Source organism: Lolium perenne, chromosome 4 (genome assembly GCF_019359855.2).
Source record: "Lolium perenne isolate Kyuss_39 chromosome 4, Kyuss_2.0, whole genome shotgun sequence".
Classification (NCBI taxonomy): Eukaryota; Viridiplantae; Streptophyta; class Magnoliopsida; order Poales; family Poaceae; genus Lolium; species Lolium perenne.
Window position 1 is genome coordinate 23,388,793 of NC_067247.2, and position 72,089 is coordinate 23,460,881.

The following is a 72,089-nucleotide window of genomic DNA, read 5'->3' on the forward strand; positions in this document are numbered from 1 at the left end:
ACCACTTTATTATTGCCTCTTGGCATATCTCCAATAGTCTCCCACTTGCACTAGAGTCTATAATCTAGATTACATGGTAATGTATCTAACACCCATGGCGCTCTGGTGTAGGTCATGTTTTTTCTCTAGGGAGAGGTTTAGTCAACAAATCTACCACATTCAGATTTGTGTGTACTTTGCAAATCTTTATGTCACCATCTTCGACATATTCGCGAATAGAATGAAAACGTAGCTTGATGTGATTCATCTTCTTGTGTGACCTTCTGGCGTGCAGTTGACGTGGGAGTTAGAAATCTCTGTGGTGTAATTTTTCTTCACGTCCCCGGCAACGGCGCCAGAAAAAGAGCTTGTTGACGCGTAAAGCACACGCCCGTTGGGAACCCCAAGAGGAAGGTGTGATGCGTACATCAGCAAGTTTTCCCTCAGTAAGAAACCAAGGTTATCGAACCAGTAGGAGTCAAGGAACACGTGAAGGTTGTTGGTGACGTAGTGTAGTGCGGCGCAACACTAGGGATTCCGGCGCCAACGTGGAACCTGCACAACACAATCAAAATACTTTGCCCCAACTTAACAGTGAGGTTGTCAATCTCACCGGCTTGCTGTAAACAAAGGATTAAATGTATGGTGTGCAAAATGAAGTTTGTTTGCGAAGAACAGTAGAGAACAATGTTTGCAGTAGATTGTATTTCAGATGTAAAAGAATGGACCGGGTCCACAGTTCACTAGTGGTGTCTCTCCAATAAGATAAAGCATGTTGGGTGAACAAATTACAGTTGGGCAATTGACAAATAGAGAGGGCATAACAATGCACATACATATCATGATGAGTAGTGAGAGATTCAATTGGGCATTACGACAAAGTACATAGACCGCTATCCAGCATGCATCTATGCCTAAAAAGTCCACCTTCGGGTTAGCATCCGCACCCCTTCCAGTATTAAGTTGCAAACAACAGACAATTGCATTAAGTATGGTGCGTAATGTAATCAACACAAATATCCTTAGATAAAGCATCGATGTTTTATCCCTAGTGGCAACAGCACATCCACAACCTTAGAACTTTCTGTCACACATCCCGTATTCAATGGAGGCATGAACCCACTATCGAGCATAAATACTCCCTCTTGGAGTCACAAGTATCAACTTGGCCAGAGCCTCTACTAGCAACGGAGAGCATGCAAGATCATAAACAACACATATATGATAGATTGATAATCAACTTGACATAGTATTCCATATTCATCGGATCCCAACAAACACAACATGTAGCATTACAAATAGATGATCTTGATCATGATAGGCAGCTCACAAGATCTAACATGATAGCACAATGAGGAGAAGACAACCATCTAGCTACTGCTATGGACCCATAGTCCAGGGGTGAACTACTCACACATCAATCCGGAGGCGATCATGGTGACGAAGAGTCCTCCGGGAGATGATTCCCCTCTCCGGCAGGGTGCCGGAGGCGATCTCCTGAATCCCCCGAGATGGGATTGGCGGCGGCGGCGTCTCTGGAAGGTTTTCCATATCGTGGCTCTCGGTGATAGGGTTTTCGCGACGGAGGGAATAAATAGGCGGAAGGGCAGAGTCGGAGGAGGCACAGGGGCCCCACACCATAGGCCGGCGTGGGACCCATGATGGACGCGCCGCCCTATGGTTACGGGCCCTCGTGGCCCCACTTCGTATCCCCTTCGGTCTTCTGGAAGCTCCGTGGAGAAATAAGACCCTGGGCGTTGATTTCGTCCAATTCCGAGAATATTTCCTTTGTAGGATTTCTGAAACCAAAAACAGCAGAAAACAGCAACTGGCTCTTCGGCATCTTGTCAATAGGTTAGTGCCGGAAAATGCATAATAATGATGTAAAGTGTGTATAAAACATGTGAGTATCATCATAATAGTAGCATGGAATATAAGAAATTATGGATACGTTTGAGATGTATCAAGCATCCCCAAGCTTAGTTCCTACTCGCCCTCGAGTAGGTAAACGATAACAAAGATAATTTCTGAAGTGACATGCTATCATAATCTTGATCAATACTATTGTAAAGCATATGAGATGAATGAAGTGATTCAAAGCAATGGTAAAGACAATGAATAAACAACTGAATCATATAGCAAAGACTTTTCATGAATAGTACTTTCAAGACAAGCATCAATAAGACTTGCATAGGAGTTAACTCATAAAGCAATAGATTCTTAGTAGAAAGTTTTGAAGCAACACAAAGCAAGATATAAGTTTCAGCAGTTGCGTTCAACTTCAACATGTATATCTCATGGATAATTGTCAACACAAAGTAATATGATGAATGCAAATAAGCAAGTATGTAGGAATCAATGCACACAGTTGACACAAGTGTTTGCTTCTAAGATAGAAAGAAGTAGGTAAACTGACTCAACATAAAGTAAAAGAATGGCCCTTCGCCGAGGGAAGCATGGATTGCTATATTTGTGCTAGAGCTTTTATTTTGAAAACATAGAAACAATTTTGTCAACGGTGGTAATAATTCATATGTGTTATGCATAAGACATCCTATAAGGTGCAAGCCTCATGCATAGAATACCAATAGTGCTCGCACCTTGTCCTAATTAGCTTGGATTTACATGGATTATCATTGCATAACATATGTTTCAACCAAGTGTCACAAAGGGGTACCTCTATGCCGCATGTACAAAGGTCTAAGGAGAAAGTTCGCATTGGATTTCTTGCTTTTGATTATTCTCAACTTAGACATCCATACCGGGACAACATAGAAAACAGATAATGGACTCCTCTTTAATGCATAAGCATTCAACAATAGATAATATTCTCATAAGAGATTGAGGATTGATGTCCAAACTGAAACTTCCACCATGGTTCATGGCTTTAGTTAGCGGCCCAATGTTCTTCTCTAACAATATGCATACTCAAACCATTTGATCATGATAAATCACCCTTACTTCAGACAAGACGAACATGCATAGCAACTCACATGATATTCAACAAAGGTGTAATAGTTGATGGCGTCCCTAGAAACATGGTTACCGCTCAACAAGCAACTTATAAGAAATAAGATACATAAGCTACATATTCTTTACCACAATAGTTTTTAAGGCTATTTTTCCATGAGCTATATATTGCAAAGACAAGGAATGAAATTTTAAAGGTAGCACTCAAGCAATTTACTTTGGAATGGCAGAGAAATACCATGTAGTAGGTAGGTATGGTGGACACAAATGGCATAGTTTTTGGCTCAAGGATTTGGATGCACGAGAAGTATTCCCTCTCAATACAAGGCTTAGGCTAGCAAGGTTGTTTGAAGCAAACACAAGTATGAACCGGTACAACAAAACTTACATAAGAACATATTGCAAGCATTATAAGACTCTACACTGTCTTACTTGTTGTTCAAACACCTCACCAGAAAATATCTAGACTTAGAGAGACCAATCATGCAAACCAAATGTCAACAAGCTCTATGATATTTCTTCATTAATAGGTGCAAAGTACATGATGCAAGAGCTTAAACATGATCTATTTGAGCTCAACAATTGCCAAGTATCAAATTATTCAAGACATTATACAAATTACCACATGAAGCATTTTCTGTTTCCAACCATATAACAATGAACGAAGCAGTTTCAACCTTCGCCATGAACATTAAGAGTAAAGCTAAGAACACATGTGTTCATATGCAACAGCGGAGCGTGTCTCTCTCCCACACAAAGAATGCTAGGATCCGATTTTATTCAAACAAAAACAAAAACATAAACATAAAGACGCTCCAAGTAAAGCACATAAGATGTGACGGAATAAAAATATAGTTTCACTAGAGGTAACCTGATAAGTTGTCGATGAAGAAGGGGATGCCTTGGGCATCCCCAACCTTAGATGCTTGAGTCTTCTTGAAATATGCAGGGATGAACCACGGGGGCATCCCCAAGCTTAGAGTTTTCACTCTTCTTGATCATATTGTATCATCCTCCTCTCTTGATCCTTGAAAACTTCCTCCACACCAAACTCAAAACAAACTCATTAGAGGGTTAATGCATAATCAAAAATTCACATATTCAGAGGTGACATAATCATTCTTAACACTTCTGGACATTGCACAAAGCTACTGAAAGTTAATGGAACAAAGAAATCCATCAAACATAGCAAAACATGCAATGCGAAATAAAAGGCAGAATCTGTCAAAACAGAACAGTCCGTAAAGACGAATTTTCTGGGGCACTTAACTTGCTCAGATGAAAAAGCTCAAATTGAATGAAAGTTGCGTACATATCTGAGGACCACGCACGTAAATTGGCAGATTTTCCTGAGTTACCTACAGACGGGGATGCTCAATTTTGTGACAGTAAGAAATCTGTTTCTGCGCAGTAATTCAAATCTAGTATCAACATTACTATCAAAGACTTTACTTGGCACAACAATGCAATAAAATAAAGATAAGGAGAGGTTGCTACAGTAGTAACAACTTCCAAGACTCAAATATAAAACAAAATTGCAGAAGTAAAATAATGGGTTGTCTCCCATAAGCGCTTTTCTTTAACGCCTTTCAGCTAGGCGCAAAAAGTGTGAATCAAGTATTATCAAGAGATGAAGCATCAACATCATAATTTGTTCTAATAATAGAATCATAAGATAACTTCATTCTCTTTCTAGGGAAGTGTTCCATACCTTTCTTGAGAGGAAATTGATATTTAATATTACCTTCCTTCATATCAATAATAGCACCAACAGTTCGAAGAAAAGGTCTTCCCAAAATAATGGGACAAGATGCATTGCATTCAATATCCAAGACAACAAAATCAACGGGGACAAGGTTATTATTAACCGTAATGCAAACATTATCAATCATCCCCAAAGGTTTCTTCATAGAATTATCAGCAATATTAACATCCAAATAACAATTTTTCAATGGTGGCAAATCAAGCATATTATAGATTTTCTTAGGCATAACAGAAATACTTGCACCAAGATCACATAAAGCATTACAATCAAAATCATTGACCTTCATCTTAATGATGGGCTCCCAACCATCTTCTAACTTCCTAGGAATAGAAGTTTCAAGTTTTAGTTTCTCTTCTCTAGCTTTTATGAGAGCATTTGTAATATGTTTTATAAAGGCCAAATTTATAGCACTAGCATTAGGACTTCTAGCAAGTTTTTGTAAGAACTTAATAACTTCAGAGATGTGACAATCATCAAAATCTAAACCATTATGATCTACAGCAATGGGATCATTGTCCCCAATATTTTGAAAAATTTTAGCAGTTTTATCACAAGTAGTTTCAGCAATTTTAGCAGTTTCAGCAATTTTAGCAGTTTCAGGCAGTTTTGCACACTTTGCATTAGGAGTAGAAATATTGCCTACACCAATTATTTTACCATTGATAGTAGGAGGTGTAGCAACATGTGAAGCATCAACATTACTAGTGGTGGTAATAGTCCAAACTTTAGCTACATTACTCTCTTTAGCAAATTTTTCTTCTCTTTCCCACCTAGCATGCAATTCAGCCATCAATCTAATATTCTCATTAATTCGAACTTGGATAGAGTTTGCTGTAGCAAATGACTTAATATCTTTAGTTTCATTAGGCATAGCTTTCAATTTTAAAAGATCAACATCAGCAGCAAGACTATCAACTTTAGAAGCAAGAATATCAATTTTACCAAGCTTTTCTTCAACAGATTTGTTGAAAGCAGTTTGTGTACTAATAAATTCTTTAAGCATGGCTTCAAGACCAGGGGGTACACTCCTATTATTGTTGTAAGAATTACCATAAGAATTACCATAACCGTTACCATTATTAGAAGGATATGGCCTATAGTTGTTACCAGAATTATTCCTATAAGCATTGTTGTTGAAATTATTATTTTTAATGAAGTTCACATCAACATGCTCTTCTTGAGCAACCAATGAAGCTAAAGGAACATTATTAGGATCAACATTATATCTACCATTCACAAGCATAGACATAATAGCATCAATCTTATCACTCAAGGAGGAGGTTTCTTCAACAGAATTTACCTTCTTACCTTGTGGAGCCCTTTCAGTGTGCCATTCATAGTAGTTTATCATCATATCATCAAGAAGCTTTGTTGCGGCGCCTAGAGTGATGGACATAAAAGTACCTCCAGCAGCTGAATCCAATAGGTTCCGCGAAGAAAAATTCAATCCTGCATAAAAGGTTTGGATGATCATCCAAGTAGTCAGTCCATGGGTAGGGCAATTTTTTACCAAAGATTTCATTCTTTCCCATGCTTGGGCAACATGCTCATTATCCAATTGCTTAAAATTCATTATGCTACTTCTCAAAGATATAATTTTAGCAGGAGGATAATATCTACCAATGAAAGCATCCTTACATTTAGTCCATGAATCAATACTATTCTTAGGCAAAGATAGCAACCAATCTTTAGCTCTTCCTCTTAAGGAGATAGGAAACAATTTCAATTTTATAATGTCGACATCTACATCCTTATACTTTTGCATTTCACAAAGTTCAACAAAATTATTAAGATGGGCAGCAGCATCATCAGAACTAACACCAGAAAATTGCTCTCTCATAACAAGATTTAGTAAAGCAGGTTTAATTTCATAAAATTCTGCCGTAGCAGCAGGTGGAGCAATAGGTGTGCATAGGAAATCATTATTATTTGTGCCTGTGAAGTCACACAACTTAGTATTCTCAGGAGTACCCATTTTAGCAATAGTAAATAAAGCAAACTAAATAAAGTAAATGCAAGTAACTATTTTTTTGTGTTTTTAATATAGAGAACGCAAACAAGACAGTAAATAAAGTAAATGCAAGTAACTAATTTTTTTATTTTGATATAAGAAAGCAAACAAAGAAGTAAATAAAGTAAAGTACAGTAAGACAAAAACAAAGTAAAGAGATTGGAATTTAGAGACTCCCCTTGCAGCGTGTCTTGATCTCCCCGGCAACGGCGCCAGAAAAAGATTTGCTGGCGTGCAGTTGACGTGGGAGTTAGAAATCTCTGTGGTGTAATTTTCCTTCACGTCCCCGGCAACGGCGCCAGAAAAAGAGCTTGTTGACGCGCAAGGCACACGCCCGTTGGGAACCCCAAGAGGAAGGTGTGATGCGTACAGCAGCAAGTTTTCCCTCGGTAAGAAACCAAGGTTATCGAACCAGTAGGAGTCAAGGAACACGTGAAGGTTGTTGGTGACAGAGTGTAGTGCGGCGCAACACCAGGGATTCCGGTGCCAACGTGGAACCTGCACAACACAATCAAAATACTTTGCCCCAACTTAACAGTGAGGTTGTCAATCTCACCGGCTTGCTGTAAACAAAGGATTAAATGTATGGTGTGGAAAATGAAGTTTGTTTGCGAAGAACAGTAGAGAATAATGTTTGCAGTAGATTGTATTTCAGATGTAAAAGAATGGACCGGGGTCCACAGTTCACTAGTGGTGTCTCTCCAATAAGATAAAGCATGTTGGGTGAACAAATTACAGTTGGGCAAGTGACAAATAGAGAGGGCATAACAATGCACATACATATCATGATGAGTAGTGTGAGATTCAATTGGGCATTACGACAAAGTACATAGACCGCTATCCAGCATGCATCTATGCCTAAAAAGTCCACCTTCGGGTTAGCATCCGCACCCCTTCCAGTATTAAGTTGCAAACAACAGACAATTGCATTAAGTATGGTGCGTAATGTAATCAACACAAATATCCTTAGACAAAGCATCGATGTTTTATCCCTAGTGGCAACAGCACATCCACAACCTTAGAACTTTATGTCACTGTCCTGCATTCAATGGAGGCATGAACCCACTATCGAGCATAAATACTCCCTCTTGGAGTCACAAGTATCAACTTGGCCAGAGCCTCTACTAGCAACGGAGAGCATGCAAGATCATAAACAACACATATATGATAGATTGATAATCAACTTGACATAGTATTCCATATTCATCGGATCCCAACAAACACAACATGTAGCATTACAAATAGATGATCTTGATCATGATAGGCAGCTCACAAGATCTAACATGATAGCACAATGAGGAGAAGACAACCATCTAGCTACTGCTATGGACCCATAGTCCAGGGGTGAACTACTCACACATCAATCCGGAGGCGATCATGGTGACGAAGAGTCCTCCGGGAGATGATTCCCCTCTCCGGCAGGGTGCCGGAGGCGATCTCCTGAATCCCCCGAGATGGGATTGGCGGCGGCGGCGTCTCTGGAAGGTTTTCCGTATCGTGGCTCTCGGTGATATGGTTTTCGCGACGGAGGAAATAAATAGGCGGAAGGGCAGAGTCGGAGGAGGCACAGGGGCCCCACACCATAGGCCGGTGCGGGCCCCATGCTGGCCGCGCCGCCCTATGGTTACGGGCCCTCGTGGCCCCACTTCGTATCCCCTTCGGTCTTCTGGAAGCTCCGTGGAAAAATAAGACCCTGGGCATTGATTTCGTCCAATTCCGAGAATATTTCCTTTGTAAGATTTCTGAAACCAAAAACAGCAGAAAACAGCAACTGACTCTTCGGCATCTTGTCAATAGGTTAGTGCCAGAAAATGCATAATAAGGATGTAAAGTGTGTATAAAACATGTGAGTATCATCATAAAAGTAGCATGGAACATAAGAAATTATAGATACGTTTGAGACGTATCAGACCTTGGCTCCTATCAATCGGCTATGGCACCCATGTTGTCACAATAGATGGTCATCGGATCCAACGCACTAGGAGCCACACCAAGCTCAGTAATGAACTCCGTCATACATATCACCTCTGATGAAGCCTCCAAAGCAGCTATGTATTCCGATTCAGTTGAAGATTTCGCCACAACGCTTTGCTTGACACTCCTCCAGCTCACTGATGCACCATTCAAAAAAATAGGGATTTTATTTTCGTGCCCCTGCTTCGTTAGTTGTACTCAGTTTTCCCCAGCTCGTTAATTTTTCCTCAGCTTTCCCCTCCCTCTAGTTTGAAACCCCTCGAAGACGCGGGTTGCCGTCAGGTCAGAGGCCTTACCATTACCGTCAGGTCAGTTCCTCTCGGACCGTCTCGTGCTGACGGGTAGCCATCCATCTACCGCTGACGCGTGGGCCGTTTTATTTCCTGATTGTATACGCGGTGCTGCCAATAACAAATGGGGCCGCTCTATGGGGCTGCCGCAGCCAATGACCAGTGGGTCGTCTATTTATTTATATAAAATTATATTGCCGCTCTGTGGGGCCTCCGCAGCCAATGACCGCTGTGGCAGGTGACTATTTTCGCAGCTTAATCTAAAGTGACTCTTATGCTAAACATTGTGCATCCCGACGTTGACCTAGCAGTGGCGGCGAGCATAGCCGTTCTGACCATGCCGATATCGGCATCGGCATCGGCATCGTTTGGAGGATGTGGTGCTCGAATAATAGTGGAAATGCGATATTAGTTTTTACATGCATAATATATAGAAAATAGCTAGATCTCTAAATCGATGCATATGAAGCTACATATATATTCTTGGTCATAATCCCCTTATCTAAAGGGGATGGATGCATGGCTTCACGTCGTCGTCGCTTTCATCGTCAGTATCTTCGTCGTCCGAGTAGTAGTACTTCCTGCACATTGTTCCGTCGAACACCTTCACTGTGAGCACATCATCGCCTTCATATTTGAAGTGTATGAAGCAGCTGAAATCCACACCGTGCGCGATGGCGAAATTCTCCCAGCCCTTGTCGAGGTACATCCAGCCTTGACCGTCAAATAGGACCTCCACGGTCCAGAGACGAGGACCACAGTCAGCTGCTCGCAGATACACCTTAGCTGGCTCCTGGCCGTCAAGATAGTCCGCAAACTTTTTTGGGAGAGTCTGCAAAGAGATCAAGCGCCGATCGTTTGAAATTAAAGGTTTTTTAGAACATGCCCATAATTAATCACATGCATCATATATGTGGGAACGTGTACGTACCTTCTTGACCAAAGGGTCTTCATAGACGACGATGAAGAACTCCTCTATGATCAATGGCAGTGTTGACGGTGGTGGTGGCAATGATGATGATCCACTTCCCCTTCCACTTCCCCTTCCCCTCCCCCTTCCCCTTCCGGTCCGCGTCCGAGACGTGGAAGCCATGGCAATGGATCAAGTGTATGTGAACGAAGAAGAGAGAGGCAGAACCTATTGACACAAGGGATGGCCGTGTGGGTGTTTATAAGGGAGAGATGACCGTTGTAGGGGTTTACACAATAAAATAAGGAGGAGGTGAACGTTGGTGGGGGTTTACACAATAACTTAAGGAGGAGATGACCGTTGTGGGGGTTTACACAATAAATTAAGGAGGAGACGACCGTTGTGGGGGTATATATCTCAACAAAAAAGTAATGCGGACTATCTTGACGGAAATGGAACTTTGTGATATAGTTTATCATTTTACCGTGAAAAGTAATGCCTAAAAGAAATGGTAATTCGTGATAGTTTATCATTTACCGCAATGGCTACAACAAATTGTTGATGGTTTATCATTTTTTGCGTGAAAAGTAATGGCTACAAGAAATGGGTGATGGTGTATCATTTTTTGCGTGAAAAGTAATGGCTACAACAAAATCGGTGATGGTTTATCGTTTTTTGCATTAAAAGTAATGGCTACAAGAAATGGGTGATGGTGTATCATTTTTTGCGTGAAAAGTAATGGCTACAACAAAATCGGTGATGGTTTATCGTTTTTTGCGTGAAAAGTAATGGCAACAAGAAATGGGTGATGGTGTATCATTTTTTGCGTGAAAAGTAATGGCTACAACAAAATCGGTGATGGTTTATCGTTTTTTGCGTGAAAAGTAATGGCTACAAGAAATGGGTGATGGTGTATCATTTTTTGCGTGAAAAGTAATGGCTACAACAAAATCGGTGATGGTTTATCGTTTTTGCGTGAAGAGTAATGGCTACAAGAAATGGGTGATGGTGTATCATTTTTTGCGTGAAAAGTAATGGCTACAACAAAATCGATGATGATTTATCGTTTTTTGCGTGAAAAGTAATGGGTACAAGAAATGGGTGATGGTGTATCATTTTTTTGCGTGAAAAGTAATGGCTACAACAAATCGGTGATGGTTTATCATTTTTGCGTGAAAAGTAATGCCTAAAAAGAGTTTATAATTTAGCTCGTGAAAAATAATGCAGAAAACCAAACTTTGCGTGAAGCTAACCGACGACAGAGAGAGAGAGGGTGGTGGCCCCGACCAGAGAGAGAGATAGGGGTTATCATGCCCGTTAGATCATACGATCAACGGTCGGCGGGCACGATCCGCGTGACATGGGCTAGACCAATCAGGGCAATGTTGGGCGTCTGTGAGAGTTTGTGAAGGGAGAAGGCAAAACTGAGTAGTATCAAGAAACCAAGGGCAAGTAAGTAGTAAACAGACTAAGGGATTCAAATATGAGATTTAAAAAATGGAAAATGTGTGTTTTGTACAATGAAACCCATCTTGGCCTACCTCAAACTATTTGCAATACAAATCTACATGAGTGTGAAAATTATGGCCTCATTCAGACAAAGTATGTTTTGGGGAAAGCTGTTTTGGGTAGGGCTTATTATGGAAAACCATGCGCCTTCATAGCTACTAGGTGATTTGAGAAGTGGCAATTTGTGGTGAAACTTGATTTATCTATGATTTATCTATGATTTGAGAAGTGGCAATTTGTGGTAAAGACTCAATGAGTAAGTGCCACTCTTTTTCGAAATTTTTTGCACATTAAATAACTCATTTAACTAGTTAATCCCATTTGTTGACTCTCTGTTGACCAGCCACTTGAGGGTAAAACTGAGTATATTGCACTAGCCAGTATTAGCACTCAAGGCGAAAACTGAGCACACAAAAAATGCTAGTATATGACTCGAGGGTATACCTGCGTATATCTAAATTTTCAGGGTTAGACCCGAGGACGCGTGTTGCGGTGCAGAAGTGGAAGACGTGCCATTGTTGACGCGTGTCGCGGTGCAGACGTGCAAATAGTGGACGCGTAGGACGCGGGTCGCATTTAGGACGCGTAAGGCCCTCCCTCCCTCTGCACACAGTCGTCTCATTCTCGCTCACGCACGAAACCACCCCTCTCACGTCCCATCAACTTCTCCAAATCGAAAAAACCCCAACCGCCGTACGCACGCTACCCTGCCGGCGATGGAGAAGAAGAATGCGCCGGCGGCCGTCGCCTCCGAGCCCGTCGCCTCCGCGCTCGTCGCCTCCGCGCCCGTCGCCTCCGCGCCCGTCGCCTCCGAGCCCGTCGCCGCTGAGCCCGTCGCCGCCGAGCGCGTCGCCGCCGAGGGCGGCACATCCAAGCGCGGCGCCTCCGTGAACTGGGCCTCTCTCTCGGCTGATGGACCACTTCACAAGATCGGCGAATACTTACTGGCGAACGAGGAGTACGCCGACACCTACTCTGCTATGAGGCAAGTCTGTAGAAATTGGCGCTCAGGTTTGCCTGAGCCCGACGTGCACCTGGACGAATGGATCATGCTAGACCATGCCCTTCCACGCGTCGCTGAGTTCACCTTCCTCCAACTCGGCACATCACGCTACGTCACCATAGATCTATCGGAAGTTCATACAAGGTTCAAATTCCTCCATATCTACCTTTTTATTTTCAATCTTAAACATCTTAGTGCTGAATGTTATCTTCATCAATATATTTTAGATACTACTTCGTCGGCTTTTGCCGTGGCGTCATCGTGCTTGCCCAGAAGAACCCGCCGCACAAGATACGGCTTCTGAACCCACTCACAAAGAAATCGAACACTATGTTTGAGGCGCAGATGCCATCTATTTTTCTGAAATCAGTCGCTGTTATCAAATCCCCGACTATGGTCTTCTTTGCCGCACATTACCCGCCGGAAATTGGTTGGGTCGATGAGAGCACTCCAACTAAGGATATAAATGAAGATTGGGGAGAAGTAAGATTTTCGATCAAGAACCATTGTCGGTGTTGCATTACCCCGTTCAATGGTGAACTGTATGCAGTAGCTGCGGACAATTTTGAGAACGGAAGAATAGTGTGCACCAATGTACAGTTGCAGCAGCGCGCGAGCACTGTCAAGATGGAGACACTAATTTCATTTCCAGAACTTGGACATCAGAAGTTCTACCTTGTGAAGTCGGATGGTGATCTGCTGCTTGTGTTGTTGGTCAGCGAGGCTTTGGCGGGCAAACCATTGGTGTACCGTGTGGACACTCAGAGCCGCTCTCTCCATCCGGTCAGTAACATTGGCAGTAATGCCTTCTTCGTGAATTATATCCGGTGTATCTCCGTCGACACTAGAGTGTACCCGACACTTCGACCTGGCAGCATCTACTACACGGATTTGGGTTATATCAGAGAGTACTCTCATGATACAAAGGCCTGGGATGAGTGGCCACTACATGTGGATAGAATAGGACTCTACGGTATGATGAATAAACACAGGCCATACCGTTTGGAGGATGTATTGGCCTCACACTGCAGACGGAAGGAGTTCAATGAATATTTCCTTGGGGTAATGCACGAATGGAGAAAGGAAGAAATATATGAGGAGGAATGAACAACAAATTCATTCATCCTGGGGTATCCTAATCTTCTTGTTGTCCATACATTGCGTGCGTCTTGTATATTTTTCAGCTTAGTTTGTCGTGAACATTAACAACGTTATTGGCTGCTTTTGGCTGATGTATGCAGTTTATGTATTATACTTAGTTTTATGATTATGCTGTTGTGAATTTATCATATACTAGCTTCTAGATTTGCTGCTATATTGGGCAAAAAATGAGGACCAAAAGGCATAAATAACCCCAGAGATTTGCTACTAGATTTGCTGCCATATTGAAGAAAGACAGAAATAGAAACTTCTCTAGATTTGATACTAATTTGGTGAAAAAGACAGAGAGAGAAAGAGGGGGAAAGGTGCTCTTAAAAATGCCAATTTGGGCCGAGAGAGACAAAACCCAGCTCCTGCTCACGTGCAACCAAACGCTTCTCGTCCTGTCCCACGCGGTCCCTTTCTACCAGCCCCACGCGACACGGCCCCACACGACGCGGCCCCACAGACGACGCGGCGCAACACGTCAGCACAGAATGTCCAAATAAACGGATTCCTTCCGTCTGTGCGGGTTTCAGACATAGGCTTGGGGAAAACTGAGGAAAAACTAAGGGGCTGGGGAAAACAGAGTACAACTAACGACCCGAGGGCACGAAAATAGAAATCCCAAAAAAATATGTATCCAGATTGTGACTTTGAGTCATCCGGATCAGTGTTCCAACTAACATCGGTGTAACTTGTTACAACGTGCTCTTAATCACCTCCATAACAAAGAAACATATCCTTAGTCCTCTTTAAGTACTTCAAGATATTTTTGAGCATTGTCCAATGTTCCATTCCAGGATCATTTTGATATCTGCTGGTCAAACTAACAGCATGTGCAATATCCAGTCTCGTACACAGCATGGCATGCATGATAGAACCTATGGCCGAGGCATAGGGGATTTTGTCCATCCTTTGTCTTTCTTCTTCCATAGCCGGACTTTGAGTTTTATTCAAGGTATTTTTTTTGAAACACTACACCAGGAGAGTCTCCTACTGGTATTTTATTAGAAAAGGAGCTTTCAGGCCTTACACCATATTTACATAAAACGTCCACAAGATGGCACCCAAACACACGAAATGAGATCAACTAGGTTACGGAAATGGACTGGGGATGGGGGCTAGAAACTACAAGCTAAGGTGAGAGATTAGTTCCTTGAGTTGGGTCTGTAGGCTGCTTTTTACTCTGTAGCTTAGAATGTCAAGGTCCTGCAGGTTTTGTCTTTGCCAAGTCTATGTGTTTGGGCTAACACCGTCAAAATATTTGCGTTTCAGATGTTCCAGGCACCCAGGATATCTGCTTTACTGAAAAGAGTCTTGTTCCAGCTTTGATTGGCTTACGTTATCATATTCTCCAAGGGAATATTTGCGTTCCAAGTCACCCCCATTAACCCCAGCATGCCGAACTGAAAGAGCAAGTGAAGAAGAGGTGGTTTATGGTCTCATCCACGCCATAACTGCAGACCAGGCAAGAGAAGAAAGGGCCAATGTTAAAGTGTCTACGTGAGAGCATATCTTTGGTGTTGATCCTATCAACCAACATTAGCCAGGCAAAGACTTTGTGATTCATCGTGCATCTGCTCTTCCAAATCTCGGAGAGGTGTTCATGCGCCTCTATATTTCTAAAACAATAATTATAGAAGTCTTTCACCTTGTAGCAATCAGCACCCCAAATTAGCTTCCAGGCATCTGGGGCAAGTCTATCAAGCGAGTCCTCAAGGTCTTACCTGGCAACATGGGCAAGAACACTTTCTTGTTTTCATTCATTCTAAACTTCTTTAGAATTTTGTCCAGGTATGTACTCTGTGAAAGCGCTACCTTGTGACCAGGAGGTTACGGGTTCAAGTCGTGGAAACAGCCTCCTGCAAAAATTGCAAGGAAAGGCTGCGTACAATGACCGAATGTGGTCCGACCCCTCCCCGGAACCCCGCGCAAAGCGGGAGCTTCATGCATCGGGCTGCCCTTCTTCTTCTTTCTGTACTCTATGAAATCCCTATTAAGTGTATTAATCTATCTCTATAAATCTTGATGCCTGAAATTTATGCTGCTTCACCAAGGTTCTTCATTGATTTTTTTTATTCAAATAGCCTTTGATACTTCCAAGAAGTTCTATATCATTCCCAATCAACAATATGTCATCCACATATAGTATTAGGAATGGTACATAGCTCCCACTCACTTTCTTGTAAATACATGCTTCTCCAAAAGTTTGTATAAATCCAAAGTCTTTGCTCACCTTATCAAAACATCGATTCCAACTCCGGGATGCTTGCTTCAGTCCATAAATGGAACGCTGAAGTTTGCATACCTTATCAACATATTTAGGATCGACAAAACCCTTGGGTTGTACCATATACAACTCTTCCTCAATGTCACCATTAAGGAACTCCGTTTTAACATCCATCCGCCAAATTCCATAATCGAAAAATGCAGCGATTGCTAACAATATCCTTACAGACTTAAGATTCGTTACCGGTGATAAAGCCTCATCGTAGTCAACTCCTTGAATTTGTCGGAATCCTTTCGCGACAAGTCGAGCTTCATGAAAATTAATATTACCATCAACTCATATTTTTTCCTTTTGAAAATCCAATTGTTCTCAATAGCCTTGCGGCCATCAGGTTAGTCCACCAAAGTCCACACTTGGTTTTCATACATAGATACCATTTCGGATTTCATGGCTTCTTGCCATTTGTTGGAATCTGGACTCATCATTGCTTCTTCATAGGTCACAGGGTCGTCATCGTTGTCCACCAACATGACATTCTAGGCGGGGTCATACCAATCAGGAGTGGTACGAACCCTCGTCGACCTGCGAGGTTCAGTAGCAACTTCGTTTGAAGTTTCATGATCATTATAATTAGCTTCCTATCTTATTGGTGTAGGCGGCACAAGAACATATTTCGATGTTGCGCTACTCTCAAGTCCGAGAGAAGGTTCAATAACCTCGTCGAGTTCTACTTTCCTTCCACTTACATCTTTCGAGAGAAGCTCTTTTTCAAGAAAGGATCCGTTCTTGGTAACGAAATTTTTGCCTTCGGATCTATGATAGAAGGTATACCCAATTGTTTCTTTAGGGTATCCTATGAAGATGCGTTTTTTCGCTTTGGGTTCAAGCTTGTCAGGTTGTAACTTTTTTACATAAGCTTCGCAGTTCCAAACTTTAAGGAACGACAACTTAGGTTTCTTATTAAATCACAATTCATACAGTGTCCTTTCAACGGATTTAGATGGTGCCCTATTTAAAGTGAATGCAGTTGTCTCTAATGCATAACTCCAAAACGATAACGGTAAATATGTAAGAGACATCATAGACCGAACCATATCTAAGAGAGTTCGATTATGACGTTCAGATACACCATTTCGTTGTGGTGTTCCCGGCGGCGTCAACTGTGAAAGTATTCCGCATTTCTTCAAATGCATGCCAAACTCGTAACTCAGATATTCACCTCTGCGATCAGAAAGCAAAAACTTAATCTTCTTGTTACGTTGATTTTCTACTTCACTTTGGAATTTCTTAAACTTCTCGAAAGTTTTGGATTTATGTTTCATAAAGTAGATATACCCGTATCTACTAAAATCACCAGTGAAAGTAAGAACATAACGATAACCACCGTGCGATGCTACACTCATTTGACCGCACACATCGGTATGTATTATTTCCAATATGTCTGTATCTCGCTCCATTATACCAGAGAATGGAGTCTTAGTCATTTTTTCCATTAGAAATGCTTCGCATCTTTCAAGTGATTCAAAATCAAGTGATTCTAGAAGTCCATCGGAATGAAGGTTCTTCATGCGCTTCACTCCAATGTAACCACGAGGACAGTGCCACATGTATGTAGAATTATCATTCATATTTATTCGTTTAGCATTAATGTTATGAACATGTGTATCACTACTATCGAGATTTAACAAGAATAAGCCATTCTTCTCAGGTGCATGACCATAAAATATATTATTCATATAAATTGAACAACCATTATTCTCAGACTTGAATGAATAACCGTCTTGCAATAAACAAGATTCAGATATAATGTTCATGCTTAACGCAAGCACCAAATAAAAATTATTCAGATTTAAAACTAATCCCGATGGTAGATGAAGAGGAAGCGTGCCAACGGCGATCACATCAACCTTGGAGCCATTTCCAACTCGCATCTTCACCTTGTTCCTTGCTAATCTTCGTTTATTCCGCATTTCCTGTTTAAGTTACAAATGTGAGCAACCGAACCAGTATCAAATAACCAGGAACTACTACGATTACTAGTAAGATACACATCAATAACATGTATATCAAATATACCTTTCTATTTATGTTGTCGTTCTTCAGATCTGCCAGGTACTTGGAGCAATTCCGCTTCCATTGTCCGTCGTCCTTGCAGTAATGCACTCAGTATTAGACTTAGGGCCATCCTTGGGCTTCTTAGGAGGCGCAGCAGCTTTCTTGTCGCTCTTCTTGAATTTTCCCTTTTCCTTAGGCTTGCCCGCTTCTTGAAACTGGTGGTCTTGTTGACCATCAACACTTGGTGCTCTTTCTTAATCTCCACTTCAGTAGTTTTCAGCACTAAGAAGACTTCAGGTAACGTCTTGTTCATGCACTGCATACTGTAGTTCATCACGAAGTTCTTGTAACTAGGTGGAAGTGATTGGAGGACACGATGAATCCCCAATGCATTAGGAATCGTTATTCCCAAATCTTGGAGCTTCTTCGCGTGCCCAGACATTTTGAGCACGTGCTCGCTAATGGAGCATCTCTCTTCCATCTTACAGTTAAAGAACTGTTCCAAGGCTTTATAGCTTTCCACGGCCACATGAGTTTTAAATATTATTTTGAGCTCATTGATAATATCACAAGGGTCGTGGTTCTTAAAATGCTTCTGAAGCTCTGATTCTAAACCATAGAGGATGGCACATTGAAATGTGGAGTATTTGTTCTTCCGACTGAGGTAAACATTTTTAACCTCATCGGGAGCAGTTTCTGCATGTGGGTCACCTAGCGGTGCATCGACCACATAGAGAAGTTGTCCAGCAGTGAGGACAATCCTCATGTTATGGAACCAGTCCGTAAAGTTGCTTCCATTGTTTTCAGCTTTTCTTTCTCTATGAACGAATTAAATTGATGGTAGGGGCCGCCATAATCTACAACATATTTGCAAAGAATTTAGACTAAGTATATGATAAATTTGAGTTCAAATTTTAATTCTTTAAACTAACTAGGTGAACTCCCACTCAAAACAACATCCCTCATGTTGCCTTAGTGATTACATGAACCAAATCCACTACACCAAGTCCGGTCATCACAAGAGATGTTGTAGCTTCAATGGCGAACAATCAACATGTTCATCATATCATTCATATGACTCATGCTTTACATTTCGGTATTCTGTGTTCCGAGTCCATATCTGTACTTGCTAAGATCCTAAAGTTAAACCTTAGTTCCCGCATGTGCAAATCTGGCTTGCACCCGTTGTATGCACACGTTGAATCTATCACACCCGATCAGCACGTGATGCTTCGAAACAATGAGTCTTAGCAATGGTGCTAACTAAGGACTACCACTTCATTATCTTGAGTTTTAGTGAAAGGGATCATCTTATAATGCTACCGTCGTGATCTAAGCAATACAAGATGCATAAAAAGGATTAACATCACATGAATTCATAATGTGATATTATATGGCCCTTTTATTTCGCGCCTTTGATCTTCATCTCCAAAGAATGGGCATGATCTCCATCATCAACGGGCATGATCTCCATCATCGTCGGCGGGGTGTCAAGGTCAATTGCGTCGTCTTCATGGTTGTCCACCACTTGTAGCAACTATTACAACTACTTTGAAATAAAACTACAACATGATGTATCGAAACGAAATTAAAGACAACCATAAGGCTCCTGCTGGTTGCCACAATACAATAAGGAGCATCTCATACATCAAATATAATCATAATCACATCATGGCCATATCGCATCACATGCCCCTGCAAAAATAAGTTAGACGGTTCTAATTTTTGTTTGCATATTTTACGTGGCTTGGGGCTTTCGAGTAAGATCTGATCTACCTACGAACAAGAACCACAACGTTGATACAACTATTGTCAAGCCACCAATTGTAAGTTAAATCTTAACTATAGTGGGAGAGATAGACACCCGCAAAGCAACTTGTGCAATACGAGTTGCACGACAAGCGTGGAGCAAGTCTCATGAGCGCGGTCATGTAATGTTAGCCCGGGCCACTTCATCCCACCATCCCGTAAGATGCAAAGTACAGAAGAGAGAGGTGACAACAAAAAGCATCAACACCCATAAAACCATTGTGTTCTACTCGTGCAACCAATTTATGTATAGATACAGCTCTGATACCACTGTTGGGATTCGTAGCATAGAAAACAAAAAAAATCCTACCGCAAGAAAGAACAAAGAGCCAAGATCGAATCAACTAGATGGTAGCAACGGGATGGGATCAATGTACGCTCGAAGATTGATAAGCATTTAACGAGAAGGATCTCGTGGATGATGTAGTCAATCACTTGCCGCTCTCAGGAGCGAGTAGAAGATCCCGTCGGTGCCGCGATCGGACAACACCTCCGCAGTCGGTCACACGTACGGTGTTGATAAAGATGTCCTTCTACCTGTTCCAGTGGGTAGCGGAAGTAGTAGATCCTCCTCGGAATCCCGGCAGCAGGACGGCGTGGAGATGGTGGTGGTGGAGATCTCCTGCATGGCTTCGCCGTCGCCGTGTGGGAGAGAGGTGATGGAGGGAGCCGCTAGGGTTTGGGGTGAGAGGTGGTAAGGTGCCGGCCTTGGTGCCCTTGAGGTAGTGCGGCCAATGTTGTGGCCGGCCCCTCCCCTCCTCTCCCATTTATATAGGTGGAAAACCCTAGGTTAGAATCATACTCCCTATAGGAGTCCTATTGGAAACTTGCCATAATACAAAAAGTCAAAACCGAGTCAAAGTGGGACTCTTCCCTTCTTCCTTGTGGTGTGGGCGGCAAAGGAGGTGGGTCGGCTAGGCTGGTGGAGTCCCTCCGGGACTCCACCTGCCATAGTGAAATATTCCAGACAATTCTAGAACCTTCCAAAAATACACCGGACCATTCCCAAACTTGGAATTTGACTTCCCATATATGAATCTTATTCTCCGGACCATTCCGGAACTCCTCGTGATGTCCTGGATCCCATCCGAGACTCCCAACAATATTCGTACTCCAAACCATATTCCATATCTACTTAAAATGACAGCAAACCTTAAGTGTGTCACCCTATGGTTCGCGAACTATGCAGACATGATCGAGACACTTCTCCGATCAATAACCAATAGCGGGACCTGGAGATCCATAATGGCTCCTACATATTCAACGGTGACTTCGTGATCGAAAGAACTATTAACATACGATACCAATTCCCTTTCTCGCGCGATACTTTACTTATCCAAGGTTTGATCATCGGTATCTCTATACCTAGTTCAACCTTGTTACCGATAAGTATTCTTACTCGTACCGTGATATGATATCCCGTGTAACCTAGTCACATGCTTGCAAAATAATTGGATGGCATTCCACCGAGAGGGTCCATAGTATATCTATCCGTCATTTGGATGAACAAATCCCACTCTTGATCCATGTGCTTCAACTCATACTTTCAGAACACTTAATGCCACCTTTATAACCACCCAATTATGAAGTGATGTTTGATGTCATCAAAGCATCCATCCGGTGCAAGTGATTAACATGATCTTATGGTCGAAGGATTAGGTTACTATGTATCTTAAAGCTTGTAGCAAAACAAACTTAATGACTTGATCAAATTCTATGCTTACTATGGGTGGTGTGTGTCCATCACATCATTCTCCTAATAATATGATCTTTTTATTAATAACATCCAATGTTCATGATTAGAAAACCATGATCATCTATTAATCAACAAGCTAGTTTAACAAGAGCCTTACTAGAGACCCTTATGTTTACAAAACACACAAGTATCAACGTTTCTAGTTAATACAATAGCATGGGATTTAAACATTTATCATAAAGATAAAGATATAATAATAACCATTTTATTATTGCCTTTTGAGCATAACTCCAACAGTATCTTGGTTCATGATAGCACGGGGACGTCCCCTGGTCGACGTGCCACAACGACATGTATGCCTCAATGCTTGTAGCAGGACTGTTCATCGACTCACAAAGCTTCGTTGGCGATGGTACTTTTCTGGATTTTGCAATGTTGAAGGCTCGGCGTCTGTTCTTGTGCCCGTCTCGATGACATTGGAGTTAGGCGGCGGCCGCTAGCTATAGTGGTTGCAGGAAACCCTATGGATCGTTTTGTATTTTTCAATCTTTTAGGATTTTATCTGCAAATTCAGGATAATCATTTTATTCCGGTTTATCTTTTAGTTTTCACATGTGTTACTTCATATAACTTGATTTTCTATTAATGAAATAAGTGGTTACTCTTAAAAAACAATGTAGCCCGTGACACGATGCCACGACTATAGTTTAATTCGCACATAGTTTGGCAAAAAAACGCACATGAACTAGCCACCTTGTATGACATGTAGGTCATGCTGGCAGAACGGAAAAGGGATCTCATTGTCATATGGGTCTCCAAAACGGTTAAAAACTATAATCTGATGCAAGCCGATAAAAGAGTACACATACCTAATGCAAAGTGAAATTCGTTCCAATTTGTGTGATATCCTATCAAAGTACATCAACTTCAGATCAAGATAACAACAAAAAGAATCTTGAAAATTCTAAAAAAAAATGAAAAATATATTGACCTCAAACTCACCCATGTGTAATGACCATTCATTAAAATGACAAAATGAGAATGTAACAGTCTCATCTTCTCATTTCACCCACGATGAAAATAGTCATATTATTTTTGAATATTTTTTGACGTAATTTTTTTTTCATTTTTGAATATTTTCGTACCCAAGTTCCCAACCCTAATATACATGCACGCTTTTTCCGTAAATTTTTAACTTACAAATATGATTTTTCTAAGTTATAGAAATGGGGATAGTTAGATTCCGAAAGTCCACTTCGCCTATTTATCTCAGGAAATTAGCGGTTGGCTAATGCTAGCACCTTGCGTCTCAAAATATAATGGACGTTTTTTGCACGGTCTTTGATGCATGACTTTGCTCACTAATATATACAAAATTATATGGTTTTGGAATGTATAAATGTTATCATTCATTCGTTCTGCAAATCTCTTTTATTTCTTACATATTTATGCAATTTTGTGGACATATTATATTTGCAAAACATAGTCAAAATTATGAGTTTGATGACTAGCAAAATTTAAGGGGAGCTTATATTTTGGAAAAGAGGGAGTATAGATAAATGTTGCTTCGATTATGCTCCCTCCTTTTCAAAATACTTGTTGCTTAGGGTGAAATGACAATTTTTTGATCCTTGACAAAAATTGTAGCTGAAAATGACCTGGACTACCTAAGATTTTTAACAAAATCTGGCCATTTTGGAGCTCCCTCCGGGTCTAAAGAAGCCAAGACGAATTGAGCTTCAGATCCTCCTCGAAATAGGCTTTCGCCCCACTTTATAAATAAAGCAACCACATCCATACAGGGTTCAGATACAATACCACGAAAACCCCACACACAACAACAGTCTGCTGGGGCAACAGCACAACATGCCCAAACGAACTAGAAAAGCGATACAACCCCAAAGAGAAGGGTCACTCAGAGGCTGGACGACGTAGAAAGGTGACGGGCAGCCGCAAGAAGATCCTCCAACATGTCGTCCAGGCGCTCCCTGTCCCGCTGCCTACACAACGGGTACCACTGCTGCAACAAAGCCAAGAAAGAGTATAAGGAGTCAGAAGCGCGTCGAGGGAGGATACGCTCAATGACCATCTTATTACGCACAGTCCACAGAGTCCAGGTTAAGGCCGCGAACACCAGCCAGAAGAGGCGCCTCCTCCTTCCGGTGTTGTTCGCGTGAGCCTCAATAAACTCACCGAGGACTGCCACTCAGGCCCCAGCGCCTCCTGGAGGAAGCTCCAGAGGAAGCGGGCCGCAGGGCAAGAGAACATTATGTGGGTCGTCGTCTCCGGGACCGCACACAATGGACAGAGCCCGTCGCCCGGCCCGTGCCTCTTCGCAACCTCCACCCCAGAGGGAAGGCGATCCCTAAGCAGCTGCCAAATGAAAATCTTCGTCTTAAGCGGGATGGACGCTTTGAAAAGGGGAGCCGTCCAGAGCAGAGGGGGGCCCCTAAACAAGGCCCTATAAGCAGTCCGCACAGAGAACGAACCGGAGGGCGACAGGCGCCAAGAAGGCGAGTCTAGTCCTCCCGGCAAGGCGTCCGGGAGGAGGTTCCGTAGCCGGGCCAGACTCAGGGTCTCTCCCTGGGTAAGCCCACGACGGAACAGGATATCCCAGCCCCCCTGGGCGACGTCGGCGACAAGACTAGGTGGGTCGGCGCAAATAGCGAACAGGTCCGGGAAGTCCAGGCAGATGGGACTAGCGCCCAACCACGGGTCTAGCCAGAACATGGTCCCTCTACCATCGCCTATGGAGAAGGACAGTCCCGCTCTAACCTCATGCTTAACGTCCTGGAGGGCCCTCCAAAACTGAGATCCCTCCCGACGATCACAAGCAAGCAGAGGCCGGCCCCGTAGGTATTTCGCCTTAATTAACTTAAGCCACAAACCCCCATCATCAGAGAGGATCCTCCAAACCCATTTCAGCATGAGGGCCACATTCATGTGACGAGAGGAGATAATCCCTATGCCCCCAAGATCCTTGGGGGCGCACACATCGGCCCATTTGACCATGTGGTATTTTTGGCGGCCTGTCCTGTCCTGCCAGAAGAAGCGAGAGAGCTCTTTGTCGAAGGCCGCATGTACCCCTTCAGGAAGGAGGTACAGGCCCATGATATACATGGGAAGACTAGACATGCATGAATCAATGAGAACTGTTTTGCTACCCTTGGAGGTGAACCTTCCGCACCACGGTTCAGCCTTCGCTCTAACTCGCCCCACAAGGGGGGCGAGGTCTCTAATAAGGATCCTAGAATCCCTAACAGGTACCCCCAAGTAGTTCACAGGGAAGGTTGCCAACCTACAATTGAGGTTGTCAGCGATCCGCTGTTGAGCTTCCGGAGGGTACCCCAAGACCACTACCTCACTTTTGTCAAAGTTTATTTTGAGGCCCGACATGGCCTCAAAACAGAGGAGAAGGAACTTGGTGTTCTGGATGTCCCGGTCCGAGCCCTCGAACATGATCATGGTATCGTCCGCATACTGGAGATGGGTCACCCCTCCACCAGGGATGAGGTGGCCGACCACTCCGGTAATATGGCCCGAGATCCTAGCCCTCTCCAGGATCTCGGCCAGGGAGTCAACCGCCGCGTTGAAGAGGATAGGGGAAAGGGGGTCACCCTGTCTCACTCCACACGCCGGCCTAAAATAGGGACCCACTTCCCCATTAATGTTAATGGACGTGCTGCTAGTCATCACCGTCTGCATAATCCAGCCAATCATACGGTCGTCAACGCCTCTGCTCTGGAGGACCTGCCGAAGGAATGACCAATCCAAACGGTCATACGCTTTCTGGAAGTCTAGTTTTAGGAAGACACCCCTCTGGTGTCGACTCCTAACCTCGTGCACAATCTCATGCAGAGCTAGAATCCCATCATGGATGTGGCGGCCCTTAAGGAAGGCAAACTGGTATTGGTGCGTAATCCGCTCCATAACCGGGGCCAACCTTACCGCACACACCTTGGAGAACAACCGCTGGATTACGTTGATGACCGTAATAGGCCTGAACTGGCGTATATCCGTGGCCCCCACAACCTTGGGGATCAAGGTAATAACACCGTAGTTCAGCCGCCCCATGTCAAGAGTTCCCACGTAGAACTCTTGAAACATTGGCATGATAGTCTCCTGGAGTTTCGCCCAGAATTTCTGGAAGACGACAACCGGAAGACCATCAGGGCCAGGGGCCGAGCTAGCCTTCATGCCCTCAAGCGCGCTCCGGACTTCCGTTGGGAGGAACGGAAGGGTGAGAGCGGCATTCTCCTCGTCTGAGACCCAGGCCCTAGATGGCCATAGATCTGCCGCGAGGGCAACCCCGATTCTGGGGCCAGCCGCGAAGAGGCCTTTATAGAAGGAATAGATATGGGTGGTGATCTGATGACCCACAAGTATAGGGGATCGCGATAGTCTTCGAGGGTAGTATAACCCAAATTTATTGATTCGACACAAGGGGAGGTAAAGAATACTTATAAGCCTTAACAACTGAGTTGTCAATTCAGCTGCACCTGGAAAAGCACTAGCAACAGGGGTGATGTGAAAGTAGCAGTAATATGAGAGCAGTAGTAACAAAGAACACAAAGAGCAGAATAGCAATATGAGAGCGATGGCACCAGAAAATAGTTGATACTACTTCCAATGACATATAGAACGAGTATATAATGATGAGAGATGGACCGGGGTTCCCAGCGATCTACACTAGTGGTAACTCTCCAATAACAAGTGTTGGGTGAACAAATTACAGTTGGGCAATTGATAGGAATCAAAGCATTAAGAAAGAACATCAGGCTTATTAATTATGTAGGCATGTTTTCCGTATATAGTCGTACGTGCTCGCAATGAGAAACTTGCACAACATCTTTTGTCCTACCAGCCGGTGGCAGCCGGGCCTCAAGGGAAACTACTGGATATTAAGGTACTCCTTTTAATAGAGTACCGGAGCAAAGCATTAACACTCCGTGAAAACATGTGATCCTCACATCACTACCATCCCCTCCGGTTGTCCCGATTTCTGTCACTTCGGGGCCATTGGTTCCGGACAGTGACATGTGCATACAACTTGTAGATACAATCTAAGCAATAATTATAGAGCTCAAATCTAAGATCATGCCACTCGGGCCCTAGTGACAAGCATTAAGCATAACAAGATTGCAGCAACAATAACTTCACAAACTTTATAGATAGACTAATCATAATGTATCATCCATCGGATCCCAACAAACACAACACCGATTACATCAGATGAATCTCAATCATGTAAGGCAGCTCATGAGACCATTGTATTGAAGTACATGGGGGAGAGTATACCGACATAGCTACTGCTAGAACCCGTAGTCCATGGGGGAACTACTCACGGAGCATGGTGGAGGCGATGGCGTTGATGGAGATGGCTTCCGGGGCACTTCCCGTTCGGCAGGGTGCCGGAACAGAGTTCTGTCCCCCGAATTGGAGTTTCGCGATGGCGGCGGCGCCCCTGGAGTCTTTCTGGAGTTTCGTCAATTGGTACTGCGTTTTTAGGTCGAAAGGGCTTTTATAGGCGAAGAGGCGGCGCAGGGGGGCACCTGGAGGCGCCACACCCTAGGCCGGCGCGGCCAAGGCCTGGCCCGCGCCGCCATGTGGTGTGGTGGCCCCCTGGCCCCTCTCCGACTCTTCTTCGGTGTTCTGGAGCCTTCCGGGAAAAATAGGAGGTTTGGCGTTGATTTCGTCCAATTCCGAGAATATTGCCCGAACAGCCTTTCTGGAACCAAAAACAGCAGAAAACAGGAACTGGCACTGTGGCATCTCGTTAATAGGTTAGTTCCGGAAAACGCATGAAATCATCATAAAGTGCAAGCAAAACATGTAAGTATTGTCATAAAACAAGCATGGAACATCAGAAATTATGGATACGTCGGGGACGTATCAGCATCCCCAAGCTTAGTTCCTGCTCGTCCCGAGCAGGTAAACGATAAAAAGAATAATTTCTGTAGTGACATGCTACTTACATAACCTTGATCATACTATTACAAAGCATATGAAATGAATGAAGTGACTCAAGGCAATGATCTATAGTTGCTAACAAATAGATAACATATAGCAAAACTTTTCATGAATAGTACTTTCAAGACAAGCATCAAAAGTCTTGCACAAGAGTTAACTCATAGAGCAATAAATTCAAAGTAAAGGTATCGAAGCAACACAAAGGAAGATATAAGTTTCAGCGGTTGCTTTCACTTGTAACATGTATATCTCATGGATATTGTCAACACAAAGTAATATGATGAATGCAAATATGCAAGTATGTAAGAATCAATGCACAGTTAACACAAGTGTTTGCTTCTAAGGTGGAAGGAAGTAGGTAAACTGACTCAATATAAAGTAAAAGAATGGCCCTTCAAAGAGGAAAGCATCGATTGCTATATTTGTGCAAGAGCTTTGGTTTTGAAAACATATAGAGAGCATAAAAAGTAAAGTTTTGAGAGGTGTTTGTTGTTGTCAACGAATGGTAATGGGTACACTAACTACCTCACCAACCGGACTTTCAAGAGCGGCTCCCATGAATTTTTATTTTTGGGTGGCACTCCTTCCAACCTTTCTTTCACAAACCATGGCTAACCGAATCCTCGGGTGCCTGCCAACAATCTCATACCATGAAGGAGTGCCTTTTTATTTTAGTTTTATTATGATGACACTCCTCCCAACCTTTGCTTACACAAGCCATGGCTAACCGAATCCTTCGGGTGCCTTCCAACAATCACATACCATGGAGGAGTGTCTATTTAAGTTAATTAATTCGGGACTGGGAATCCCATTGCCAGCTCTTTTTGCAAAATTATTGGATAAGCGGATGTGCCACTAGTCCATATGAGAGTCCGTCAAAAGTAAATGACAAGGTTGAAAGCTAAACACCACATACTTCCTCATGAGCTATGAAACATAAACACAAATTGAGAAGCATTTTGAATTGTTTAAAGGTAGCACTCAAGCAATTTACTTTGGAATGGCAGGAAATACCACATAGTAGGTAGGTATGGTGGACACAATTGGCATAGTGGTTGGCTCAAGGATTTTGGATGCATGAGAAGTATTCCCTCTCGATACAAGGCTTAGGCTAGCAAGGTTGTTTGAAGCAAACACAAGTATGAACAGGTACAGCAAAACTTACATAAGAACATATCGCAAGCATTATAATACTCTACACTGTCTTCCTTGTTGCTCAAACACTTTTACCAGAAAATATCTAGACCTTAAGAGAGATCAATTATGCAAACCAATTTTAACAAGCTTTACGGTAGTTCTCCACTAATAGGTTTAAACTACATGCAAAAATTTATGATCTACTTGAGAGCTCAAAACAATTGCCAAGTGTCAAATTATCCAAGACATATGAGGCATTTTCCTTTTCCAACCAAATAATAATAAGTATTGTAGCTTCCAACTTTTATCATTGAACATTAAAATTAAAACGAAGAACACAAGTGTTCATATGAAAAAGCGGAGCGTGTCTCTCTCCCAATCAAGGATTGCTAGGATCCGAATTTATTCAAACATAAACAAAATGAAAAATAAACACACAGACGCTCCAAGTAAAGCACATATGATGTGACCGAATAAAAATATAGTTTCAGGGGAGGAACCTGATAAGTTGATGAAGAAGGGGATGCCTTGGGCGTCCCCAAGCTTAGACGCTTGAGTCTTCTTGAAATATGCAGGGATGAACCATCGGGGCATCCCCAAGCTTAGACTTTTCACTCTTCTTGATCATATATCATCCTCCTCTCTTGACCCTTGAAAACTTCCTTCACACCAAACTTCTCATAAACTTCATTAGAGGGGTTAGTACTCAAAAAAATTTGAATTCACCTTGGTCCTGTAGTGGCACATTGCAAGAACTCAATAAAACATTAGCTACAGCCCTCTACGTCTAGAAAAGCTCGCTTACAGTCCACAAGAGACAATGCAAAAAACAGCGACAGAATCTGCCAAAATAGAACAGCCAGTAAAGACGAATTTTAATAAAATACTTCCGTTGCTCAAATCAGAAAACTCAAAACTAATGAAAGTTGTGTACATATCTGAGGAACACGCACGTAAATTGGCATAATTTTCTGAGTTTCCTACAGAGAATTGGACCAAGATTCGTGACAGATAGAAATCTGTTTCTGCGCAGAAATCCAAATCTAGTATCAACCTTCGATTAGAGGCTTCACTTGGCACAACAAAACACAAAACTAAGATAAGGAGAGGTTGCTACAGTAGTAAACAACTTCCAAGACACAAATATAAAATAAAGTACTGTAGCAAAATAACACATGGGTTATCTCCCAAGAAGTTCTTTCTTTATAGCCATTAAGATGGGCTCAGCAGTTTTAATGATGCGCTCGCAAGAAATAGTATTTGAAGCAAAAGAGAGCATCAAGAGGCAAATCCAAAACACATTTAAGTCTAACATGCTTCCTATGCAAAGGAATCTTGTACACAAATAAATTCATGAAGAACAAAGTGACAAGCATAAGAAGATAGAACAAGTGTAACTTCGACAATTTCAGCATATAGAGAGGTGTTTTAGTACCATGCAAATCTCTACAATCATATTTTCCTCTCTCATAATAGTTTTCAGTAGCTTCATTAACAAACTCAACAATATAACTATCACATGCAGCATACTTTTCATGATCCACAAACATATAATTTTTATCAAGTTCAAGAATAGTGGAATTAAAACTTTCAAACTTACTTTTATTAATAATATAACAAGGTAGTTGATCAATCTCAAGAGATATGGGACACATAGATAAAGTTAAATCCTCTCCAATCCCATTTTCATTAGTAGTACAATTAATAGTATCAAGTAACATAGGACCATCATCTAGAGCTTTATCATAAACATTTGCTAAGCAAAATTCTTTAGTACCATGCATTTCGACATCAGGCACAAACAAAGCATTATCATAAGATTTATCAAAGTAGCATGGATTATCATAAATAACAGTAGCATAATTATTCTCACAAGTTTTACTCATAGGGAATATTTCAAGAGAATCCACATGAACATAACATTCAACCTCTTTCGGTAAGCATGGAGGACAATCAAATAATGTAAGAGATAAAGAGTTACTCTCATTAGAAGGTTGGCATGGGTAGCTAATCCATTCTTCCTCCTTTTGTTCGTCGCTCTCCTCTTCCTTTTCATCCAATGAGCTTTCAAGTTCATCAATTTCCTCCTCTTTTTCATCCAATGAGCTTTCAGGTTCATCAATTTCTTCTTCCACCGGTTCCTGCAAATTGTGAGTGCATTCTTGTGCATTAATGTGTCTCTCTTTATAATCAAGGATATAAGGATTCCTACTGTAGCATTCTATGCAAGAATTAAGGATAGTAGAGACATAATCTTTAAGGTCCTTACAAATAGCACAAGTTTCATAATTCTCAACCATGAAGGATTCTATCTCGGAGGCTCCCATAAATAAGACAAATTGTTCTACCTCTTCGAACCCATAATGAATATAGCAATTCCGGTTATAGTTCTTAATAAAAAATTCCTCACTAAAGCCACATTGAAATTTAAGATGTTTAGTATCCTGTTGAGAGCAACAGTTTATATCATGGCGTCTAAGCAAGATTCTAGCAATTGTATTTAATTTCTCTATCATAGCACTCATTATTTTACCAGTTCTTGATTCTCTATAATTATTATAACATTCTATAAGCTCCAAGTAGGTTGTGGGTTCTCCCATAACAGCAGTTTTTAATTTTTTGGTTTTTCAAGTTTTTATGGATTTTTGGGTATATGAGACAAATAAAACAAGACAAAAATAAACTAAGCAAAAGTAAACTACGCAAACTAATACTAGACAGAAATAAACTAAGCACAAATAAACTAGGCAAAAGTAAACTAAGCAAAACAAAATAAAACAAAATAAAAACAGAGAGAGAGGTAGAGTGTACTCCCCAGGTGAACTTATGAGTAGAGCTATGCCTCCCCGGCAACGGCGCCAGAAAACAGTCTTGATGACCCACAAGCATAGGGGATCGCGATAGTCTTCGAGGGTAGTATAACCCAAATTTATTGATTCGACACAAGGGGAGGTAAAGAATACTTATAAGCCTTAACAACTGAGTTGTCAATTCAGCCGCACTGAAAAGCACTAGCAACAGGGTGATGTGAAAGTAGCAAGAATATGAGAGCAGTAGTAACAAGAATACAGAAAGAATAGCAATATGAGAGCGATGGCACCAGAAAATAGTTGATACTACTTCCAATGACATATAGAACGAGTATATAATGATGAGAGATGGACCGGGGTTCCCAGCGATCTACACTAGTGGTAACTCTCCAATAACAAGTGTTGGGTGAACAAATTACAGTTGGGCAATTGATAGGAATCAAAGCATTAAGAAAGAACATCAGGCTTATTAATTATGTAGGCATGTTTTCCGTATATAGTCGTACGTGCTCGCAATGAGAAACTTGCACAACATCTTTTGTCCTACCAGCCGGTGGCAGCCGGGCCTCAAGGGAAACTACTGGATATTAAGGTACTCCTTTTAATAGAGTACCGGAGCAAAGCATTAACACTCCGTGAAAACATGTGATCCTCACATCACTACCATCCCCTCCGGTTGTCCCGATTTCTGTCACTTCGGGGCCATTGGTTCCGGACAGTGACATGTGCATACAACTTGTAGATACAATCTAAGCAATAATTATAGAGCTCAAATCTAAGATCATGCCACTCGGGCCCTAGTGACAAGCATTAAGCATAACAAGATTGCAGCAACAATAACTTCACAAACTTTATAGATAGACTAATCATAATGTATCATCCATCGGATCCCAACAAACACAACACCGATTACATCAGATGAATCTCAATCATGTAAGGCAGCTCATGAGACCATTGTATTGAAGTACATGGGGGAGAGTATACCGACATAGCTACTGCTAGAACCCGTAGTCCATGGGGGAACTACTCACGGAGCATGGTGGAGGCGATGGCGTTGATGGAGATGGCTTCCGGGGGCACTTCCCCGTTCCGGCAGGGTGCCGGAACAGAGTTCTGTCCCCCGAATTGGAGTTTCGCGATGGTGGCGGCGCCCCTGGAGTCTTTCTGGAGTTTCGTCAATTGGTACTGCGTTTTTAGGTCGAAAGGGCTTTTATAGGCGAAGAGGCGGCGCAGGGGGGCACCTGGAGGCGCCACACCCTAGGCCGGCGCGGCCAAGGCCTGGCCCGCGCCGCCATGTGGTGTGGTGGCCCCCTGGCCCCTCTCCGACTCTTCTTCGGTGTTCTGGAGCCTTCCGGGAAAAATAGGAGGTTTGGCGTTGATTTCGTCCAATTCCGAGAATATTGCCCGAACAGCCTTTCTGGAACCAAAAACAGCAGAAAACAGGAACTGGCACTGTGGCATCTCGGTAATAGGTTAGTTCCGGAAAACGCATGAAATCATCATAAAGTGCAAGCAAAACATGTAAGTATTGTCATAAAACAAGCATGGAACATCAGAAATTATGGATACGTCGGGGACGTATCATGATCTCCCCGGCCTCCTCCAACAGGAGATCACCATCCCAAAGACAGGGGATGGAACACTTCCGGCGACGGCCATTGGCAATCGCATGGAAGTAAGCAGTGTTCGCATCCCCCTGGAGGAGCCAATTCTGGCGACTCCGTTGTCGCCAGAATACCTCCTCCCCACGGTATATCTCCATGAGCGAGTGTTCCAGGGCGAAGCGCTGAAGCCACTCCTCAGCGGCTAAGCCCTCCTCGTCCGCGGCGCGATCTAACTCCTGGATCTGGCGGAGGAGTAGGTCCTTCTTTAGGCGAACCTCCGCCCCGAGGTTCGCCCCCCAGCCTCGCATAAACTGGCGGGCAAGCTTCGTGCAGTGATGCCAAACATCTACTGCGTTGAAGACTCACGGTGGGGACTCTGCCGCCCGCTCCCACTTGTAGCCAACCGCCTCCACAAACCCTGGCTGATTAAGCCAGAAGTTTTCAAAGTGGAAACGGTTTAGCCTCGGGGGGGGTAGAGCCCCCCGAGCACAGAAGAAGTGGGGAGTGGTCAGACCCGATCCTGGTGGCCGCCCTGAGGGTGCATAATGGGAATTCCATTTCCCATTCAACTGACACAAAGACCCGGTCCAGCACACTCTGGACCGGGTCAATGCGGTTGTTGCACCACGTGAACCGGGCACCCACTCTAGTGATCTCTCTAAGGGCGAGATCCGCAAGGCAGTCGTTGAACATCCGCATCCTAGGGATGTCCACGCGACGCGAGCTCTTGTCCTATGGGGAGCGTATCAAGTTAAAATCACCGGCTACTACCACGGGGGTGGTACACCGGTCTATCTTAGCCCGCAGCTCCGCCAGGAAGGCCTGAGATCTGGAATGGTCCGCCGGCCCATAGACAATAATAACCTCCCAGCTGAGGTTAGATCGTCTATGGGTAACATCCATACTCACAAAGAACTCGCCGTGCTCCATATCCTCGACCTCGAAGGTATCCTCCCTCACGCCTAGGAGGATGCCACCCGAGTGACCCGAAGCAGGACGCCAATGCCAGGCGAACTTGTGTCTACTAAGACCCTCCAACTCGTGGAGGAGGAAAGACTCCTTAATCGTCTCTTGGAGCCCAACAATATCCACATTCTCGCGCCGCATGTATTCCTTCAGTTGTTGTTTGCGACCCGGGGCCTCGAACCCCCTGATGTTCCAGATGAGTGAGAAGAAGGGGGCACTCATTGGATCACAAGCTTCAGATCATCTTGGACTAGACCGCTAGCAAGCTCAAAGAGTGGAAACCGAAATTGATGGAAATCGAAAATAGTGCTCCTTAGTAACACAACCAGGATGGCGAGGAGCACGACAAACACGTAGACCATAAGTTTCCTCCAAATCTAGAATATATCAACGGAAATGGTTTGCACAAAACTCAACAACTCGGAACAAAAAGACTTTTCAACCGATCTGATCTCATCAAGGCGAGCTTTTGTTGACAAAACTAGACGCGTGTTATTTAGAATGTCTTGTGATTTCTTTTGCAAAGCTTCGCCAAGATCCTCGGTAATCTCCAGTGTTAACAATAAACAGAAGTTTGTGAAAAAAAAGTAATGTGTTCGGCAGCTACAAGGTTTGCGGCCCAGCAGGCCTCCATTAAAGCAGGAGCGACAGTTACCTCCGGGGCCCACCTGCGATTCCCACAATGGAAAATATCTCGCGCCGCCGCCGGAAATTTTAGGGTTCAACATTTCCACTCAAGGAAACCAGCAAAGCATCGCGTTCCTCTGCCCGCCCCCACTCCCACATATAAAAACCGGACGCCAGCGAACACGACGAGGTCCTCCCCTCCCTCCCCGATCTAGACCCGCCCAAGAATATTCCACCCCAAGTCGTCTCCGTCCTCAACGCAAGGTACATCAGCTTCCAATTCCTCCGTCGGCTCGACCGATTCCCTGTTTGAAGATCCGGTGTTGATGATGATTTTGCATACATCTTTTTCTTTTCTTTGTCTGATGCTTCTACCAGTTGTACTAGAGTCTAGTTTGTCTGCACCTCCGCTCTAGTGAAGCTTGTGCTCATGTTTAATTTGTAGCTAACACGATTGACGAGCGGCTCTAGCCAGTGAAGCTTGCTTGCTCTCCTATTTAGTTTCTGAATAACACGGTTCACAGAATCAGTATCAAATTCCAGGTTGTACATGCCGATATGCCTTCTCAACCACTGGTCAACTGCTATGCTTTGTTCTTCTTGTTCCTTCTGAAAAGAGCACTAGTTTGCTGTTGAGTTGAGAAACATGAGTGTACAAACTGCATTAATTTTGCTCTAAAATATATGCAAAGTAGTAAGGTAGCAAATGCTGCGTCCACGACCGTTGTTTACATTCAGCTCTGATTGAAAGATCCAGTTCAGGTTATTGAGCTTCCCTGTCCTGCTGCTACTCTGCGACCAGAATATCGGTCACCACCACGACCGCTGTTTACTTCAAATGCTTCTTGCTGTCTGAACTTCTTTTGGTAGTTCAGATGCAATCATTTGGTTAACTTCATTTCCTGCTGTGTAAGATGCAATCTATTGTCGTGCCTGGGAAGTATTTTTTTGGAAGTACAGTGGACAGATTAGCTAGTTATTCATCACCAAATAATAATGTACTGCACTTTTTTTTTACATGCCCTAACAATTTTTTCTTGCCCATACGTGGGTTGTGTTTGTCTGCCCTCGCAGAGATGGCAGAAGGGGATGAGTACCGTTGCTTCATTGGAAACCTGTCATGGTCGACAACTGATGAAAGCCTCAAGGATGCATTTAGAAAATTTGGCAATGTCACAGAGGCAAAGGTGACATACAGAACCCTTTGTTTATTGCTTTGGGGTGTTCATGTGTGCTACTGTTAATCTTGTATTTGCTTTCATAACTGTGGCCGTAGATACATCTGTGTATATCTTACTGTGCCTGCTAAAGCATGTAATCATTTTTTACAACACAATAATATCAGACATCTCCTCCATAAAAAAAATTCAGACATCTGAACCAATTTGGCATATGCGGAGTGTTTGATGAAGCATCGTTAGAGTTGCTATGCTTGCCATTCTTTTGCTTCACCAGTAGTTATTCTGTCACTTTCACCCCTGTTCTGAATAATACAGCTTCGGCACCTTCACAACTATGGTATATACATACTTATTGGACTATTGTTTTGTTTTCCTGAGCTTATTTTCTGATAACGTGCAGGTTGTTCTTGACAAGTTTTCTGGCCGGTCACGTGGATTTGCTTTTGTAACATTTGATGAGAAGAAAGACATGGAAGCAGCTATTGAGGACATGAATGGATTGGACTTGGATGGGAGAGCCATCACCGTTGATAAAGCTCAACCTCAAGGCGTTGGTAGAGACCGTAACGGTGACCGTGATGATCGCGACCGTGGATCTCGTGGTGACCATGGCCGTGACTATGGTGGTGGTCGTGCACCGCGTGGAGGTGGTGGTGGTGGGGATTGCTTCAAGTGTGGCAAACCTGGACACTTTGCTAGGGAGTGCCCAGATGGGGATGGTGGTGGGAGAGGTGACAGATATGGTGGCAGAGAGTCTAGAGATGATAGGTATGGTGGTGGTAGTCGTCATGGATCTGACCGTGGCGGTGACCGGCCGTGGCGGTGACCGCTCTGACCGTGGTGGTGACCGATATTCTGGTCGCAGCCGCGATGGTGGAGGTGGTGGTGACCGTCGTGACCGATCTGGTCCCTACTGATGGCCTAGACCTTGAGAAGTGTGTTTTATCCAGGTATGAAAACCCAATCTACTACCACGATGTGTGTTTCCTTGTGCTTGAAACTTTGTGAGCATGTATTTGAACTATGATGTACCATGAGTAAGCAGCTCCTTTATTATAGACCATATTACTGACCTGCTTATTATTGTTTCCTGTGTAATGTGAGTCATATGACTTGGTCATAGTGCTTGGCACTTGGTCCTACATGTTTGGTTGATATGCTGCTCAGTGATTATTGCTTGGTTGAAAGGTGGCTTTTGTTGGGCCGTGTGTTGATGCTCCAGCATGTCGATTGTGGTCATGTGGCATATCATCTCTTTATGTTGGATCTGTGGGTGGACTGGCATACCGTGTTGCTTCTATTGTATCGGGGAAGGAAATGACCAACTAAATCCGCTTGAAAACACCACGAGAAAAGAAGCAACTGAAGAATCATCGGTGAAACGAAACCAAACTGGTAATTTCTTTCAATCCTCTTTGAGATTGAGTTAACATATCATCTTAAATGATCTTTTGTTTTGGCAGGCTCCTTTTCCGGTTATTTCTTCTGTTCTGGATTGGTTTCAGTTCTACTGTTAGTCCGACCAGCTATCCTTTAGTAACTAAGGGCATGTTATTTCTTTCCGACATTATGGTACTCTGCCATAGCATTGAAGGACCTCTGCGAACTAAAAGTCGATGCTTCTGTCTTTGTTCATGCTTGGTTGGCTTCACTACCTGCTCACTGTTTGCCTGCTCCTTTGAGACTGAACCACCGGTCTCGGTGAGCTGTGTCATTTGTCATGGGAGATGCATCTGAGTGATGATAAGCTACCTGGCTACCCTTTGGCATTGCACCACTGAAGTAGAAGTTCCATTAGTATGTTATGACACTACAAAAAGTTAGTTAGTTTGATGTTGATCTTGTGTCACCTGGTTGTCAGGTAGTACTTTTTTTGGTCTTCATATTTTATTGCCATTGTTTTCCTTGTCCAACTTCATGAATTGTAACATAGGGTCTTCGATACGACACTGTTTATTTGCTTATCGTATAGGTGTTGTTTTGCACTAAAAAAGTGCTTGTTGGAACCTCTGTTTGACATGCTAAGTAACTTTGCATATAGTTTGCTCCGCACAAATAGCCTCAAAATATCACTGTCTGGCTATCTATGCCTAAGACAGGAAGGATCAATAGAGTATGTGTCGGTCTGTTTCCAAATGCAGATGTTCCACTGCAGCAAAAACCTAATGGTGCCATCGCTGGAGTTCGAGTTCAGATTGTGGTGGCGTGGACGGGGTACTTGTTCTTGGGCATGCGCACCAGCGTCGGCTGCACCGAGTCGTCGTTCTCCAAAGCCTTCCAGCTGCCAACAAGAAAAACAAACACCATTTATCATTAGGGGGCCATAGAACTAGACATTGGACATGGCGGTTTTGGAGATCGCCCGCGGCGGCTCACTCGTATGTGCAGACGAGGTGGTGGACGAAGATCTGGATCTCGAGCTTGGCCAGGCTCATCCCAGGGCACATACGTGGCCCGCTGCCGAACCCCAGGAAGCTGTAGGGCTTCATGGTGCTCTGTGTGTATTCCGTGTATCAGTTGTCAGTAACAAATGGCAGCTCTCCTGAAGAAGATGGAGGTGCACGACTTACATCAAATCTGTCCGGGTCGAACTTCTCCGGGTCCGAGAAGACAGCAGCGTCGTGGTGGATGGACACCACATCCAGGTTCACCGAAGCGCCCTTGGCCACCTCGTACCCTGCAATGTCCGAAGATCGCTCTGTTTTAAGACTACTCTGTTGTACTGAAAAAAAGATCAGTTTGCAAGTTGGTGCTGATCGTAGTTACCGTCAATGGTGAAGTCCTGCGCGGCTTTCCTCGAGTACCATGGCAGGATGGTCGCCCTCCTGAGCGTCTCGTTCATCACCTGCAAATGTCATGCATCATATTTAGTTAACTTTCTGTACTACTAATTTGATCAATCCTACTTAAAACATAGGAATCTCACCTTGGTGGTGTACGGCATGTTGTTCACATCTGACCATCTCAAATGAGGCTCGCCGTTGAGCCCCTCCCTGATCGCCAAATGCTCCTCCTACATGCCAACATAACAACAACGACTAATCACTCGGACTCAAAACAGCTTTGATTTGTAGCTGCAAGGAACCTGAGGTAGTGGGCTTACCCTGAGCTTGTGGAGGACGGCGGGGTTCTCGCCGAGGAACTTGACGAGCCAGGTGAGGCCCGCCGTGGTGGTGTCGTGGCCGGCGACCAGCAGGGTGAGGATGTTGTCCTTGAGCTGCGCATCCGTCAGCTTCTCCTCCTCCTCCTTGGTCGCCGCCTCGCCCTCGCCCCGGGCGTGCTTCATTAGGAGCGTCTGGAGGAAGTCCTCCCGGACCTCGCCGCCATGCCTCCGGCGCGCGATCACCGCGTCCAGCATCTCGTACATTCGGTTCCTGCCCTTCAGGCCGTTGTGGAATGCGGTGCCGGGCAGCTTGAGTGGCAGCGACGCGAAGGAGGACGAGATGGCCTTGAAGTTGGCCCGGAACTCCTCCTGCTCCTTACCCTCCGGCTCAAGGCTCACCAGCATGTTGGCGATCACCTTCAACGTGAACTGATCCACCACATAGTCATAAACAAAATCATCAGGACATTCACCAAAATCCATCAACAATTCGACATACTACATATGATCTTTGTGCGATTACGTACGGAGGAGGCCTCGTTCAGGACGAGGACGCGGCGGCCGGCCCAGGAGCTGAGCGTCTGGATAGCGAGGTGGTTGATGAAGTCGAAGTGCTTCTTCAGGGCGTCCACGGAGAGGGGCACCGCGATGAGGCGGCGCAGACGCTTGTGCTCGTCGCCGTTGGTGGTAAGCAGGCTCGTCGGCCCCAGCACCTGCTTGCCGGTGTAGAAGAGGTTGAGGCTCACCACGCCGTCCTTGCCGGACAGCAGGATCTTGGCCGCCTCCCTCCCAGTCATGAACACCGTCGTCCGACCCAGCACGTACGTCTTGAACACCTTCCCATACCTGCCATCACACCATCACGTACGTTCTTATCAAGTACACCATTGCATGCTTTGGCTTTGGAGCTTCGATGGACTGATCATGGCGGTGTGTGTTACCGTTTCTGGCGGTCGCGCATGAAGCTGAGGATGCCGTTGGGGCTGGAGAAGGCGGCGATGAAGGCGAAGGTCTCGCCCACCACCGGCCACCCCATCGTCCCCGGGATGCCTCGCATCCTGTCGTCCGTCGGCCTCCGGGACGCCCTCAGCCCGAGCAGCATCCCGCAGGCCGCCGCAATGGCGACCAGCACCGACAATGGAACTCCGAAGATGGCCATTGGTCGATGGGATCTCTCTTCACACCTCATCTCAGCATCGCCGTTCTCGTTCTTATATAGCGCCGTCTTTTGTCCTGTGATGCGTCCTCTTGTTCCTCGTCGTTCGTTAACCACGAGAGGGAGCCATTTGGTGCCATGCCAGAGGATTCCTCGAGTTCCATTGTAATCTGCTCAGCTTTAGCCGTTGTCTTGTTTTTAGACGGAAGCCTTTGTCTTGTTGCTTGTTTGGTTTTTTCTTTCTCTTGTTTTTGTTTTATGTCCCAGGGAAGCAAAGTAGAATGTCTGCTCACAGTTTTCTTCTAGCTAAACATACTATCATTTTTTCTTAGAAAATAGAAGTAGCTGTAACAGATTCAAAAATTGTTTGTGGACTTGTAGAGCGAGTCATTTGCATGGAGCTAAGCTTTGTTTTTAACTTGTGTCACAAAGCACGTAGACAGGCTTTGATAAGGATTATGGTGGCCATCAACGAATTATTCTTGAGGTTAACATACGTAGGCGAACATTTGTTTTCTACTACTCACAGGTATATGTGCTCTCGCCATAAACAAAATTTGAGAAGGTGAGTTCTGAAGTATCAAAATTACATACACCATGTATTTTCCTGGCTGGTAAAAATCGGGGAAAATATTAGATCGGATAAAGCATGACACTATGTTACAACTTTAAACATAAGGCTCGAAAGCCCGACTTTGAATTAACAAAGCCATCAACCGGCCAGGCGTACAACGGTAGCAACAACTGATAAGAAAAAAAAAACAGCGAAATGCTGGGGTTGCCAGCTTACGATACACCAAAAGGAGCAACAAAGAAGAGGAAGAGAAACAAGCTACAAAACACTAGCTAACTAGGCAGAGAGCTTGATATCGTCGATGGAAGCGTCATCTTCTGTTGCAAGGGCACGTCGCCGAGATCTGCCCAGAACTAACAGATCTCCCATGCTTGCAAAGCGCACCCATGACCGTCAGAGCGTGGTTATCTTCCTGTCTCGAGATACTAAAGAGGGAGGGCTTGATGGAGACGCCTCCAAGGAGGAGAGCGGCGCCCAAGGGCGTCGCCGTCACCTGCACCGGCCGAGGCCTTGCCGGGCTTTCGCCCTAGCCCAACCACCACCCCTCAAGACGTAGCCTTGACACTTATCCTACGACACATAGCTCCCACGGCGTAAGGAAGAAACCACCGGCATCGCCTGAGGCATGACGTCGGCCTAGGAAACCACCCCTGGGTATCTAGGAGGCCGCCCAAACCAGACCGAACACCGTGTATATGTAGCCACGGAGACAATGGCGGCGACAAGCACAAAGAAGGTGGAGAGGGTGTGCCTAAAGCCAAAGAAGAGAACTTTGCGCCGACGGAAAAGCGCGCAAGTTAAGCATGGCGGCGTGATCCAACTACGAAAAAGGAGGCACATTTGGTGACGCCTCCAAGAAGGGACACGGCGTCGAGGACGTCGTCGTCACCAGCAGCGGCCAAGGCCTTGCACAGCTTTCGCCGATGTCCACCCCGAACCCGAGGCCGGCCATGTAATGTCCCAGGTTTAGAGACGATCGAGGGGTAGATTTTAGAAAGGGATGTGCATTGCATCGTAAATTCTGGGGAAATTTCGCGCTTTTAAAACAAAACTGCATCGAAGGGGGACAAGTTTCTCTCTCGACACCTTACAGGGTTAGGGTTTCGAGAGTGCGACAAACTTGCTCTTATTCAACTAAACTAGGGTTTTGGAGAAGAGAGAAGGGATATTGCACCACAAACTTAAGTTGCATGATTGAATTCAAAATTAAGTTGCATGATTGAATTCAAACCTAAAATTGAATTTGAATTTTAAATTCAAACATCATATGAATATCTCATAATTCAAAATTGAGGAAATTCATTAAACAAATTATAAATAATCAAGAATATAAATAGTACAACTATTATACAAAGCTCATTAAGGAAAATTGGAGCTTTATTGATAATCACACATGATACATTGTCATTTACAATATTCAGAATTGGAAGATGAAATATTACAACACATTACATAAATTGAATAAAAGGAAAAAAGAAAAAGAAAGAAAATTACAATTGAATGATCTATCCTAAACTACATAAGATGATCATCATGGAGATCTTGCTCAAGAGGATCTTGATCTTCATCCAGAGCATCACATTGTTCCCTGCAATCACACACACAAAGATCAAATACAAGTTATGCCAAGTGGCAAAGCCACTTGGCAGGTTAGAAGGAAAATGCAATTGGAGAGGATATGACCAACAGCTGCCGAGCTGATCCTCTCACAGCCAAGTTCATGGCATCAGGCACACACACACATAGGCAGCTCACACTGCATGTGTGCATGCAGCACACCACACAAGCACAGTGAGGAGTCACCAACTGCAGTTAGCCTTGTTGTCGACCAGGAGAGCAAAGCCAGGGAGGTATAAAACCTTTTCCACCGCCAGAACCAGCAAACCATCGACAAACTCCACTGGTAAGTCACCAGAGATCAAAAACACAAGAACATGAAGAACAACTTTGCTGCTCAACCTGCTCAAGAACACCACAGAACCAAATCAAGCACCACCAGCTTGCAAGGAGGAGCAGGGCAAGCATAAGATCAACACAGCAGCTAAACCTCTACACCAACAACTTTTCTAGGAGCTGGAGTGAGGTATAAAGAAAATCAACCTGAGCAAAACACTGATTTGCTCATAAATAAGCATACACTTGCATCACAGAAGCAAAATGGGTGGAAAACCCTGTTTATATCATCATATGGCTGCCAAGCCATTTGGTGCAAGCAAACCAGTGACCTAACTAGAAGGATTCATCAAGGGAACATTGGTCATATCCATACAGGGGTATAACCAAAGGAATCCATCATTGATGGATCCTGTCTAGTCAGCCAGATTTACAAGACACACCCATAGCTAGCTAAACCATCAGACAGATAGACTAATTGTGTCTATTCTTGTTTGTCAACATCAAAGATCACTGGAAATCCAACATGGAATTATCCAGATGGCATTCACCAAGCCACAACCAGCCACAGAGAGAGGGGAGCCACCATGACAGCACCAAAGGGCTGTCAGGGTTACCTCAACCCTTAACCACCAAGTACAGCACATACATCATCACCCATAGGGTTCAGAGTGAGCTAGGGTCCCCAACAAATGGTTGGCATCCCTCTAGCTCAAGCAAATCAATTAAAAGAATCATCACTGAATTACAGTTCATCTCAATTATTCAGTAATCAAGCACAAGCTAATCAGATAAATGACACACACTGGATAACCAGCACTGGAGTCTTGCATATGGTCCAAGGGATCACTGCAAGCCTCAACAGATGCTTGATTAAGCAATGGCCTGCACAGCACCAGGTCTGATGTCACACAGGCACCAGATTAAGCATCAGGAGGCACATACAGTATGAAACAGCAACATTTACAAGCAACTGATGATCATGTGATCATCAGAAGCTTGCTAGAGCATGCCAGTACATGCTAGAGCCAACCTAGCAACAAATCATGAATCACTTGGCTAACACAACACCAATTCATCAACAGTGCTTCACAGCTAATCACATAAATAATTTATGATTGTATCCAGAAGAACATCAAATGCTTGATGAATCATTGGATCATAAAACACCAGCCAAACATATAAATTCATCACTGTATAACACAGATAAGCCACAGTGATACTCAATTGAGCATGTCCATGATTATAAGCACAAGAGATAGCACATCAGGAGCCCTAGCTCTTGCTAATTGCAAGGATTACACACAGTAATCAAGCCAGTGCAAGTAATTGAATACACATGATGATCTAGCAAGAGTAGTAACAAACACAGAGGCACAGGGAGAGTTTCAAACAAGAGATGCAAGCATAAGCGAGCACATAGCTTAGGATAATTTCACAGAGTCAGGGCAGTAGCAAGGCCAAGCTAGTCACACACCAGCAGTAGCTAGAATCCATGGCAGCAGCACACGCGCATCCACAGCAAGCACAGCAGTAGAGCATATAGAAGTAGAGCAGCAGCACAAGCATGGGCATGGTCACAGAGGCAATGGCCATGGCCAGTAGCGCACAACACAGCAGCTCAAGGAGGAGAGGCAGTCGCAGCACAGCCAGGAGGAGGTAGCACAGGTAGAAGAAGGGAAGGTGGCGCACATACCTGGAGCAGGGCACCACGGCGTGCCATGGCGGCACGGCGGCACGGGCCGACCACGGCAGCGCCAAGCTGCGGACAAGCCTGGCGTCGCCGAGCACGAGCGCTCCAACACCACCACGGCGTAGTTCACGGCCGCATCACCGCGTCTGGTTCGCCGGTGAACGGCGCATCGCCGCGTAACCCCACGGCCGTGCGGGCGAACGCATTGGGGGCGAGCCAAGGGGGAGACGAAGACCAGATCGAGGCGGAGGATCTGGTGCGCCGTCGAGAGGCGGTCCAGATCCGCCACATCTCGTCACCGGCAAGGGCCGGAGATGGCCGGAATAAAGCGGCGACGGCGGAGGCGATTTCGGCGTCGCAGGAGCCGAGGGGGAGTTAGGGTTAGGGCGACGCGGGGGAGACGACGCGACTGGGTCGGTTGGACCGAGCCCAGTGGGCTGGTCCAACCTAACCAGCTCGACCGCCTGACAAGTGGGCCCAAGGGGCAATTCAGTAACTTCACAAATTCAATTAAACCAGAAACTTTGAAATTAAATAGAAAATGGATAAAATCTCTAAAAAAATCATTAAAATATGAAAACTGCTCAGCATAAACTATCATAATAAAATATGAAACGGAATTTTTGAAGATAAACAAGAATAAGTTCAAATTTGATGATTAAAATAATCATTTAAATCACACATATTATTTTCAATAATGAAAATAAGTCCATAAAATCTTTTGGACTTTAAAAACACCTTGACAACATTTCAAGGTTGTATTTTGCCCTAAATAGAGTATCCCCAAATTATTCTTAGTATTAACCTCTCACATGAAATAATAACGACATCGGAAGGGGGGAACAAACCCTAAAAATGGAATCATGCATCAATGCTTCTTTAACCATTGCCCTTATCGGACAATGATGCTATTTTTCAGCAACAGAGGACAAGGGTCAGTCCACACCATCCAACTGCAACACTTTGCAGTGTTCAGGCAAGTTCATCACTTGCTCATACCATTTGAGTATTTTATCAAATTACTTGCAAAGTACTATGTTTATCACTATTGCATAAAAACCAAAATCACTATTTTCATAACTATGAATATGACTATGTGGTGGGCAATGGAACCATGGATTGTGTTGATATGGTAGAGGTTTCCATTGCAAGGGTTTATATCCATTTAGGATTAAACAACAAATGTCGTCCAGTGATTCTTGTGCCGTAATACCCGTGTTAACCATAAGATCCGGAGTGGGACGGAGTAGTCAAAAGTGTTTCCACCTCTCGTTCATCAACGGATGCGCATTAACGGGTGCACTTGATCTCGAGAGACAAGATGCAGGGGTGGGAACCCGTAGAAGTCCCAACGGTAATGTGGTCTATGATGGGTTGCAACTGCCGGCGTAGGAATGTATGGTAGAGCCCTGCATTGTCGTCGTGGTCGGGGTCCACCCTAATATGGGAATAATGGGACCGGCGTGGACCCAGGGTCAGAGATTGCAGCAACGGGTGGGTGTTCGAGGTAGCGGAGGAACATGATTGGCTAGACCTTATACCGGGCCTCACACCATAGGAAGTGTGGACGGGAAAGCTGTCCGGTTGGCACCAAGGTTAAGATCTCTTATGGGTAAAACAACACACCTCTACAGAGTGTAAAGAACCGTGACCTGTCACTCCCTGTTCCGGGATATGGAACTACGAACGCGGCCGGAAAGGAGCTCCATGAAGTTCTAGTAAACCGGTGAAGGCTGACGGACATAGTTCTTTGAAATAAAAGCAACCTCTTGAAGAAATGTTTATCAAAACCTGCATTGGTATTAGACTTTCTGGTCTAATATCGTAGCTAGTGCATTAAACACCTATTTTCTATAATGAACTTGTTGAGTACGCTCGTACTCATCCCACTCTTAAATCCCCTGCTTAGATTGTCTGAACCATCTGGAGGAGGCACTACAAGGAAAAGGCCTACCGCCGGCGAACCTAAAAGGCCCATTGCCGGCGCACCACGAGCCCGCCGGTGCGAACGGGCCGGTGATAAATGGCCACTGCCGGCGCACCAGGCAGTGCGCCGGCGATAGGCCGGATACTGCCGGCGCGCCATCGACGCTTCGCCGGCAAAGGACAAGTTCCACCGGCGCACCATCAGCTGCGCCGGCAGTAGTGCTTCCAGCACTGGCGCATGCCACGTGCGCCGGCAGTAGGTCATTTAGGTGCGCCGGCAATAAATTCGAAAATTCTTTTTTCAGCTTTTTTCCAGCATATTACAATACATATTTGACAGCAGTATATATTTACAACACAGTTCATATTTATACAGCATTACATGCAATATGAGAAGCACATAGAGAGCCAAGTTTCATTTCGGTATCAATACACAAATACGCAAGTCTCGTTTCGGAATGTTGATTCATACAACACATGTGCATATGCAACACCGAACGACGAAGTTTCACAAAGTTAGAAGTCTTGGTACATAGTCGTCACAAGTATCGTCATACACCTCACAATGTAGGTCCTAACCTAAACTACAATCACATAGAACATGACCAACATGGTCATGATGACCATCATCACGAAGGCCATGGTCTTCATCCGGTTCCTCCTCATGTCCCTCATCTCTCCCGCTAGATAACGGGCGTATCTTCCTTCCGCCTCCACCCTAGTGGGGTATCCCTTGTAGATGTTGCCGCTGAAACGGTGCACCTGTCTCCGACAGTCCTCCCAGTCGTCGTAGACTCCAGGAACCCTCCCCTTGTACACGACATATGTCGTCGGCATCTCCATTCACAAGACAAGTAAAGCGTTAGTACCAATGCAATGAACAAGTGCCAACTCAAATAAGAGACAAGTAGTATGAACTAAATAGCATGTGCCTCATACTTTGTTGGTCGAAATAAATAATAACATACAGGGATGGGGTCAGTGAGGCTAGGTAGGATGCACAATAGATTGATATTTGTGGCCATCACACCAAGCCTCACTGGCCCCACCCCGGAGTGTACAAGTAACCGAACATTTTAATCATCGGCCAATGCAATTAAGAAGTGCGAACTCAAATAGAAGACAAGTAGTACGAATTAAATAGCGTGCCACATACTTTGTTGGTCGAAACAAATATTAACATCCAGGGATGGAGTCAGTGAGGCTAGGTAGGATGCACAATAGATTGATACTTGTGGCCGTCGCACCAAGGCTCACTGGCTCCACCCCCGAGTGTACGAGTGACCGAACATTCTAATCATCGGCGAAGTCCAAATACGAGGCAAGTAGTGGTCGAGTAAATGCAAATAATTATTAAGCTATGTACGCCATAATCTTGAAATATATAGCAAAGTAAATGAAACTATAGACATATGTTCACATGCACATTCATACAACTAAATATAAGCAACTAGTCGATTCTATGGGAATATATAGCAATTATTACAATACGGAAATTGAAGGACATATCGTTCAAGCTTTAGCAAGTGTTCCCGTCGTAGGATCAGGTTGTACGCCTAGGGGAGAATGGACGGCAGCCCTCAAGCGAGTTGAACGGCCTCTCATCACGCGACATCTCCAAGCGGAGTTCTATCTTGTCATTAGGTGGTAGACCGTAGCCGTAGAAGAACTCGCCAGACCTATTGGTGACATCCTGTAGGATTATCGTGCAAATGAACTGCTGGATGCGACCCCAGTTCTTTCTAATCTCTCTATCAGGGACATCCGCCATGTTTGCAAACCTATTTCTGAGATTCTCTGGCAGCAACATGTCATCTGCGTACTTTATGTACTCCTGCATCTGAAGGATGGCGTACCACGCGTCCATCCCATTGTCGTGCGTCGACTGCCTGAGGCAGGGGAAGTTGGTTGTGTGGGTTAAGACCAAGCCTCCTCGGGATTTCCTCTCTACTTTGAGGGGGCCTGCCTTGTTGGCGAAGCCGGTGAGAGCATCATTGAGAAGGGCCTTGATGTGGGTGTAGTCTTTCTTGTGGTCCCTACCCGAGTCGAGATAGACTGCATGCGAGTGTTGCGGGTGCACGACGATGAGGGTGCAGAACTTGTCTCTGCGGAAAACACACGGATTAACCTTTGGAAATGAAAATGGAGATATAGGATAGAATGGTAATGGGGGACTAGCGAGTGATTACTTACTCGGGGAAGTAAAGGATGAGAATGGCGCCCTTTTTAATGTTCGCCAGCATGAAATCCTCGACCTGCTGGGTGGCAATCGCCCGATCCCCAGCGTTGCAGATGATGCTCTCCCGCATATAGAAGGGGTCCATTATCGCGATGGTCGGCGTCTCCTCCTTAACAATCTGGGAAGACAAGCTAAGAGCAACTAGGCGAACCACACTAAAGTGGAGCGCTTGCATGCGATAGATGCTGAAGATGTCGTTGAACCGGATGAAGCACAAGTCCGCGGGGTACTTCTCGACGAAGTTCATGCCAGTTGGCACCTTCGCCACGAAGAGAGGGTAACCAGGATCTTTTGATTTGAGAAGAAGGTTCTCCACATGCCTGACAGTCTCATGCAAGCTCCTCATATTCGGGGTGAGTTTCTTCAGGACATGCTCCGGCAGCATCGGTTCACCCAAGTGATGCAGAAGTCGCCAATTGTTTGGCAACTTGTCAAGGAGTGGGACCTTGTCCTTGGATTTGGCCGCCGCCGCCTTGTCTTGGGCGTCCTTCTTATTTTGCCTCTTCCTCTTCTTGGGTTGTACTGATGGACCCTCCATCGCCGTAGTGGCCGTAGCACGGAGTGTGTTTGGGCTCAACATATTTTTGACGGCGGCGGTGGCGACCTCCTCAGGATTTTCCTCCTCAGCCGTTTCTTGAGAATCGAACAGCTTCTTGGAGCACACATATTTCAAGGCCGGCGCATCCTCATGGACAACTTGTGAAGACGTAGGAATATCCCATTGGAAGTTGTCACGTTCGTATTCCTCGGCCTCTGGCGCAGCTGGCTGTTGTGGTGGGGCGCTGACCTGCGCAGCTGGCCGTTCTGGTGGGGCGATGACCACGGGCGCCGCTGGTTGTCGTGGAGGGACACTGACATGTGGCGCCGCAAGGTGCTTGTCTTTGCTTGCCATCGACCCCGAGTAGGTGTTGATCCGAATTAGGGTCTTCGGCCATAGCAGTACCCAACCCTTCAGTGAGGCCAGATTCAACGGGCTATCGTCATCGGCACCATGCGGTTGATTAGGAGGAAACAAATCCTCATAGCCCGGTAACGCCCGATCCACTTCAACCCGGTAAACGTCATCCGCCATATCTCGTGTGTGCCACTTCTTATCCAGGGGCCGAAGGATGGACCCCCTCGCGACGTCTTTGAGTTCGTCGTTTACTCTCATCAGGAAGGTGCATGGCGTTGAGAGCGCCTGCGAGAACATGTGTATGGCGTTAGAGAGAGGGCAAGGATGACGAAACTAATATATTAACTTGATGTACACATTAGTTAATTACCGTGAGGGCGTTGAGCTCGGCTAATGTCGACGGGCCAGCACATGCGGCGGCGGGCATGCAAGTGACGGAGGGGCTGCTACCCGGCATGGACGGTGAATCCCTAGCACCAGCGACATTGCCGGCGGCCGGAGGAGTCTCCATTATAACATTGTCATTGCCGGCGGACGGCGGCACCATCGAGTTGCTGCCATCGAAGCTAACCACTTGCATTTTCGGGGGGGGGGGGGGGGGGGCTTGTTTGCCACCCTCATACCACGCGTGTAGAGCGTTGAAATCTGCTTGGACTGAAGCGTCGACTTCAGCTTTGACTTCAGGTACGAGTGTAGCTTTGAGTTGCGGTACCAAACCAGCTTGGACTTGGGCTAGGATTGACTCCCTCATTTCCTCCGCCTCCCGCTGCTTCCTCTCATTGCGCGCATTTTTATCGGCCGCAGACGACAAGCCGTAGTGATCATGCTTGTGGCCTATACCGGCGCCAGCCACACGGCCTCTATGCGGCCTTCTCGTAGGTGAATGCTCATTGACGATGTTTAGCGCCCGTACGAGAGGCTTGTCCCATGCTACCCTGCCCGTCGACGCCTGGGACGAGGAGCCTTCGTCACCTTGAGAAAGTCTTTGTCTTTCTTCTTCCTGCGGAAGAAACGTGAACCATTTAGAAATGTTGCTACTATTATATGAACGATACTTGATCTAATAAAACCGGTAAATGGCTTACCAGTTTTTTCTCCAACGACAGGACCTTCTGGTCGTTCGTGAACCAAATTATGTCGGTTACGACCTTGGGGTCCGTGACAAGTTCCCCGGTTAGTTTCTTCTTATGGTACCACGACCTGATGAATCTTCTTTCAAGCGGGTCCTTGTACTTGAGCCAGGGGTTCTCAATGCCAGCATTTACATACGCCTCGTCCTCCTTCGCCCAATAGGGCTCCTTTCCCTCGTACCCACGGCTCCCAAGGTTGTGGTTGCCGATGTTAAGCTCCCGCATTTCCTTCCCCCACAACTTGTGATTCTTCGTCGCTTGTAGCTCTTCATTGGCCACCAAAGCATCAAAGTCCGCCTGGGAGACATGCGGAAAGGCAGAGTGGACCTCTTCGAAACCTTTGCCGTCAGCAATCATCTTCCGCACCATGTACTTATAGCTGCTGAGGTGTTTGGTGAACTTCAAGAGGGCTTGTGAGTTCACAATGTTCTTGGATTCATCAGTGGAGGCGTAGTCGCCTAGGAACTTGTATCGTGAGTGCAACCTCGCAATGAGCTGGGCTCGCAAATGCGCTTTGCTCTTAGCTCGGAGATCCGTCTCGTTGAGATTGATGACCTCTCGGAGGATACATGCCAGTTGGTTGCCGTACCCCTTGGCAACATCCTTAGGCTCCACCGGCAAACCACTGGCGGGGTCCACCTCTTTGACTGTGTCTCTGCCGGTGCCGACCGTGTTTTGGCGCCTTGCCTTCCGCGGCCTCTTGGCTCCACTTGTCCCGGTGGCAGTACTCCCGGCGGCGCCGCTAGGATCGTTGCCGCTTGTCTCGCCGCCACCCCCGGCGGCGCCGGTTGCCTCATCGCCGCTAGGCTCGTAGGTACTACCCCCGGCGGCGCCGCTTGCCTCGTTGCCGCTTGGCTCGTCGGCACTACCCCCAGCGGCATCCTCCATCTCATGGTCCTCGTCGCCGCCAACACCAGCGGCCTCGGCATCCTCCTCCGTCCTAAAGAAGTGCCTATTGTAGTGCTCCTCTAACTCTTCTTGAGACGACATGGTGGCTTGCACTAATAGAAGATGAAAAAGAGTTAGAATTCACGGAAAAATTCGGCATGACCTTTGCTAAAAATTGGTCATGCCGAGTGCTAGAATTGCCGGAACGGAAATGAATCGACATTCCGGCACTCAATAGCAACTCAATCCCTGTGTAACAGAAATGCAATTCACATATATATAGCCATGAACACCATAACCATCACCATAAACGAGAGACAGTATAACTTGACCATTACAGTAGGGGAGCAGCTTCATTTTCATTTTTATTTCACAATAACCATCAGTAATAGCACTACAGTAGCATTACAGTAGCACTTAGCATTACAGTACATGAATGTAAATCAAATTCTCACACTCAGACAACAACAGAATTTCATCATGCTAGCCCTGCATTCAAACCAGAATTCAAACACTAAAATAAAACAGTGCTACTCTCTGGCTACATAATTAAAACACCATGCTAGCCCTGCATTTTACATTTTACAAACAGAGCTTGTACCCACTTATAATTTCATCATGCTAGCCCTGCATTTTACACCATAACCATTTTACATCAACACCATGCTACTCTCTGGCTACATAATTAAAACAGTGCCAAACAGATAAGGAACATAGCACCAGTTTTCATTTGTGGATTATCAGAAAGCTCCAATTATAAATCAACTAAATGAACCTGTCTTATAGACATTTTGATCCAGCATTTTGAACCAGTAGCAATTTATGGCAAGAATGAAGAATGTGTAAACCAACATAAATCAACTAAATGCAATTTACTGCATCTGGTTCTACTTAATTCATAATGTCATAGCTATGATAAGTTTCATTGCCAGTAGCATGCATTTCAGTAGCATCTGGTTCTACTTAATTCATAAATTCAGTAGCATGCATTTTATTTTCTTTTTTCAACAACATTTGTTCTTTTTATGAACTAAACCTACTGCTAGCACTTGTTCTTTTTAAATTAAGTAAACCTACTGCTAGTGAACATCAAAATTCATTTGATAGCACTTACAGTAGCACTTAGCATTTGATAGCACTTACAGTAGCATAAAGTAGCATAAAGTAGCTAGCTACTTCATTTGCATTTCATGTAAACCAACTAAACCAACATATATAAATATCATTTTCAACTTGATTGCTATATCATTTAAAGCTACTGCATCATTTTGTTTCTAGTTGAAAAATTACAGAGAGCATTTCATATATATAGCATGAACCATTATTGAACCAGAGAATAAATGCAGTAGCATTCTATTCTCCTATGAACTTTTCATTTTCATTTACCTAGCATGAACCATTATTAAACCAGAGAATAAATGGTTTGGTGAACTAAACCTGCTGCTTCTTTACCTAGCAAACCAGAGAATGCATTTAATCAAGAACTAACATACTTCCTACTGCCTAGTTCTTCTCCAACTAGCATTTCATTTTCCTTTTTCAAACCAGAGAACAAATTAAAACCTGAGAAATAGCATTCTCTAAGAGAAATAGCATTTTAGGATTTTTCAACTAACAAATTCAAACCAGAGAACACATTTTTAGCATTCTCTAACAAATTCCAACCAGAGAACAAATTTTATCAACTAAACCAACTAATACTAGCTATTTACATTTTTTCATTTAGTTATTTCTATATCACCAAAACAAGAGAACAATTTTTAGCATTTAACTAAATCAATTAAATGAAACCTACTGCTAGCATTCAAAATTTTATGTATAACTTATAATGAAAAATTGAAACCTACTGCTAGAATTTGAAACCAATTTTTAGCATTCAAAAATTAAAACCTACTTCTAGCTAAACCACCCTATTTGCATTTAACTAAACCAAACAATTGCCAATTTTTTCAAACCAGAGAACCAATTGGTTTAGGGTTGAACAAATTCAAACCAGAGAACCCTATTTCCAATTTGAACAAGGAAATTGCAATATGGTTCATTTAAAAATTACTACATTTTCATTTGCATTGAACCAATGAACACCGCAATGAACCCTAATAGCAATTTCGTTAGGGCTACTGCAAGAACTGCAAGAACTAAACCAATACCAATTTCGGAGGCAGGGAGAGGGGAAGGGAGAGGGGAAGGAAGAAGGGGAGGGGAGGGGAGGTGGAGGAGGTTCTGGCGGCGTTGGGGAAGGAAGAGGGGAAGGGAGAGGGCGGTTCTTACCGGCGTTGAGCGACGGTGGCCGGCACGCGTGCGACGCCCTCCTTCTCCTCCGCGTGCGACGCCCTCCTCCTCCGGTGGCGACGGTGTGGAGACGCCTGCTCCTCCTCCTCTCGGCGGCTCTGCTCCTCTCGGCGGCTCGGCGGCACGGGGGCAGGTGCAGGGCGGCGGCGGTTAGCTAGGGTTCTGTGGCGGCGTCGAAGGAATGGGGAAGAAGGAGGGAAATCAAGTCGGCGTGCGGTTAAGTCCCAAGTATACACAGAGAGACTTATTGCCGGCGCACCAGGGCTTTGGTGCGCCGGGGACAGGTGGACCCCTGGCGCACCAAAGCCCTGGTGCGCCGGCAATAAGTCTCTCCGTGTATACTTGGGACTTGGCCCAGATCACATGCAATCCTCCCCAACTCATGTTTTCTTTTGTTTTTCTTTATTTCTTTTCTGGCCTTTTCTATTATATTTATGTTCTTACCTTTTCAAGATAATAGCCAAGAAATATGCATGAGTTATATATGCAAAAACAATTTCAAAATCTTAATTAGGCATTACAAAAAATATGAGTTATATATTACATACACAAAATATTGACCAACACAATATTAATTAGTCATACATAAAATATTGGCCATGACCATATGAGTAGTTATGAATTACACAAAATATGAGTTATAGATTGCAAATAAAGTTTTACATCATCGATTGAGAAGAGTGTTTCGCTTTCTTCTTGCTTTTCTTGCTCGTCGTTGAATAATTTAGCCCCGTGTCGTGACTTCTTCTTTTGAAGGGTCGACCTGACCTCGGTAGCGTGGTCCTGCTTCTTCTTGTGGTGTATGTTGTGTCTTCGTCCTCGGATTCTTCCATCATTGGGTCTCCGACTTGTCCTTCAAAGTCTTCCTCGTTGGCGACTCCATCCATTCCGACGATGGTCCTCTTTCCTCTCCTCACGATAACACGGCTAGGCCTGGATGGGTCGGTTATGAAGAAGCATTGGTGCACGTGTTCGCCGCACCCATGGCTCATTCTCGCGCGGTGGCGTTCGTGGACTTTCATTTGTTGGCTTCGGTAGAAACATGGTGGTGAAATACCGGTCTTCTTTTGTGACGCTCTTAGCCCATCTGATACGGAACATCGGCACTTTCTCCCCAGCGTAGCTAAGCTCCCAGATTTCCTCGATTCTTCCGTAGTATCTAGTCTTTACGTCACCCGTCCAGGAATCCATCGTTACCCCTGAGTTCTGGTAAACACTGTTCTTGTCTTTTTCTTCCGTGTAGAATGTGTACCCGTTGATATCGTACGCTTGGTAAGTCATGATGTTGGGCGCGGGGCCATGTGACAAGGCCAAGTTTATCCTTGTCAGAATCCATTGGTGGGGGATTAGCATCAATGTGGTCTTTGAACCAGCGCGCGAAAGAGGAGTTGTGCTCTCTGTATATTTCTGCTTCCGTCATCATCGGCTTGCCACTGTTCTCTATCATGGTTTTGTGCTCTTTCAACCAAGGATCGATCAAGTCAATGTGTTGTAGCGCTACTAAGTTGGCCCTGTCAAAATCGGAAGTCCGACCAGACATGTGCACGTGCAGTTCCTTCCTTCCATTTTTGTGGCCTACTCCCTCGAACCTGCGGACGTGCTTGTTTTGAGGCAAACCAACAGGGTCCTCGATGTCTAGATAATTCGTGCAGAAAGAGATGCACTCTTCGGTGAGCCAGCCCTGGACGATGCTTCCATCCGGATGTGACCTGTTACGAACGCATCCTTTAATGACCCCATTCATTCTTTCAAACGGCATCATGTTGTGTAAGAATGCCGGCCCTAGACTGACGATATCATCCATGATATGGATCAACAGATGGACCATCACGTCAAAGAATGCAGGCGGGAAGTACATCTCCATCTCACATAGGATCACCACGATCTCTTCCTGGAGCCTTGCGAGTTTCTTCACGCTTATCGACTTCCGAGTTATGACGTCGAAGAAGTTACGAGCCCGATCAGCGTTGCACGGACATGGTCATCCATTATACCTCGGATTGCAACCGGAAGAATCTGCGTCATCATCACGTGACAGTCATGAGACTTCATGTCGCTGAAGTTTCGTTTCTTGGGGTCCATGTATCTGCTTATTAGCGCGGAGTAACCGAAGGGCACTCTGACTCCTAGAAGGCAATTGAAAAATTGATCGACCTCGGTCGGACTAAAAGTGAAGCAGGAGGGGGGACAGTAATAGTCTGGCTGCTTAATCCTTTTGCGCTTCTGACCGCCGTCCGCCTCCTCCTCCGACTGTCCCTCTTGGGCCGGCGGGATCTGAAGCTCTTCCCTGATGCCCAAAACTTTCAGGTCGTGTCTTGCTTTCGGCCCATCTTTGGTCCGGTCCGGCATGTTGAGAAGAGTGCCAAGCAAGCTCTCGCACACATTCTTTGTAATATGCATGACATCAAGGCAGTGAGGTGTATCGAGAATTTTCCAGTACGGCAAGTCCCAAAACACGGACCTCCTTTTCCATACACCAATGAGTGGCGTCGTTTCCTTTTTCTTCTTCTTCTCTCCAGGCTTTTGACGAATCTTTCCCGGCGCAGGGCACTCCTTCCAACCTTTCAGTAATGTATCGATCTCTTCGCCGCTCTTCTTACGTGGAGGTCCTCGGGGTTCATTTGTACCATCGAACAGATCTCCACGCTTTCTCCACGGGTCGATCTTTCGTAGCCACCTTCGATGCCCCATGTAAACTGTTTTCGAAGAGCCGGGATCCTTACCAAGCTGCAAAAACATCGTCTCTTCCATGCACCTGACACATGCCTTGTGTCCATGGCACACCTGGCACGAAATGTAACCGTATCCGAGGTAGTCCTGCACCGTCGTGATCAACACGACTCTCAAAGGGAAATATTCTTCCGCGACGGCGTCCCATGTATCTACCCCTTCCTCCGCCCACAATGTTTCAAGCTCCTCCTTTAATAGTTCGAGATACATGTTGATATCGTTTCTTGGCTGTGTCGGCCCTTGAATTAGCATACTCATCTGTATGTACTTCCTCTTCATGCACAGCCAGGGCGGGAGGTTGTAGATCCATACAAACACGGGCCATGTGCTATGTGTGCTGCTCTGGTTTCCGAACGGATTGAATCCGTCCGTGCTCGCACCCAACCCGATGTTTCGGGATCTGCCCCAAAACTTCCGAATTCATTGTCTAATGCTTTCCACTGGCTTGCATCCGAAGGGTGCGTCAGCACTGGGTGCTCAATCCGCTCTTCATCATTCAACACTGCCTCCTTTCTTTCTGCGTGCCAGCGCATGAGTTTTGCTTCCTTGCGGTCCGCGTAGAACCGTTGAAGCCGGGGGGCGAGCGGGAAGTACCACACAACTTTCCGAGGAGCTTTCTTCTTCCCTTTCTTGTACCGTTCGGCTTCACACACAGGACATTTGGTCTTGTCCATGTGCTCATTGCGATACATGATACAGTCGTTGATGCAGGCGTGATACTTTTCGTGGGGTAAGTCGAGAGGGCACGTGATTCTCTTGTCCTCGGCTAGACTACCAGGACACGTGTTCCCGGCAGGAAGGAGATCTTTCACGTATTCCAGGATGTCGTCGACGCTTGTGTCCGTCCATCCGTGTTTCGCCTTCATCTGCAGCACATCGAGAGCTACTCTCAAGCGAGACTCCCCCAACCCGCGACCTGAGTCGTACAACGGAGTATTCGAGTCTATCTCGAGTTGCTCAAGCTTTGATTTCCGCTTGGCGCCTTTCGTCTTTTCGAGAAGCAGATCTTGAAGATGAGGGTCCTGCACGACTGAAGCTAGCGGCACCTCTTCGTCGTCGTCAAGGTTATTGTCGTCGTCAAGGTTATCGTCCTGTGCGACAAACTCTTCATCGTCATCAATATCATGATGCCCTCCTTCTAGCCGGCCATTATTACCACCTGCTGCCGTCGCCCCATTGACCTCCGCGCCATCATCACTCATCCATTGAGTGTGTCCATGCATGAAACCATTAGTGAGCAGGTGTCCCTGCAATTTGCCTGAATACGGGTCAAACCATTTCCCTCGTTTGCATCTCCGGCACGGACACAATACCTCCGTGCGGTTATTTTCATACATGTCGATGATCGCGTGTTTCAGATATCTCATCACGACGCTTTCACTCATCTCGATAACCATTATCGCCTGCACGGTAAGATTATATAATTGATTAGAACCATCCATCCGTCGGTAGTTTTCACGGAAAATTTCGGCATGACCTTCCTACACGGTAGGACATAGGAGCGCCAGAAATGTGCCGAAACGGAAACTTAAAGAATCAACATTTCGGCGCAACATTGGCAACTCATTTTCAACGCCAACACACACAAGCACAAACACAAACACAACATATATATATATATGCCACACACGAGCTTTTGCTTCAAATGTCCAATATATATCGATTTCATTCCTCAATTTGTTCATTAATCACCTATTTGTTTGATATATTCGTCAACGAGATCGAGACGACGCGCCGCGACCACGGCGTATGGAAGCCGACTTTCTAGATCTAGATCTAGATTGAGCGGTCAATGCGGGATAGTAGATCTAGATCTACATAGAGGGATGTGGGAGATGCATGTAGGAAGGGAAGATTTGCTCAAAAAATATGATTTTGTTTGGTCAAATTAGCTAAATTGGGGATAGGAATAGGCAAAAATGAGCTGGGTTGGTAGAAGGGTCGGGTTGTGTGGATGAGGAGTGAGTGAAGTGGCTTGTGTGAGTGCTGGTTGGTGGCTGTGTAATAAGTCCCAGGTTACTGCCGGCGCACCAGGACCTGGGTGCGCCGGCGATATAGCCCATCCAGCTATATCTGCTGCACCAGGCCCACGAAGCATTGCCGGCGCACCAGCCCACGAGCGCGCCGGCAATAGTAAATTACCGCCGGCGCGCTCATGGGCTGGTGCGCCGGCAATGCTTCGTGGGCCTGGCCCGAGTTGCTGCGAGGTGTTGCCAGGAAATAGCGCTGGCACGTCGGATCAGAAGGTGCGCCGGCAGTGGGCGTCCATCGCCGGCGCGGCGCTTATTTGGTGCGCCGGCAACACGTTCCACCAGCGCACGTCCAAGGTGGTGCGCCGGCACCACTTGCCTCCACCTATAGGCCTTTTCCTAGTAGTGAGGACAACGACAACCCTGAAGGAGCCGAGATCATCGGCTATGAAGAACCAGACCTCTCTGGAGGAGTTGAAGGCGTAGACTACCTTATAGTCTACGGAACCGGGGAGGGTTCCGAAGGAGATCAAGTCTAGACTAACCGAGTAGTAGTAGTAGTATCCAAGCAGTACGAACCCTTAGTACTTAGCTGCTCGAGGGAATAAATGTACCACTTAGTAAGACTCTTGTTTTATAAGTTAAGTTGGGTTCACCTCGAACCCAGGAGTATCCCTCTTAGGACCCAAGAGGAGCTCCGAGATGATATGTGCATTATGCTTGTAATAATAAGTGAATGAGTTATGGACCTGCTATGTTCTGTTGTACTACTCTGAGGGATGTAATATTTGCGGAATGGTACTTCGTGAATGTTATATCAACGACTGGCATACTACAACATGCAGTGGTATGCAGGGTCACCACAGGCCACCACCAAGAGACCGCAGATTGGGAAACAGAGCTGGCACCGCCGGCAACACTACACCAGTCTTGCTAGCCCAGGGGACGCAGTGACCTAGACCCCGGGTCAACTACGCCAAGCTCAACGCCGACACCAGCCGCGCACCGCCAGAATTGCCGGAGCAACCATGGCGTGTACAGCCCGTCCATGCCGCCTCGGAGCAGCCCCTGCCGTCCATGGCGAAGCACAGCGCCCCGCCAAGCATATGGCGAGGCGGCGACAAGAGCCGGATGCTAACACCGGCACCACCGCATCACCCGCGCGTGACCGCGGCTGGCAACCAGCAAGCATCAACAAGCGCCACCCACCCTTGGAGCGGCGTCGCATGACTGCCCGGAGCCCCTGCCCCGGCAGCCAAGACACAGCCCCAACTGTGCCTGAGGCGGCACAGACCCAACCGTGCCGCCAGCCTGACTCCACCAACGCCGGGACCAGCAGCTTATCCCGAGCAAATCCAGGCCCGACACCCACCACCACGACGGGAGGACGGCGCCAGATCTGCAGGGGTCGGCGGCTACGGTCGATTCCGGCCAGATACGATGCTGGGGCCCGTCACCACGACGGGGCGGTGCCGGAGCTGCATCGGGAGCCCGCAGCAGGCCAGGGCCGCCGGAGACGACGTGGAGGAGCGGCGAGGGGCCCCCGCACTGCGCTGACCTCCATCCTGCAGCGAGGAGGGCCACGAGACCAGATCCCCGCCGCCCCCATCACAGGCGCAGCACGGCCTTTGCCGGCGGCGGCCTCCAGGGGCGACGAGGCGGGGAGGGAGGGGAGGGGGGTGGCGGCGCTGGGGAGGCTAGGGTTCGCCCCCTGCGTCGCCTGGAGGGGACGACGCGAGGGCGTTTTTTTTTTTTTTTTTTGCTCGGGCTTCAGACGGGGAGTAGTGCTTTGTTCCACTATGTTACAACTAGGGAGTAAAATGTTGCAGACATCTTAAACCGGGATAAAAACATGTCACAGATGTGCAAACAGTGGGTAAATAGTCACAATGACTCTTGATAGCTTCTTTTCATGATCCGTGCACCTGTAAATTTTGCATGGAATTACACAAACTCTCAGATTCGTGTGTAAATATTTTGAAAGCTAGAACTGACTGATCTCAAGTTATCGTAGGTTGTGGTCAACTTTCTTGCCACTAGAAAACATGGTGTACTATCTATTCTGAAATACTTGATCAACCAAATAAGCTACCTGTTATATCTAGCCACTTGTGTCGAGCAGGTGCGGCAGGACTTCTTCTATATAATATAGGGTTGTCAATCATAATGTGTCTCGATTTTCCCTAACCATCGGTCATGCTTATATATTTTATCCCTTTGTCGACATCCAGTTGATCGGTATGAAGACCAATCTCCAAATAAGTTTAGGGGTTACAGTATGTTTACTTGAGACTGGACAAGAAAATCATACATACATCATATCGGTAGCAAACCATTATAAGGACACCACTAGCATATGTTATAGCGCGGCGTCTGGAACAAAGAGGTCATCCATGACCTCATCATAATCTCACACGCACAGCATCACCGATAAAACAAAGCCTCCATTATCTAAAAAATATGGCAGCTTCCTGAAAAAACCCAAGATATTACTGAGATCATGAACAAACTATTAAGATTTACAGTAAAACTCCATAGATGAAGCCACCTTTTTTTTTGTCCATGCCATTACATCCAAACCACTAGCTAGGACTTCTTCTCAGATTCTTCATCCAACATTATAAGATTCAGTGTCGGATTACATTATAAGATTTAGTGTTAGATTACTTCTTTGGCCATACCAAAGATGACTAGATGACTATTGAAGTTTTTTTTTTGTCTGAACCCAGGCTACATGTTTGTCTGAACTCATCTGCTTACAACAACACCCCCGTAGGCTTCGTAATTTGGTTGCCAAAGCAATTGGATGCACCTTCCCAAACCATTTGAACAAATACATGAGATAGACGGTTGAACAAGTACTATTTAGTGGCATAAATTTGATACAAAAAGTACAACTGGCATTGGGAAGTACTATTTAGAGGTAAAAGTAAGTGAGACAACCGGGAAGTGGGTGGAGACGAGATGCGTGAGACGTTTCTCGTAGTTCATTCCCAAGGAAAGTACATCTATGTTGAGGAGGTGTGGCACCCCGAAGGTTGCCAACCGCCACAGTCGTCACACATTATTCCTCGGTGAGCACACCACAAAGGTGTGCCCAATTCTCCACTAAGCAAGGCCGATCGAGGAAGCTAACCTTCACCCAAGGTTGGGGCAAAACTCCACAAATAACTTGCAGGGTCCCCAACAACACCAAGAGCTAGTACAAACCAAATCTAGCCTCTAGATGAACTTTCAACCAAGGATCCCCACCAAGGAGATCTAGGGTTTCCATATCCACAAAGGAAAGGTTGGGGTTTTTCGAATTTTCATGGGTAGATAGGTAGATCGGGCCCTCCTCCGTCGATTCCCAAAGTTTAGGGAGATTTGGTTGGCTAGGGAAGGAGATTCACGCAATTGAAGCTCAACAACAATTGAGGAGAGAGTGTGTTCTTCTTCTTCTGATAAACAGATCTACCTGAGGAGGAAGAAGGTGTCCTTTTATAGCTTCTATGCTAAGAATTGGCCGTTACAGTCGGGGGACCGGATGATCCCCCCTCCCCCCCTCCCCCCTCCCCCCCATGGATCATCCGGGTCGGTGAAGTAGGATTGAGGGGCAGATGATCCGCCCCACCCCGGATGCAGGGAACTTCCGTGGGCTAGATATTGGGAACTTCCGCCCCTTCTACGAGTGTTCCAACCCTCTGTATGGGGCCGGACGAAAGAAGCATCCGGAGGGCGAACGAAGGGCTGGATCTTTGGGCCTCCGACACCCTGGATGATCCGGCCCTCACTTTTCAGCAGGAATCCGATTCGCGCAATAGTGGCCCACGACAGGCCGGATTATCTGCCCCATGGGTTGATTCTTCGTTATTCTTTCTTGCTCTTCTTTCTTCACTTCTCCCCAACTTTTTCAATACCACCAGAACAAAGGCCACACATCCAGTCCTAGAACTTGATGATGAACTTTGGATTTTGGTGGATCATCAACCGTCTTGTGCTAGATTTAAATCCCTAAAAACTTGAGCACATACGTTTAAAATTCATTCGGTTGTTGACGTGTTGTTAACAAACACACAAAACCCAAGGGAAATGAAAATGATCTTTCATTGGTTTTTAGTACGGTCACGTGTATAATCTTTTATCCCTTGGATCAATATCAAATTGATCGTACCAAGATCAATCTGTACATAAGTTTATCGGGAGTTACAAAATGTTGACTTGTGACAGGAGAAGAAAATCATGCATGCTACGATAGCAGAGCCATTATATGATCAATATATCAACAAGATGGTAGCTTCCCAAAAATCCCAAGATATTCCTGGGATCAGCAACAAGCTATTAAAAGTTTAAGGTAAAACTTCATAGATGAAGCCACCTTTTCTTGGTCCATGCCATGACATCCAAACCAGTTGTTCTCAGAGTCTTCAGCCAACATTATAAGATTTATTATTGGACTGTTGATTCGGTCATGCCAAAGATGAAGTCTTGTTTGTCTGAACCCAGGCTATAAGTTTGTCTGAGCTCAGATGCTTACATTATGTCTGAACCCACCCACTTCCCTGTCGCCTTGGTTAACTTGGTTGCCAAATCCCATATTCAAAAAATACATGAGATTGACAAATGAACAAATATTATTTAATTGTGCAAATATTGGGAATTTCAAAAAAAAGGAAGGAGAAATTGAAATATAAAATTTGTTACCAAGATAACCAAATCTTCTAAATAATTGTGTTTGTAATTAAAAGGAGCCATAATATTTTCCACCCCCTTTCTGGTACATTATGTTATTAGTATGATGTATGGAAGGAGATGGTGCCAGTGGCGCTGGATTGATATTGCATCACTTGCAATTCTGCAACCTATTATTGAAAGACAAAAAAAGAAAGGAAATTTCTAGGAAACATGTAACTAGCTGAACCAGAGCAGCATCACAACAAAACATGTAACCTGACATGTTGATTCTAATTTCCTTAATATTTCCAGGAAATATATTATTATTGGATAGATATGTTACAAGTGGACCATGATTCAGACTGAAAACATGCAACTAGCTGAACCAGAGCAGCATCACATCAAAGCCTTTGGTCAGGGAAAAGAACAAGTCTTGCACAGAGATGTGCACAGACACTGCTTCTCAATCTAAGGTTGAAAAATAGAGAAAACCAACTAAAACCTTGGCCGTAACTGAGCTCCTCAACTTATCGCGTCATTCCCATAACCTCTGATCTGACCTGCCCCTCAAGGCCTCAACTGAGCTCTGACATAGTCCCAGCACCTGACAGCCCGATTCAAAGGCTAAATCCCTCCAGCCTTCCCGGAGAGTGATCGTTTCAGCCATCAGATGCATATATGGGAAATGTTCTGAATCCTTGCAACGCACGAATGCACGGTCAGGGTCCAAGACCTGGAACCTTCCCCTTTGGTGTGTTGGTGACAGCAATGAGGTACTTGCCCATATCGTGGCGACACATTGGGCATGTGGTCACCTCGTAGAACCACGGCATGATGCACCCACGATGCAAGGAGTGAGAGCGAGGCAGCCTGACGGTGTCGCGGCTGTCTTTTGCCGCAAATTCCATACATACACAACACTTCGCAGGCGCCGGCGCCGTGAACCGGCATGGAGCTGCTGCGCCGGCCTCCTTTGTCAAGACAACATCAAATCTTGAGGTAACAACATAGTCCACTTTGCGAAGGTTGAAGAAACAATGGTGAAGAGCTTCTAGGGTGTTGCAAGCACAGTTGGATGACCTGCTAGGTTCTGGGATCAGGATCAGGATCATGATCATTATAATGTGTGATCATGCATTCATGCCCAATGCGATCATATAGGATGAGGAACCTGTGCAAACAGTGAAGCATCAAGACCGACTCCAAAAATTTCTTGGGGTCCACCAATAGATAGAAGAGAGGCAGAACCATGAGCAGCTTCAGATGACCTTGTAATGGACATGTGGCAGCTACACAGGTACTCCCTCCCTTTCATATTAGTTATCGCTGATTTGGATGTGACATATTTTGTGTATATATACATCTGAATCTGCGACAACTAATATGGAACTGAGGGAGCCGTAGTTTATTGACATTTCATCATTTATCTTCATGTTTTATTTGGATCATTTCACAAATTTCTTGCAGATTTGTTCAACTTTGAAAAATAAAAAATTATGGATTGTGTGTTGCAAATATAAAAGTTTGAATTATTTTGGAGTTTAATGATGAAGAACACAATCCAAGAGAAGGAAAAAAAAAGATAATTATAAAGAATGAACTATAAGGAATCTATCAAAGCAGACTTCCTTGTAGGCCTAGAAAATTTCTAAATATCTTCCTTATAACCATTGCAGGAAAGGTATTTTAAGAAATCTGCTAGAGTTACGATTACAATAACACTAGGTACGTACATACAACTAGATTACATCTTTCAGTGTTGTCAATAAGTTGGCAAACTAGAAATAAATGGGCATCTGCTCGAGCAAGATTCAGTCGGGTCAGTACTAGATATAGTGCTTGAATCAGTTCATATGAAGGCAAACACACATAACTATCCTGTTGTGCTTTTTGTAGGACAGAGAGATAGATCTGTGAACCTTTGCATAGCAGCTTCTAGCCTGTTTTCATGCATCCACAATTAAATTTAAGGATGGAGCCCTTTTTTCCAAAATTTGAAAACAACATTTCAAAGTTTCTAAAAATTCTGAAAGAAAATCCTAGATGTAGATAATGATGTACTCTATCAACATACGAAATCTGGACCTCAAATACCATATATTCTAGGCTTAACAAAAAGGACAAAATCTGACAGAATTTGGATGTTCGAAATTTTGCAATGTTCACTACTTTAGATCTCAGATTTTGTCTTTTTTTAGCAGCCCAAAATACTGTTTATTTCAAGTTGAGATTTTTTTCACGTCGGTAGAGTACATTATTCTCTACACCTGGATTTTTCTCTGTAATTTTTTTGAAATTTCAAAACGCCATTTTTGAACTTTTCAAAAAACGGGCTCTGTTTCGCCCCATACCCAAACGTCCGCACTCGTCAGTGACACCTTATCTGAAGAACTGACACCTTAACTGAAAAACCATAATCAGGATAGCTATCATTCCCTGGTGCTAACAAGTCTGGAACAACCTCCTGGACCAAGAAGCACATTCCTCCAGGCCATGCGCAGCAATGTTATAAATGGCCTTCTGGACCAAACATTGTGCTTCTGAAGACCTGCAAGATTCCAGCAATTTTCAACTTGCTAACACCACAAAACTATAGTTACTTGAAAGGAAATAGAAATGCAAAATAACAATAGCATAGCAGATATAAACAAAATATCCAAGTGCAGTTGTAGAACGCTGATGATAAAACTACAGTTTTTTACGAGTTCCATGTTTGGAAAGTTGGCCACCAGGTTCATCCAGACATCAGTAAGTCCATTCTATCGAGATGCAGAGTTCTAGAAGAATTAGATCTCATGATATGCATCTTTTGTAGAAGGAGATAGCAAAATTACTCCCAAGAGATCAGTACCAGAACAACAAGAAGACGGATGTAGGAAAAAAATAGCTATTATCAGACTATATGGATTAGCATTAGCTTGCTCTGATTATTAAATTATGTGTAAGCAAGAGATTCAGAAATTTATGGCATTGCAGTTTCCATAAGTACTATTGCCAATTCCAAAGTTACAAGCTAAGAAACAATGCAGCATCTGCATGAGGATATTGAATTATTCAATTCAAAACGTTAACTTTCGATCACCTAGACCAACTGTATGCAGCACTGCCTTCTGAGACCAGTCCTTCCTTCCAGGTAGACACAATGACACCAGTCTTCTCCGACTGCCTTATGTTTATAGTGGACATGAAGATATGACAATCATCAAAGTGGATAGCCGGCACTTGTGCAAATCCTGCACCATTGGATTAACAGGTTTAACAAATCCTCAAAGTATAATGTGTGTATGTAAACAGTTAAGGCACTGGTTTCCTTACAAAAATCACAAGTACTCCGGTAACAAAAAAAAAAACAAGTACTGATATTTCCATTTGCTAATACTCCATCTGTTCCATAATTCTTCTCGTGGTTTTAGTTCAAGAATTATGGAATGGAGGGAATACTTTTAGTGCTGTGTTTATGCTTATGAAACAGTACACCAAAGGAACCAAGACTAAGGCAAGACATAATTTTTCTTGCATGTACAGCTTACCACAAGCAATGGATAATGGTGTTTAGTTCACCGTTTATTTACAGAGCAAGGATTATGATGTACTCAGACAGCTTAGCAAACCATGATGATAAGACGATTAACATATAAAAAAGGTACAGCAGCCACGGTAAGACAGAGGATGGAAGCGTTATCCGGGAAAATTGGGCGTAAAGCTTCTGTAGGTGGCTTTTCAGGCCCAGCATCAAATCCCAGGGCTCAACCTTGCAAATGATAAAAATGAATTCAAAGACAAGCAAGCAAGCTTCTTTTTTTATGTGCAGATCCTAGCAGCATTACTCAAGAAGAAAAATAATCTCAGTCAGCGTGTGTGTTAACTTCAACATGAACTTCCCCAGATTCATGGCCACTGTTTTGGCTTGCACAGTAGACGAAAACCTGGAACTATAAGCAGATTTATAGAAAATAATTAAAAAGGCCGGACTGTAGCAACAAGATGAGACAAAAAGAGGTGGAAGGAATTTGCTAGGACAATGAAAATTGCTGACTGTGCACTGTCCAATATTACAGAAGCAGAAACGACTGGAAGTTACTCTGGCCAAGACTATCATTATCAGTAAATTTATGACCATACTACAAAGATCCAAAGTCAGTTGCATAACTTGTTAACAAATTGGAGCATATCAAGCAGCAGCTATTGGTGTGAAAATCGAACTAAATTAGTCAGCTCTGAAAAAAGAATAGAGGTACACTGCATGTGAGCATGTGTTTTCTTTGACATGACAAAAAAGAGAAATATAATCATTTTACTGCTAAAGATCAATTTCGTCTGGATACATTATCCTGAAACAGAAGAGCTAACAGAGTCTAGCAACATTTTCAAGCTGACACTCGCCTGGAGCTCAGTACAGTGATAACATTTGTTGTTCCAGCTAATTAAGGAGCCAATGAAACAAAATTTTGCAAGTATCTTATACAAGCTCAGATTTTCCCCCGTGTTGCGTATGCTTATTGATTCAAAGGTCAAGAAGAATTAGGTGCAACCAACAATGGTTATGGTTCTACTAGAAAACAGTCCGAGAGGGCGGGGCAACACTGATCACTGATTGATATCATCACTGACTAAGAATACATAATGGCAAAATAAGAATCTGAGGAGAAGCTAAGCTTTTTTCATTGGATTGACGACTATTGGAGCGCTTAGTTGGCTTGGTTAGTCTTCAGGGCTGGAGTCGGAGACGGGCTCGTCATCGTCGTCGGCATCGTCCTCCTCCGGGTGGTGGTCGCCCTGGCGGCCCTGCTCGTCGCGCGACTCGGCGCCGGTGGGGTGGTGGTTGTTGTTGAAGTGGTGGTGGCGCTGGTGGTCCGAGTTGCTGGTCTGGACCACGGTGGAGGCGGACTGCTGCTGGTGCTGGTGGTTGTAGTCGGCGACGGTCGGGTAGGCCGGCATGGTCTGGATGAGCTGGGGCGCGGGCTGGAAGGCCCAGAACTGGGTGGGCTGGTTGGCGCCGCCCGCCGGCTGCGGGACCATCCAGACGGCGGTGGCCATGTTGGGCTGGTTGGCGCCGGCGGCGGACGGGACGGCGAAGACGGGGACGAGGCCCTGCTGGGCCGCGGCGACGGGCGCGAGGCCGCTGGCGACGGAGACCGCGCCGCCGGCTGCGCCCTGCAGGAGCGGGTCGGCGACGACGGAGTAGTACGCCGCGCCGCCGGGGTGCGGCGCGGCGGCGGCGAGCGGGAGCATGGCGCCGGCGCCGGTGGCGCGCGTGGGCTGGAGCTTGCGGCGGCGCTTGGCGGAGGACTCGGCGTCGAGGACGGCGGAGGAGGAGGAGGAGGCGGAGGCGGCGGACTCGGTGGGGATGCGCAGCACGCCGTCGACGGTGGTGGCGATGGCGGGGACGGTGCCGGTGCCGGTGGCGGCGACGATGGCGGGCTCGGACTGCTGCAGCAGCCAGCGCACGGTCTCGCCGTCGGACTTGTGGCCGAGCTCGCGGGTGAGCTGGAAGATCCTGGCGGCGCAGGCGGCGGGCATCCGGATCCGGCGCCCGCGGCCCTCCACCTTGGTGTGGCGGTCGCGGTTCCGCGGGGGCGCCTTGCGCGCGATAGCCACGCCCGCGCCGCCGCCGCCGTAGAGCTCCACGGGCTCCGGCTTCGGGACCACCATGTAGCCGCCGCCGCGCATGGGCACGGGCATGGGCACCATGGCCATGGCCCCCGGCGCGTGGTCCTGCTGCTGCGGATGCGGCGGCTCCGTCTCCGGCGGGCTGTCGTGGCCCTGATGAGACTCCATGGAGGGAGGAGGACAGGGAAGGCAGGTCTCCTCGGCGCCGGGTGCGTGTTGCGGGAGAGGGAGATGGGGGGTGGGTGGGAAGTTACTTTGGTGGTGGTCCTATCGGGCGGGTGTCACTTGGTGGTGGGGTCCCGGTCCCGGCGGTGGTGGTGGGACCAGGTCCGACCTGTACAGCTGGGCCCCGCCGCCAAACCGGACCCCGTAGGGCCCACGATCGGGTGTCGTCTCCTGCCTTGCCTCGGCGTTTCCTGACCGTTGGGCCAACCAGATTAGGGTAACGAGCTCTGCTCAGCTGGCCCCACCGTAGAGCTGACCCCACGGATACTGCAACGCATCAAAATTTAGTCGCAAAACAAAAAACGAAACGCGTTACGGGGCAGTAATTAATGGTAATCAAGACGTAATTACGAGCCTGCCTACTTGTAGCAGTATTTTAAGCTGCCGCTGGTGGTGACTGTGTCTTAAGATTCGCACGTGACTACGGCCGCGCACGGAGAAAGGAAAACGGAAAAGGTGGGCAGCGCGTGCGGCGGGGAGCGAGGGGCCCGCTTGGCTGTGGGAGACCACACGCACGCGTCGGGGGCTGAGCTGGTGGTGTCCTGACTGACGGTAGGGTAGGGTAGAGGGTGGCCCAGCTGGATCCAGCGCGGAGATCGGGGACCACCACCACCGGTCACGGAGATCTGGGCCCATTTCTCCAGAGATCGGGGTCCACCCAGCAACGGGGAACGCGTGCGTCCACTCCCCGCCTCGGGAGTCGGGACGTTGTTGGGCACATCTCCGCGTCTCAACCGCCAAGCGGCAACACACATCAGGGCATCTCCAACCAGGCCACCACTCTTTACGTTCGCGCAAACCGGAAAAATACGTCTGCATCCTGCCCTTCACCGGGGTGACGCATCGTGTCCGGAGCATCCGCAGCGACGCAAACGTGACCTAAATATGCGGTACGTTTGCGTCTCCATGGACGTTGCGCGGTCTCGCCTAGCGTCCGCTCACTTCCCCCACGGGCCCGCTGGCTCGATCAGCCTCGAATTAAACACAGCAAGTGTGCCGATGTCAACCGCCGGAGTAGCAACCGTGCCGATCAACCCACCAACCGCCGGAATGGAGCGTCGAACCGCCGCGGAAGAGCAACCGCGGGCCTCTTCGTTATACGCGCCGCCATTAATCCCCGCAGAATAACCCTTGCGCCTGTTGTAATTCACGTCGAATCGTCTGTCAATCTTCTTCTTCTTCTCCAACACCGGCTAGCCAGGCGCCATGAGCTACCCGTCCTTGCCGTCGGACTCGGAGAGCGAGGGAAAGCCACCGGGATGGCGCCATTGGTGTGAAACGCCTGCGACACCGAGGGAGGTCGAGGAGGACGGAGGCGCCGTTGGCTGCGACGACCAGGAGGAGGAGGAGGACTCCGACGCCAAGTTCGCACGGCTGGAGGCGGCGGACGAGAAGGCGGCGGCAAGGAAGGAGGCAAGGGCCCGGGCAAGGGCGCGGGCGCAAGCGACGCGTCATCGTCCGTTCACCGACAATGATGACGAAGACGCCACTTCGTCCGACTGGAACTCCTCCACGGACGCGTCGTCCGGCAGTTCCTCTTCCGAGGAGGAGGTGACAAGCAAGAGGCGCGTCTGTGAGGACGACGAGGCAGGGTCTTCTAACAAGAAGGCCAAGAATTAGCTTATAGTTTCTTTATTTTTAAATATGTTCTCTAGTTTTTTTGCAGGTCACGCTCCAGAACTTTATTAAACAGGAAGGGTTACAAGGCGATCACGCTCCAGAACTTTATTAAATTTGTTCTCTAGTTTGTATGTTAAATATGTTTGAACTTGTTCGATTCGAGTAATCAGTACTACTTGTTTTCGCGTTTGAATTTGCTCATTCATACAAATCGAGGAGTTCTTCAACAAAAAGGAAAAGAAGAAGCAGGGAAACAAAACAGCGGGGTATCCAAAATGCGTCGGACCGTTGGGGGTGGCCCCAGACGTAAACGGACAATTCGCGCCATGCGGTCATTTTCACGTCCGCCAGGCGACGCAAACGGACGTCCGCGGACAATTTGGGCATCCGAAATGTGTTGCCCCGTTGGAGATGCCCTGACCATTTTTTCCTCTACTACCACACCCATGGCGATTTTTTTAAATAATACACTTTTTTATTCATTCCAGAAATAATACTCGTTTTTCACTTCTTACGGGAATAATACACCGTCGGGATCCGCGAACCCGATTCCCAAAAGTCAGGGTTCAGAAACCAGAGTGGCAGGGAATCTCGGCTTGCCGCGCGAAGTTGGGGTTGCTGAACCCGAGTAGAGCCTATCGGCCACGCGCGGGCCGAGTGCGCCTTGTCGTCCTGTCGGCTGGGCAGGAGCAGCCGATGTCGGCTCGAGGAATCCCGAGGCCAGGGAATCAGGTTCCCTGACCCCGAGTCGGGTTCCTGACCCCGAGTCCTGGCGCCTATTTAAATCGACCGTGTCGATGCTCCCTTCTTCCTCCTCCGCTCTCAGTTCATCTCTTCTCTCTCTTTCTCGTTTGCTTTCAGCTCCAGCTCCATTTTCTCTCATTTGTCAGCGATTTGTCTAGCATTTTGTTGTAGGTTGACCACCAAATGTTGTAGAATCACCTGATCTATAGATGGGTTAGTTTTTGAGGCGTTTTGGTGGAGGTGTTGTTGGAGGAGGTGGTGGTGGTGGTGGTGGTGGTGGAGGAGGAGCTGGTGGTGGTGGTGCTGCTGTTGCGTGGTGGAGGAGCTAGGCTGCTAACGGGGGTGTTTGGCACGCTTCAAAGGGTAAACCCTAATCCCTGATATTAGATGGTATAATCATGCATGTTGCATTCGTTAGCTTCGCAGATTAGTTACTGATATAGGTACCGGTAGAAAATATTTATGTAGTTGGTCGTTGTTGGTATTGTTGTTTATTTACGAGTGTAGGTGGTCTGTAATTTATATAGGTGAGCAGATATGTCAGATAGAGTAAAATTCGTTGTTTAATTCAGTAACGGCACAGTCCGAACAACTCCGATGGGAGATGATCTGAGTGAGTTTCAGTGTGAGGAGTTGCATTTGTCAAACCCAAAAACATGGCGAGTTAGTCAGTTGAAGGAGTGGTTGACCGTGAATTTCGGGCTTAATCCTGAAGCATACACGGTTGGTGTGCATGCTTTGTGGAGCAGCTCAAGTACCCAAATATTCTAGCGGTTGAAGCCGATTGAGCGGACCTCTCAGTGGGTGCACTGGTTAGAAGCGTGCGAGCGCAGGGGAAATCACCCCATCACCTTAATGCTTCCCGAGGCAAAGGAGGTCAATTCCCACGAAGGCGAGGGTGAGTTCCATCCAGGCCAGAGCAGTCAAAGTAATGATGCTGGAGGCAGCAGTTTCCAATCCGGGCAGAGTAGCCATGCAACTGGTGGTCATGATGGTAGTGCGGAGGTTGATAGCAAGGAAGAAGAAGATCAGATGCAGAACATGAAGGCTGCAATATATCAGCTCCATCTTGCACAGGATTACTGCTATGTCCACCTTAAGACGTTTTA

The 72,089-nt window shown here is 45.7% G+C and overlaps 3 protein-coding genes across 5 annotated transcripts; 1 reads left to right on the top strand and 2 right to left on the bottom strand.

The window, feature by feature from the left end:
• The first annotated feature begins 34,542 nt into the window (after positions 1-34,542).
• On the top strand, positions 34,543-37,687 carry LOC127291908 (glycine-rich RNA-binding protein RZ1A). 3 transcript variants are annotated; one of them, XR_007844812.2, is made up of 5 exons: positions 34,543-34,722; positions 35,533-35,645; positions 36,040-36,589; positions 36,828-37,034; positions 37,103-37,687. XR_007844812.2 is itself a non-coding variant. In XM_051321223.2 (3 exons), the coding sequence occupies exons 2-3, from the start codon at positions 35,535-35,537 to the stop codon at positions 36,463-36,465; spliced, it is 537 nt and encodes a 178-aa protein (XP_051177183.1). In that variant the 5' UTR covers positions 34,543-34,722; positions 35,533-35,534; the 3' UTR covers positions 36,466-36,719. The 3 variants fall into 3 exon arrangements, 1 of the variants encoding a protein (XP_051177183.1); XR_007844813.2 differs by having other exon boundaries at positions 36,828-37,015; XM_051321223.2 differs by lacking the exons at positions 36,828-37,034; positions 37,103-37,687 and having other exon boundaries at positions 36,040-36,719.
• Positions 37,688-37,782: 95 nt separating this feature from the next.
• On the bottom strand, positions 37,783-40,102 carry LOC127291907 (abscisic acid 8'-hydroxylase 3). The gene is made up of 8 exons (XM_051321222.2): positions 39,684-40,102; positions 39,270-39,588; positions 38,743-39,171; positions 38,566-38,652; positions 38,406-38,484; positions 38,210-38,316; positions 38,016-38,134; positions 37,783-37,920 (listed from the first exon to the last, which is right to left on the bottom strand). The coding sequence occupies exons 1-8, from the start codon at positions 39,929-39,931 to the stop codon at positions 37,830-37,832; spliced, it is 1,479 nt and encodes a 492-aa protein (XP_051177182.1). The 5' UTR covers positions 39,932-40,102; the 3' UTR covers positions 37,783-37,829.
• A 26,947-nt stretch (positions 40,103-67,049) lies between these two features.
• On the bottom strand, positions 67,050-68,642 carry LOC127291909 (transcription factor PCF2-like). The gene has a single exon (XM_051321224.2). It carries the CDS (start codon positions 68,557-68,559, stop codon positions 67,483-67,485), a length of 1,077 nt encoding a protein of 358 aa, XP_051177184.1. The 5' UTR covers positions 68,560-68,642; the 3' UTR covers positions 67,050-67,482.
• Between the last annotated feature and the right edge of the window lie 3,447 nt (positions 68,643-72,089).

Bases quoted from the DNA above. Each gene is read 5' to 3' on its own strand.
- LOC127291907 (XM_051321222.2), bottom strand. From the start codon at position 39,931: ATGAGGTGTGAAGAGAGATCCCATCGACCAATGGCCATCTTCGGAGTT. The intron at 39,172-39,269 runs GTACGTAATCGC...GTGGTGGATCAG, and splicing joins TCCTGAACGAGGCCTCCTCC to TTCACGTTGAAGGTGATCGC. The intron at 38,653-38,742 runs GTAAGCCCACTA...GTTGGCATGTAG, and splicing joins CCGTCCTCCACAAGCTCAGG to GAGGAGCATTTGGCGATCAG.
- LOC127291909 (XM_051321224.2), bottom strand. From the start codon at position 68,559: ATGGAGTCTCATCAGGGCCACGACAGCCCGCCGGAGACGGAGCCGCCG.
- LOC127291908 (XM_051321223.2), top strand. From the start codon at position 35,535: ATGGCAGAAGGGGATGAGTACCGTTGCTTCATTGGAAACCTGTCATGG. The intron at 35,646-36,039 runs GTGACATACAGA...GATAACGTGCAG, and splicing joins GCAATGTCACAGAGGCAAAG to GTTGTTCTTGACAAGTTTTC.